Source organism: Argopecten irradians, unplaced genomic scaffold (assembly GCF_041381155.1).
Source record: "Argopecten irradians isolate NY unplaced genomic scaffold, Ai_NY scaffold_0026, whole genome shotgun sequence".
Lineage (NCBI taxonomy): Eukaryota > Metazoa > Mollusca > Bivalvia > Pectinida > Pectinidae > Argopecten > Argopecten irradians.
The window spans coordinates 68330-140418 of record NW_027187493.1 but is presented as its reverse complement, the minus strand read 5'-3'; the positions used below and the strand labels follow the sequence as shown (position 1 = coordinate 140418).

At 36.1% G+C, this 72089-nt stretch overlaps 2 protein-coding genes across 2 annotated transcripts; one reads left to right on the top strand and one right to left on the bottom strand.

Moving 5' to 3' along the window:
* Positions 1-22097: 22097 nt before the first annotated feature.
* LOC138311462 (uncharacterized) lies at positions 22098-23572 on the top strand. The gene is made up of 2 exons (XM_069252807.1): positions 22098-22650; positions 23123-23572. The coding sequence occupies exons 1-2, from the start codon at positions 22202-22204 to the stop codon at positions 23232-23234; spliced, it is 561 nt and encodes a 186-aa protein (XP_069108908.1). The 5' UTR covers positions 22098-22201; the 3' UTR covers positions 23235-23572.
* A 32649-nt stretch (positions 23573-56221) lies between these two features.
* LOC138311461 (uncharacterized) lies at positions 56222-58841 on the bottom strand. Its single transcript, XM_069252806.1, has 4 exons — positions 58564-58841; positions 57675-57752; positions 56824-56937; positions 56222-56438 (listed from the first exon to the last, which is right to left on the bottom strand). The coding sequence occupies exons 1-4, from the start codon at positions 58803-58805 to the stop codon at positions 56288-56290; spliced, it is 585 nt and encodes a 194-aa protein (XP_069108907.1). The 5' UTR covers positions 58806-58841; the 3' UTR covers positions 56222-56287.
* Between the last annotated feature and the right edge of the window lie 13248 nt (positions 58842-72089).

Genomic DNA, 72089 nt, shown 5'->3' with positions numbered 1-72089 from the left:
CAGAGCTCGTTTATTTTCCCAACCCTGATAGTCAATTACCTAAAGGGGCTTACATCATGCAAAATATGAAGCCTCTATAGTCCTAGTATAACTCTGACGAGAAGTTGTTTTTCGTAGATTGTTCACTGAAAACGGCAATTTTGCTCTATGAGTCAATGATCAAACCTGAAGGTTGACATTTAAAGAGGTTGAACTAGAGGCACAGAGTGCCCGTGTAACGCTCACCTGGATTGTAATGCCAAGTAAAAATCCTCGAATACAGGTTTCATGTTTCTTTTGCTGATAGGAATTATAATATTAATCCTTCTAAATCCCCTATTGGGCCCCCACGCCCTCCTGCCCCCCAGGGGTGACAGAGCCAAACTTTAACACAAGTTCTGGTTCCCCGTCCCCCAAAGGAATGTTATATGGCTAATTTTGGTCACAATCCAAGCAAAAACTTCTAGTGACGAGTAGCGATTTAAATGATTTACCTCTATTGTTCCCCTATTGGGCCCCGCTTCCTTCCTGGCCCCCGAGGGACCAGAGCCAAAATTTATACAAGTTCTGTTCCCCTTCCCCCAAAGGATGTTTGTGGCCAAATTTGGTTACATTCCATTCAGAACTCTATGACTAGTAGCGATTTAAAGGATTTACCTCTATTTCCCCTATTGGGCCCCGCCCCTCCTGCCCCCGGGGGGGGGGGACAGAGCCAAAATTTATAAACAAGTTCTGTTCCCCCATCCCCCAAGGATGTTTGTGGCCAATTTGGTTACAATCCATGCAGAACTCTATGGACTTAGTAGCGATTTATACGAAGGAAATGTTGACGGACGGACGGACGGACGCGAACGCCGCGCCATGACATAAGCTCACCGGCTCTGGCCCTTGTCGGGCCAGGTGAGCTAAAAATAAATACGATTATGTCTCACGTCATTGACCAAAGTATACATGTCGGAGACATCGTAGTACTTATCTCGTATGAGCTTAAAATCAATACAGTTGCTACTAAAATATGCTCCACTGTGAGAGGAAGAATCATATGCATTGCATGTGGGAGGATCCTCCCCCCTCTCAATAGATAGGAATGTGAAAGATATGTGTGTCCAGTTCGGAGCCGAGAGAGAACAACTTCCTCTCTGCGGTCTCTCCGACTGGACAGTTTAGGATTAAGTGTAGGTTGAATTTTAAACAGTGTATTGTTTGTTTCGGTAGACCACCTTTGTTGCCAATGGTGTTTGATGGCTGACTGAATTGAAGGTTTTTGATGTCGGTGTATGGTAGTTTCAAATCTGTTTGTGCTAGGCGAAGAGCAGTCTTAGATGCTTTATAAGCCTGTTCATTCCCCTTTATACCCACATGACTGGGAATCCAGAGATAAGTAATTTGAGTTTTAGAAGATAATCGAAATGTTCGGATTAAAATATTTTGGATTAATGTGTTTCTAGCGTTTCTTGATTTCAAAGCCTGAAGAACCGAAAGAGAGTCGGAACAGATTAATTGCCTTTTTCAATGCGATGTTCTTCGAAATGGTCAAGCGCCAAGACCGATAGCACATGCTTCCGCAGAGAAAAGGAGGCAACATCCGGGAGTCGGATAGAGGAGCAGTGATTAGATGTTACAGCTTGCTGCCGCAACATTATCACCATCTTTTGATCCGTCAGTGTAGATCTGAACATGGTCAGGGCAAATGCCCTAATGCACTCCCGAAATTTTTTGTGTTCTTCGGGTAATGCACCTGGATTTTGCCCTCTCGTGTAGAGATAAATTGATATCAGGTGTTTGAATGAGCCATGGTGGTACATCCGATACGGTGTTACTCGTCAATGGTGTCGAAATTTTCATATTTAGTTCCAGCAAAAAATTTTGAAATTCTGATGCCAAATGTTGGTATGAGCTTTTGATTTTGTGTAAATATTTCTTGATGTTGTAGATTGAATACATAGGTTAAATGCGGGATTTTTGGGTTTGATTTCAGTTGGGCAGCATACTGTAAGGATAATTTTTTTTTCGTCGATCGTCTAGAGATGGCTCATTAGCTTCCACATGGAGACTCTTCACAGGTGTTGTTCGAAAAGCTCCAAGTGCGAGACGCAAGTCCCTGATTCTGTATAGGGTCAAGCATCTGTAGATAGGAGCTGCGAGCAATCTACAGTCGATTAAATTCTTCTATGATATGTGCATAGATCCTTATTTCACCACTTCGAATGGGAAAGATAAATGTAGAGACCTTCAATATTTACGAATTGGAACCATTTTTTCGAATCAATAGTCCATAAAATTGTTGATCTAGGATTTTTGAATTCAATTGCTACTTGCCAGGGATCATTGTGACCAGTGAAATTCTGGGCTAGAAGTAGTTCGAAAAAGCTGTCAGCCCAACTTTTTAATTTGCCTAAACATTTGTTTTCGTTCTTAACATTCTTTGTTTGGTCTCGCCAAATTCCACAAACAAAGAAATTTAAAGTATATTTCCTGGGACGGAAGATACCTCGTTTTTTTCTTGAATTGACAATCTCCTGTGTCTAGAAGTTCCGAATCTTATCGATTGCCTGTCAGAAAGCAAATTTTATAAAGGTTCTGGCACGTTTAGCACTATACGATATCATGTCAGATCTTTATTCCAACTTGGTTAAAAGGTGGTCAGTTTTTTAATCAGATTGAATACTGGAATCCCGGGACAAAATGCCAATATTTATAAATTGTTTCTAGTCTAACTAAGTGCCCGATTCCGTAGAAGCATTTCATCTAATCAATCAGAATGGAAAGAACTCGATAGAAATTGTTGCGCCTTCCAGAGCCACTTAAATCTTCTTCACGATGTTTGATATGTGATGAAAAACATTTCGAATCAAATATTAGTCCAATAGAAAAATTGACTATTTTCCTGTTCCCCAACCTGACAAAGGACATTTGTGGGCCTAAATTCCATGGTTACGATTCTGTTGAGCCGTCCAGGTATCATTGTATGGTTTTTGTTTTTCCCCTATTTTGACAGAAGTGCATTACAAATGACAGTTTTTTGTTCCCCTATCTTGAAAATCCTAAGAGGCCATTTTTTACGTCAGGCCCAATTTTTGTAATTTGCATAAACATTGTTGTAGTTGTCGTTTACCGCTATTTTTCAGTGTGCAATGTTTTCACAATGGCCGTCCTTTTGGGATCTGTAACAGATCAAGAAATCATCCAAACTTGCTATGTCAATCCTGGACAGAGACCCTTGACAAGACATTTAGTTATGCTGTTAATTTTTAATCCAAATCCAAGTGGACGCCAGGACGTCTTGAACAAGTTTCGATTTAACTTCTTCACCGGTGCAACGTATTAAAATGACCCGATCTCCTGTGTTTTTCGTTTCTGAATAAGTTGAACCCGTTCGAACTTTGAAATGCCTGTTAGTGATATAAAATTTTGAAATAAACTTTTGGCAAATTACCACATATACCGATTTCATGGAGATCGTTCATGATTCCATATTGGGCCTAGTGTGTCGTATGCCTTTTCAAGGTCAAAGAATACGGCCACAAGATGTTCTTTCTTGGCAAATGCTTCTCGTCATAATGTTTCTGGAGTCTGAACTAAATTGGTCTGTCCGTTCCCCTGCGGTTTCTAAAGCCGCTTTGCAAAACCATTATTGCTTGAAAATCCAGAAAAACACACATAAAGTTCTACAATAGGGTATTAAAAGTCCAAATCTATTTGAATATCCTACTTGGTCCGTGAACAATCTTCATGAAAAAACATCACCAAATAAAATCCAGAAACACAACTTTTTTTCACAAACGAACAATTTTTGAAATCATTTGTGAAATTCTCCCGGTAGTGGTTTATTAAAATGATTTCAGTCCCTGACAAAGTGTTCGTTTTTAGGGTTTACCATTGGTCAAATATTTATCACCGCCATCTTGAAAACCATTTTGAACTTCTGACATGCAAGTTAGTAACCACATTTGGGAAACTTGCATGAAATGATTTTGGTCTCGATCCCAAGAGGGAACGTATTACAATTGTTTTTGACCCTGGCTCAAAATACTTACTTGTAAATTAATACCCTTAGGCCTCTTGTAAACTAGTTTGTTCTGCATGTTAAAAGTTTCTTAAATCTATTTGTTGGATGTATGGCATGTTTCAGCATTTTATATGTCCTGCACCTTTTACAAATGCCTTTGGCCCCCAATAAATGAGGAATAGTGATAATATTTTAAAGCTTTCAATGCTAATTTTGGTATAAAAATAATTATACGACCATTCAACAGCCCGCATGATACTTGAACCCATTTTTTCGCCATTTCTCTGAACCCCACAGGGCAGGGAGTTATTTTTGTCTAGTCATATTCATTTTGCTGACTTGAGGTAATTGGTTAGTGCATGCTTGTAACTATGTTAATGCATGAAAATATATTGTCCGGGGAAGTAATTCTCTTTTATCGCCGAAAATACATGAAGTCCTTGTGGAAAACCCGTTGATTCAAACATCGGTACAATTCGACCCGTTTCCATATCTGTCAGTTCTGGGTAGGAAATATTATACGTACCGTGTCACTTTGCTTTTCTTTGTTGGATCTATTTTCTTTCTTTTTAATCATCCAGTTGCCAGTGAAATATCAATTCCTTAATTCAGAGAAATGGAAATGACATTGATATGGCCACATATTTCAAATTCTCTTGTAATGTCCTCCCTCATGATTACTCATCATTATTAATAAATAGTGTTTAAAAACAACTGAAGCATACCTGCCAATTGTATCTCCTGTAGAGTCTTGTTTCGGAATCTTCCGATCATGTCGCAATCTTGCAAAAGCAAGATTTTGACAATTTGGGTCTTTTCCAGTGCATCACTTGTACATCTAAAGTGAGAATAAAGGGTATTTGGTAATAAAGACTATTTTATCTTGGTCCTTTGGATTGTCTTTATAGACAGGTCTGATATAAGTCATATTGGTTCTTGTAAATCTGTTAAGTTAGTTTGTTGGAGGTATTCCAGCTGATGCCCGAACGTCTGCGTTTGTCAGATACCTTAAACCTGGAGAACAATCTTCTGGGATCAGAATGGGTACCCCTTTCCCAGTCTGCAATTCAGAACATTTTCTGGCATTGTGATTGAAACAATTTTCAGTAGTGTTGATATTTGTAATATCTCACATGTTTTTTTAATATCTATTTCTGCACATATAGTTATAATTATTTTCAATATGTCCTCTACAAAAAGTGGACAAGTACAGTTTAAAAGTTAGTCTGCATAATCAAGATAATTTAGTAGGAACTTTCAAACATTTTTTTCTGAAATTTGCCATTTTCAACAAAATTTTGCACTAAACACAAAAATATCAATCTACCTTTCCTCTCACTGTCATAAGCTCTTGTGTAGAGAACAGTTTTTTTTCAAATTCTGTGATATCTCCAAGTAGTTTATCTGTTTTGGTCTATTAATCAGTTTTTCCGTCCAGCTATAATCTTCCAAACTGAAACAAGAAAAGTTAGCAATGTATTAAGACTTTAACACTCTACATAGGACAAATCAATATAACTGACACAAATTTTCAACGCCAACAATTTTCACAAACCTGGTATTATTTTCACTTGTCAATGTTACTAATTTGAGTTATTGTAATCATTACATGGTAACTGTATTAACAGAGTCTTTCGTTTGGGGACGAGAACATAAACCCTAATAAAAATCGGTCACCCAACAACTTTCATTGATCGCTATTAATAATATTGCACATGCCCTTGAAAAGTATAGCGACTTCGACGATTTCTATGACTACTTTTCTGTTCTCATCTCTCACAAAAAAGTCTGTGCCTAATTTTCAGTAATATGTCTCAGGCAACTGTCTTCCTTTCATACGGACATAGCCCATATGGCCTGCTACTCTCCTGTTTCTCCAGCATATTTTAGGTCAGAAGTCTTGCTTGATTGAAAAATGTTCGGCAACATTTTGCGAATGTTGCAGCATCTGTTTCCGGCCAGTTCAAGATCCTTGATGGAAGTTTTTAGGGATTTCAGTAAGCATTTTATGTTGTCTTCCGGAAGAGTTAACTCTTGTCTAGTGTTAACGATTCTTCCTCTCTCTTTTATTGGAACCCGTGCTAGTTTTGTCACTTTAGTTCCCCAAAAAATATTGACATGGTTTTCAAACAACTTTTTCTGCCTCTTCTCGCTTACGTGTCTTCTTTTTTTATGATTGAATAGACCTACTTTTTAATGTTGATGTTACGCTTTATATATCGTAACCGTGTTTGATTTGCATTACTTGGTTTTATGGAGGTCTTCCGCAGCTTTTGAAGTCTTTGGTGAAGCGCTTGAGAAGAGATACTGTGCATGCTATAGTGTCACAGTTTTTCTCAGAGGTTTTTAATTTATCTCCCACATGTCCGCATTACTTATGTCGTTGGGAGGTTACCATAGTTCTTAGATTTATCAGCTAATCTCCCAAACAAGGTCTCATAATGTCAGATTTGTTAGCTCCAAGTTTTAACTTGGCTTAGTCCCACGTTTTTTCTTCGCGCATCTACAATATACATTTCCCGATTAGATTGATCTAAGGGTCACTTTCTGATGGACTGTTTCAAACCTCATCCTTCTTTCAAAACCGTATACTCCTCTTTTCACAGACTTTGCTCTGCATCACTACGATTATTCTTTTGTGTAATTACATTCTGATTGTGTTAGTAATTGCCTGAAGAAGTTTCTGCAGTGGTGGTCTGTTCCCCTGTCTTCTTAGCTTACAGTACACCGCTTTTGATGTTTTAACATTAAATCTTTTTGTATCAAATAGATAAACATTTTGGACATGGCCCATATGCATTAACATCAAAAGATTTTGGTTGGTCTTCTTTCTAGCAGAATCTGCTCCTCATTACCTCTCTTTGATATTGTGTCCATTGTTGAATTTGTGATTAAAATTTGCCTCTTAAAAGAGTTCGTAGGAAAATCTTCCTCTTTGGATCAGCTTCATTGCAAATTTCCTTTACTTCTTCTGGAAGATCGGTATGCTTTACTTTGTTTCTCTCCAAGTGTTGCGGAAAAGTTTGACCACTTTCTCACTGACAAATTTCACAATATTGGTTAACTGTTGTAGACCCGATCTTGTTTTTTTTTTAATTTTGTTCTGTTTTTTTGTTGTTTTAGATTTTGAAATCTGTTGATTTATCTTCAAATCACTGACCAGCTCTTACCTTGAATAAGTTGTCTTGACTTCATGACTTGTCTGTTCCCTTCATCTACACTGATATTCATACCTACTATCTCATAAATGGTGGTCAACAATTCCTTGACTTTGGATGTGTCTTCTGTTACCTTGTCTATTTAACATTACATAAGTGGGTACTGGTCATAACATTGAAAATGGTGTCAATATATATCTTCACCTTCTGATTCAATATTACTTCCACTCAAGAGTAAACTGGTTGCTTCTTCAAAGTCTCATTCAGGTTCGTGAGTGATCTTGTTCATCTACAGTGGTGTTCGGCTGTTTCACACCAGATCCACTTGGGAGAATCTGACCGCGAGGTCAAATATTGCTAGAGGAATTTCAGCGTACTGCATCTTTTATATCAATTGTTTATAAAGTCACAAGCACCAATATCACTAAGGTTGTTCCTCCTGTTCCTCAATTTAACACTATTACTTTTATTAGTGGCTCTATAGGATGACTTTCGTTGGGATTTATCTTTGGTGTACTGTGTATTCAAAACTTTAGTTGTGATGACCGAAGGTAACACCATAGGTGTAAATATGGGTCAATCTACCATGGTACTGTAGGAAAGATGAAAATGATTTCCCCAGCTTATAGGGTGTTCATCTGAAGGTGACTGCAGATTGGATGGATGGGGCATCCCATATCTGTAATTTGGATTCTCTGCTCACGGTTGTTTAGGGAATGGATGATAGACTCCAGATATGTAAGATTGGGATGTTGTGGACTCCATATTGATAGGTAGACCCCTCGTTACCTCGAGTTGTTGTAAGTGTGATCTTCTACCCAGGATTGTGTAGGGTTCATTCTCTGCCTCGAATATTTGTAAGATTGACCCCCTACCCATAGTTAGTGTTACTTGACCCTCTAACCAATTGTTGTGTAGGTTGATTCTTACATCGAGCTGGTGGTAGCTTAACCCGCTCCCCAGGGGTGGTTGTACGTTGATTCTCTACACAGAATTGCGTAGGGTTGATTCTTTTCATAAAGTTGGTGTAGGTTTGACCCTCTACCTAGGGTTGTGTATGTTGATTTCCGTCATCGAGTTGTGTAGGTTGACCTTCTACCAAGGATTGTGTAGGTTGATTCCCTTCACCAGTTGTGTTGTTGACCCTTAACTCTGGATTGTGGAGGTTGACTTCCTCTAACCAGGGGTTGTCTAGGTTGATTAATTTCATCCAGAGGTTGTAGGTGGATACTCTACCAACGATTGTGTTTAGGTTGATTCCTTTGAGTTTGGGTAGGTTGACCTTCTACCAAGGGTTGTTGTGTATTGATTGATCCCGTCATGCGAGTTGTGTAGGGTTGACCCGTAACTCTGGGTTGTGGTATAGGATGAATATTCTTAAACTAAGTTTGTGGTGGGTTGATTTGCCTTCATCAAGTTGTGTAGGTTGAAGCACCAAACTCATGGTTGTGTTGGTTGACCCCTCTGTCCATGTTTGTGTTGTAAGTTGACTGGCCTTCAAACAAGTTGTGTAGGTTTGAGACCGTTAACTCCTGGGTTGTGTAGGTTGACCCGCTGTCCATGTTTTGTGTTAGTAGAACCTGGGTTGTATAGGTTGAATATTTCATCCAGATGTGTAGGTTGATTACTCTACAACGATTGTGTAGGTTGATTCCCTCTGGAGTTTTGTAAGTTGACCTTCTACCAAGGGTAGTGGTAAAAATGATATCCCTGTCATCGAGTTGTGTATGGTTGACGCCTTAACTCTGGGATGTGAAGGGTTGACTCTCTAACCCCATGTTTGTTGTGGGTTGATTGCCTCATCAAGTTGTGTAGGATGAAGCCCTAACTCTTGGAGTTGTGTAGGTAGACCCTCCCTGTTCCCATGTTTTGGGTAGACGTTGATTGCCTACAACAAGTTTGTAGGTTGAGCCTAACTCTGGGTTGTGTAGGTATTGACCCTCTTACCAATGTTAGATGTAAGTTGGATACCTTCTAATCGATTAGAGCTAAGGTTTGACTCTTAACACGCTGGATTGTGAAGGTATTACCATTTATCCATTGGTTGTTGTCAAGCGTTGATTTCAATTTCATCCATATGTGTAGGTTGATCCTATTACCAACGATTGTGTGTAGGTTTGATTTCCCACTCGAATGTGCAGGTAGAACCTTCTACCCAAAGGGTTTGTGAAATGTTGATTCCCTTTCATCGAGTTGTGTAGGTTGACCCTTAACTCTGGATTGTGTTAGGTTGATCATCAACCCATGTTTGTGGTGGTTGATTTCCTTCATCATGTTGTGTAGGTTGATCCTCTACCAAGGGGTTGTGTAAGTTGATTTCCCTTCACAAGTTGTGTAGGTTGACCCTCTAAGCCAGAGGGTTGTGTAGTTTGATCTCTTCCCGCATCCAGTTGAGTTGGTTGACCTTAACTCTTTGTTGTGTAGGTTTACCCTCTACCCCTTTGTTTTGTAGGTTGATTCCCTCATCAAGTGGTTGTAGGTAGACCTTTTAGTTGTGTTGGGATGTGTATATTGATTCCCCCCGTCCATGCGAGTTGGTATTAGATTGACCCTTAACTCTGGGTTGTGTAGTTTAACCCGCTACCCCATGTTTTGTGTGGGTTGAATTAGCCTTCCTTCACGTGTTGTAGTTTGACCCGCTACCCGGGTTAGGTGTGGTTGGATTTCCGTCATCAATGTGTAGTTAGACCTTTTACGCAAGGGTTTGTGTAATATTGATTCCCTCCCGTCATCGAGTTGGTATTTGTTGACCCTTAACTCAGGGTTGTTGTAGGTTGACTCTCTAACCATGGATGGCAGTAATGTTGATTGACATTCATCCTGAAGGAGTTTATAGGTCATATTAATATTGCCTTTATGTTTGGTTAACAAGTCAACAAATTGTGTACATGTTGATTGACAATCATTTTGTAGGTTGACTGCCTACAGGGTTAGATTGACATTGAGTTGTGTAGGTTAAGACCCTATAACAATCTGCGGTTGTGTATTAACTCTCTGCCATGTTTGTGTGGGTTGATTGCATAGGTCAATCAAGTTGTGTAGGTTGACCCTTCTATTCTGGCAGTGGGTTATACTACCCAAATGTTTGTGTGGGTTGATCACATTGACCATTGAGTGGTGTAGGTAGACATTCTAACAAGGGTTGTGTATATTGATTCATCAAAATCATCAAGTTGTGAATGAAATTGGTTGAGAATACTATCCTAAAATAAAGTCTAGTTTCATTCCGAAGGTTGTGGATTTGAACACTCTAAATTTTGTGTAGGTTGATTCTGTAACACAACGTGTTACACTGCATGAAAATACCCCAAACCTAAACCATTATTTCTATATAGTGCGTGTAAAAGTATTAAATTTCTGTGTTGTACCTTCGAGCACTTTTAGATCTTCCTGGGTTGAAAGTAAAATGTGTTGAAAGTCATAATCTGTGTTTTTTCTTTTTCAAAGTCTCTGTTAAATATGAAATCATATTCATAGTGTGTCTTTTCTGATTTGAGGTTGACCCTTAAGTTGAATAGGTTGGATTTTCAAAAATTGAGCTAGGTTGAACACTGCCATTGAAATTTTGTAGGTTGAAAGAACACTGGTTTGTAGGTTTTTCTCTAAAGTTAAAAGGGCTTGTGTATTTGATTCCTTCAATCAAATAACAGATATCAGCAAACTCGGTTTGCCTTTAGGAAACGTTGATAATTGCTCACCAAGTTTGTGTGGGTTGATTGTTCAACATTGTGTATTGGTTGACATAAACTGGGTTGTGTAAGTTAGTCACACAAAAAAGATTCCCTTCATCGATTGTGTAAAAGGTTGACCATTATCAAGGTTTTCTGTTTCTTTAAAACCATAGTTTCATTACAACTACCATTTTAATCTGTTTCTTTCAAATTATAGTTTCAAGACCATGGCATTTTTGAAAATCCATTTATAAGTTGTATGTGCCATTGTTTTTCATACTCATAAATCAAGAAGAGCTCTTAATCTGTGTTATTCACCCTTAAAATTTACCAACATTTTGGTGATAATTGCAATCTTTAAAATTGCATAGGTTTAAATTTTACGGAGTCAAATAGCATAATATTTACATTAACAGTGCAGTGAAATGATACATCCAGTCGGATCAATGAGGTAAGTTGTCTTCTACAAAGGGTTGTTTTGACGCAATTTCACAGTGTTATAAGTAGGTTGATAAAGTGACTTTTTCGGGATAAGTTTCCATTAAACATAAAACCAAGAACATTTCAGTGTATAATTTGCGTTGTAACTAATGTTTATAAGGCATGTTACATGTTTGTCTGTGCCTTTGAATGATTTTAACAACTTAATACATCAAAACTGATGGTTTTATTGATTACTGAAAAAAATAAAAATATCAAAATTTGCTCAGTTACGGCACATATAACTTTAAGGTTATACTAAACAGTAGAATCCACTTTCATAATCAGTTGTCATGTAATTACTCCCAAAGTGTGCTTAACCAATCCTTGTGGTCATTTTATCAAATTCTTCTTGATAGAATTTCCAATAAATATTCCTTAAAAGTGATCAATTTGGTATTGAGTTGAAAATAATATACTGACGGACTTTAAAAATGCATACTTTCGTGAAAAAATGAAGATATAAAAACACCAGTATACATATGAACTGTCCCACAGGAACTATTTAATAATTCCCTTCACATCATTGTAAATTTACACTATCTGTTGATAAGGTCAACCATATTGATCAATTTTCCGTTCATTGTGTAAACGAGTTGGACACAGTTTGTTAAGTTGATTTTCAGTCATTATCTGGGATGACCCCCACTTGCTAACATGCATGCTTAAAGTCGAGACTTGCATAGAGGTACACAGATGTCGAATAAACCTCAACGGGAGTTGTGTATCCATTCCTCTTGCAAAGATGTTGTGAAAATTTCCCTGAAGACAAGTTTAACCAGTCTCTACTTTGACTCAGCTTTCATCACAGATTTCACAAGTTAAATTCAACGTTGATGGCCATATTGTATTTCTGATTTAGGCTAAAAATCCTTTAAAAGTATATTTAGTCCTACGGGGTTGTCCTCATAGATTGTTATGGAACACATGCTTGCAAAGTTTGATAACAAGTCCCCATGGGCCTTAACAATTCACCATTGAGTTAAATATATAATGAAACAAAAGGTTAATTTTCAAATTAATTTTTCGACATTGACAAAAAACTTATATAACTGGGACTTGAAGTTGGTCAGAGATTAATAAATTTGACTTGTTAGACATTGAAGAACGTATTTGCACTTCCATCAAGCAGTGAATTAAATTGTGGAGAAATTTTTTCAAAAAATAATTATTTTGACCCTGTTTGCTAAATTTCAACTCTCTGGCGATCCTTTATGTGAAGGAGTTTTTATTGAGGACGGATATGGAATTAAAAAATGTCATAACCATCCTTAGGCTAATAATTCTAATCAAATTTAGACTATCAATTTTCCTACGAAAAAAGATTTCTATTGCAATGAACCCAATAAGGTGTTCACAAATATTTGTTAAATGTGTTTTGGCAATATAAACTATAGTAAACTGTTGAAATAATTCCCCAGGGGGGTCTACTTAGGCGCGAGACCCCAGGGTCATATAAAAGAAAGAATTATGAAATTTTTTGTAAAGGACCTTATAAACCTTTCTATTTATATGAAAAAATTTGATTCTTTTCCATTTCAAAGAATTTCAGAAAAAACATTTGTGAAAAAGTTTTAGCCTATTTGACCCTTTTTTTAAAGCCCCGCCCCTCTGCCCCCAGGGGGTCTCAACACCATGTGGATTTGAATCTTTAAAATGCTTCTTAGGCTTTGAACAATGAATTTTGGATTTTTCAATAACCAAGTTTTAATCGTTTCCAATGAAAATTATAGTTTCGAAACATGCCCATTTTTGTTTTCCCTTATAAACCTATAGTAAACTATATTAAACTCCCCAGGGGGTAAACGTGAGACCCCAGGGTCATATTTCAGTGAATTTTTGTAAAGGACCTTAAGAACAAAACATTCTATAAATGAAAAATCTTTTAAAATTTGAAATTTTACCATTTCATTCTTAAGAATTTCATTTTGATATTTGCAATCTTTAAATGCATAGTTTTGAAGGCATAAATACATTAACAGTTTTAGCCTATTGACCCTTGTCTTTTTTTTATGACCCAAAATTCACCCCCCTCTGCCCCCAAGTGGTTTCGGCCAGGACCAATTTCGGATAAGATTCCATTAAAATAAAATCCAAGAAATTTCAGTGTAAAAAACATTTGCGTTGTAACAATAATATTTATAAGAGCATATACATGCTTGAAATGTGCCTTTTCCCCTATTAAACAACTTTATTCAACAAAACTGATGGTTTTCAATTGATTAAACTGAAGAAGGGTCATTGAACATATCAAAATTTTTAAATTTCGCCTGCAGTTACGGCACATATAAACTTTAATTCTAAACCTATACTAAACAGTGGACTTTAAAAATGTAAGCACTTGTGTGCTTAACCAATCCTTGTGGTCAACTTTCGGAAAAATGAAGATATAAAAACACCAGTTATACATATTTGTCCACAGTAACTATTTAATAATTACTTCACATCATTTTACCAATTCATTACACTAAGAAAAGTTGGTGGTCAATTCAATATTGATCAATTAATCCGCGTTGAAAACGAGGTGGACACAGTTTTAAGCATTCCAGTCATTATCTGGGATGACCCCCACTTGCTAACATGCATGCTTAAAGTCGAGACTGCATAGAGGTACACAGACGTCGAATAAACCTCAACGGGAGATTGTTCCATTCCTCTTGCAAAGATGTGGCCAATTTCTGAACGACAAGTTGTCTCTACTTAACTCAGCTTTCACAGATTTCACAAGTTAAATTCAAGATGGCCATATTGTATTTCTGATCAGGCTAAAAATCCATAAACGTACATTTAGATCCTACGGGGCACATAGATCCTATGGAACACATGCTTGCCAAGTTTGATAAAAATCCATTCAGAACTTTTCAAGAAAAAGCGGTAACACAGTTCACAAAATAATTTCAAGATGGCCATCTGTTGGCCTTGTGGATTTCAGATCAGACTAAAAATCCATACAGCACAATCAGGACCCAGAGGGGACCAGCATGTGAAGTTACAAGAAAATCTGTCTAGTACTTTCTGAGAAATAGCTGTAACAAGAATTGTTAACGGACGACGACCGATAACAAATGGACAACTGACAATGGACGAAAAAATATTTGAAAAGACCACTATTTGCTGGTGGGCTAAATATCAAAGTTCAGTATGGCAATAGAAAAAGAAAAGACTTTTTTATTGAAGTGATGCATTAAAATTATTACAACACTCTCAACAACAATTTCAGCGAACACAAAAAAAATTGAAACTCTTTAAACATGCTAAAACTTTATATACAATTGTAACTGTCATGCAATACTTAATGGGACATGAACCCAAAATAAGGTGTTTTGTATATTTAGATATGACTTTCAGATGTGTTTTGGTGTTATCATTGCAATAATTAGTTATCTAAAACGCTGGGAAAGTGTGGGGAATACTAACGCAAAACTAGTCTAAAAATAGACCGCCATTATCAATTTTTGGAACACAAAACAAAAGCTGATCAAAAACAAGGCTTAAAACAAATACAGATGTCAAACACAAGTGACACAGCAGATTTTCAAGTTTATGGTCGTTAACAGAAGCTTATTAGTCATATTTTCCTAATCTGGCGCAAAGCTGACTCTTGTCATATTCATTTTTCTGATGTTTCCTAGCAGAATCAGTTTGTTTTTTCTTGCGCCCACATTTTCCACTCGCCATTTTTATTTACATTAACTATTTTGCGCAGTGCATTGTGGGAGGTCACGGCAGTTCAATGATACTATTTCAATAACACGGAGCATATTATTTACCACTAGACCGGTCCAAAATATAGAAATATGGAATTCCCTTCACAAATATTTTATTTGACAAATTTTAACAATAATTGAAATATAAAATGTAGTAAGGTATCTGGCACATCATAAATATGTATTTCATTCAAACTTACTCAATTTTAACGGGCTTATAGGTTCATGTCTCTTTAAGTTATCTTGTTTGGTCAGCATCCCTATGATAGTCTTATCCAGTAAGCAATATTGAACTATCTCATAATTGCTGTATAGATGTATGCTTTTTTTAGTTTTGTTCATATTAGACTTCTAAAAAAGCAGACATTAAGTCTCAACAAAACTGATAATTAATTCTTCTATCTCAGTGTATTTTATATGTGACCTTAATCTTTATCGATCAGTATTGTAAAATAAAATACTATCTGTACCACATAATGTTATTCTGAGAGGGGGCAACAAACATACATACAAACACATTGAGAGAAGGTAACGGTTATGGTCGAGAAGGTAACGGTTATGGTCATGGCAAAGAAAACATCAACTTATTGCCCCCTATATGAATACCAAATCCCAACAGTTTTGGACATATTTCTGCTAGTTCTTTGAACTTTGAAACAGATACTTTATTTGTTTGATTGTCTGTAACCTGGAAATTTCTCATATAAAAGAAACAAAACACAAAAACGAAAACCCAACAAAACATTTAAGATTTAACTTAATTACCAAGAGAATTCTTAACAATATTTTGCTTGAACTCTGATATACCATTGTGAGGTACTATGAACCTGTAAATGAATCATACTATTCAATATACTGAATTTGACTGCATATAATCCCCCTCCTGCAAATTAGTCCCCTATTTTCTTGGTGGCTAGTGCAACATTCTTATGACATGAAAATAACACAAACAAGAGTCCCAAGGGCCTTAACGATCATCTGACAACCTTGGCAACAGTCATTTATAAAATTCATTAAAATAGATATGGCGTCATGGTAGCCATCTTGGATTTCCGATTGACCCAAAAAATAACAACACTTGGTCGGGACCATGTAAGGATCAGGCAAGTTTCAGCTTAATCGCACAGCTAGAACTTGAAAAGAAGTTCAAAATGTGTTTTAAAGATGGCGACTCTGGCGGTCATCTTGGATTTCAGATCGATCCGAAAAATAACAACACTTGGTCAGGACCATCTGAGGATCATTTCAGGCAAGTTTTAGCCCACTCCCACTAGTGGAACTTGAGAAGAAGTTCAAAATGTGAAAAGTTTACAGACGGCACACAGCGGACGGCTGACGGCAGACGACGACGGAACGAAATGTATGGCCTATAATAGACCAAATAAGCAAACACAAAAAAGGAATTGTGACAACAAGCTGTGTGACATGGTGTCTGTCTAAGCTGTCTTTAAACAAGCTGTGTGACATGGTGTCTTCAGTCTTTAATTATTTTCATTCATCTAATGAACAATAGCCAATAATCTCACTATCTTTTGATAATAACTAAGACAAGGCTTATTGATCAGGTGCCGACTCAGCAAAAACTCTAGCTTACAAAAGGGTTAAATATCCCTGGTCTCCCCATAATTCACCATTCACTACTATTTGATGTTATAATAACAACAAATGTCAGGTGAGAATAATGAAAATACAGAAGTCTGAAGGATCTTACATCAGCACTGCAGTTTGAGTATGATTGGCAAGAGATCTGAAGTTATCGAACAAAACAGATTTCTATTTACAAAAATGTAAACTTGACCTTCGACAGTTTTGCAATGGAAACAACTACAGGATCTTGTGCAGATAAACACTGTTTGGAAACTTATTTTGATGAGCAAGATATTGTGCTCTATCACCAATGCACAATATATATGGTAGGGGCAAAAAAGAAGCAGGTTTTGATACTGGTCTGTCATTTATAAACATTTTGACATATATTTATATACTTACTCAGAATTATCTGATGGAATGAAGACTGTATAGGTATCTGATCTATAGTTTTCCAAAGTCACCCGTCCTGGCCACCAAACTGGCCAACCCTTCATTTTAACCAGCACAATCTCTCCCTAAAAAGAAATAAGAACATTCAATATGATAATGCATCACTTTCTTCCAAGTCCAGTTGAAAGTTATATTAATCATGTTTCAACATAGAAGAATGATTGGAGGGGTCATTTACACTGTGCGAATGTGGATTTTATATGGGTATAAAAGTCTAAACTATTTGATCCTGTGATTAGATTGTAGGGTAAATTTCCACTATAGAGCCATAAGCTTTGGATAAATCTGCCATTAAAATTGCAACAAGAGTACCAAGAGGGATTTTGGCATCCACTATTAAAGATAGTCTGATCTTTGATAGATGGATCCTGTGCTTTTTTTCCTGCTTAACTAAGCTTTTACAGATTTTTAAAATCAAATTCAAGATGGCCCCCTGTTGGCCATTTGGATAAATAGAGCCTGATGAGGAGAAGCTTATCATTGACAATGAGGTGACTGCCATGCTTAGTAAAGGTGCTATTGAGCTTTGTGAACATGGGGCGAGTTCATTTCAAATATTTTCATTGTGCAAAAGAAAAACGGTAAATATCGCCCCGTCATTTTAACTTGCGTTATCTCAATGAGTCAGTCCTTTATTCAACACTTTAAACAGGAAACACTGGAGACTATTTTAGAAGCTATCCAGCAGGGCGACTTTTTTACCTCAGTTGATCTAAAAGATGCTTTATTTCAGTCTTGCTATTTCTCCTGGAGATAGAAAATTTTTGAAAATTTCTTTAAGGAGGGTGCCCCAATCCCCCAACAAACCCCCCAACAGCGATACCCCCCCCCCCCCAACCCCCCCCCCCAACCTTTATCGTTTTGGGATTCCCTGCCATTTGGACTCGCCAGTGCCCCTCGAGTGTTCACAAAGGTTTCTGAAGCCTGTATACAGCTCTTTGCGAAGCAGGGGCAGTTAACACCTTTTATTATATAGATGACTCTCTTACTAGAGGCACAAAGAAAAAGAAAAGTGCTCTCGTGATACTCTAAGCTTAACATCTACGTTAGAGTCTGTAGGTTTTCAGGTGAATACTGAAAAAAATCTGTTACTGAATCCAGTCCAGGTGATCTGTCATTTGGGCTATTATTTTAGACTCTGTAAAACTTTAAGGTCTTTCTGCCTGAAGATAAGGTGGTGAAAATTTTGAATAAATGCCAAATATTGTATCTGCGGATAGCCCACTGGTTAGGCAATTGGCTTCACTTATTGGCAGTCTGACTTCAGCATTCAGAGCAGTTTTATTGGGCCCATTTTACTACAGACTCTCTTGAATCTGATAAGGTTTCAGCCCTCAAATGATTCGGGGTGATGATTATGATTCTCCCGTCACACTCTCAGAGGGAGAGTATTTTAGTGGTTAGGTGGTGGGCAGGAGAATTTGAAACTATGAATGGTAAGCCCCATACGCCCAGTGTAAGCCTTGCCTGTGTTCTTGACTACGGATGCATCTCTTGATGGTTGGGGTGCGGTTTGTGAATGTACCAATCAGCATGGTACGAAAACGATTTCAGGTGGCTTGGAAGGCTGCTGAGGCCCGTTAGACATTAATTTTTTGGAGCTTAAGGCCATTCAATTAGCTCTTCAAACCTTCTGTCGAGATTTAAGGGACAGGTACATGTCGCTATTAAGAGTGACAAACCATCTGCTATATCCTACATTTCAGCACTCCCCTCTTGGGGGGCAGACCAGAGTGCATTGTTTTACCTTTCTCGAGAGATCTGGTTGTGGTGCTGGAACAGAGGACATTTATTTATCTGCAGCACATATCCCTGGGGTGGCTAACGTTCAGGCTGATTACTTATCTCGAGACTCTCCAAGCCAAACAGAATGGAGTCTGAGTTCGGCCATTTTTGGTAGGGTCTGTCAAACAATATTTTGTACCTGGCATTGATCTTTTTGCATCACGGGTCCAATTGTAAGCTTGGTCGTTATGTATCCTGGACTGTTGACCCAGGGTCAGAATATGTTAGATGCCTTTTTTCAATATCATGGACTTTCATTTAGGCCCCTATATTTTCCCTCCATTCTGTTTGATTGGGGAGATTCTCCATTCTGTTTAGAATTCTTCAGAAATTATGGTCCGACAGGGTTGAACAGGCTTAATTATTTGTCCCCACATTGGACTGCTCAAACATGGTTCCCTAATCTGCTGATATGTTAATTAGGTCGCCGGTCCGGCTACCAGTGCAGTCTGAGGTGGTTACATGTCCTCATGATGGTCGTCCTCAATCCACTTTACAGAAAGCTTCATCTGACCCGCCTGTCTCGTATCAGCCAATCCCTTCAAGCATAAAGGCCTATCAAGGGCAGCTCAGGGACCTGGTCGCAGGGTCGTGGAGGTCAGGAACTAACAAGGCTTACAGCTTGGCGTGGAGGAAGTGGACACTTTGGTGTAATCGACAACAAGATTAATTGTGAGCTGCCGAGCTGAGAAGGACATAGCTGATTATCTCATCAGCTTACACACAGAAGGGAAGTCTTATAGTGTTTTGAACACACATCGTTCAATGCTGTTTCAGACATTACAATTGATTTCTGGACGTGTTTTTGATAGTATTATTATTACCTAGGATTATGGAAGGGCTTTATATAACCGTCAATCCTCGAAGCCTAAATATCGGGTTACCTGGGATGTAAGTGTTGTTTGTAGCATATATTAGAACTCTCTTTACCCTTTAGAAGCAATTTCTCTGAAGGACTTAACCATTTCGGTTGGTTATGCTTCTGGCACTTACTACAGCCCAACGTGCTCAGACCTTGGTTTTCATTAAGTCTGGATCATATGCAGGGACATTACGGATGGTTGTATTTTTTCATATTGTGACTCTGTTTTAAAAAAACATCGGGTCAGGAAGGACTCAGCCCAGTGTTTGTGTTATAGAAATTTGTTTGACGCAGAACCTTTGTGTGTAACCGTACGTTGGTGCATTATAATAAAAACTGTTACTAGTGGTCTCAGGAGAAGACGCGACAACTTTTGATGTCATATGTTACCTCTTTAGGGCGGTTAGATACCGCTACTTCTAGCGCGGTGGATTCGTTTACAGTGTTATACTGTGCACGGTGTTCCGCTCCGCTTTCCGCAGCTCACTCCACTAGGATGTGCATCTACTTCGGCCGCTTTCCATGTGTGGCGTGCCACTTCATGACCATTTTTCAGGCAGCTAATTTGGACAAATTCATGTACTTTTCGCCACCTTCTATCGAAGGGAGCGGTGGGTGGTTGCCGACGAGTCAGTTTGCGGACGCAGTTGCTCTCGCGCGGACAGGTTATTGAGGAGGTCTTGGACTTGGATGGTCATAATGTTGACCTAGTTTATTGACCATATCATCGGAAGTTTTCCCATTACCATTGTTTGTTGGAAATAACACATTATTATGGTTTGGACAGTATGGTGTTTGGTTTTTCTTTTAGACATATTCACACTCTTTCAACTTTGCTATCTCAACCCCCGAAAGCCGGGAGGCTATCCGGAATAAGAATCTCCCCCCCCTCATCCTAGCTTTAGTGACGGATATGAGGAGGATTCTTTGAGATCAAGCCGGAGGCTGAGGGGGTTGAGTTTGGTCCCTCCCTGTTACCCCACCCAGTAGCTTTCAAGTAAATGGGGTGTTTTCAGGAGATCCGCATGCAGGTAGGACTGGCTCATTTACATATAAATAGTTTTCTCTTTAAAACGAGGCAAGGTTAGTGCGCAGGAGCGGAAATGCTATCTCAACCCCCTCAGCCTCCGGCTGATCTCAAAAGAATCCTCCTCATCCGTCACTAAAGCTAGGATGAGGGGGGATTTTCCCCGAAGATAATTAAACAAAACGTACTACATGTATTTGTAGTAGTAGGCGTTTATAACTGGTCATGGTCCCGTCAATAATGTCGTTACTCGCCCGCCTGGATGAAGACAACCTTGGTCCATACGACAAGAGGCCCAAGAGGCCTTGACGGTTCACCTGAATGCTGAGTACAGACAGAAAGAGCTTTGCAAAGTTTGTTCAGATCTGTAAAAAAATTTACCGAATTAGAATCAAACTTAATAGTTGAATTATCGTATAAGAATTTTTATATATTTCTTTTTTTTAATTTGATAGTTATTGTATTTTTGTTACCGAACCTTATGCTTAAAATTCCAATTTGCTTTAACAACATTAAAACAAAACTAGAAGTCAGTCCAGTGTCAAATCCCGGTATAGCACTTCACTTGATAATATGGTTTCCTCTTTCGCATAACGAATGTGATGTCTGTGATCAGCGGGTGCAGATTTGTTAAAACACTTGAAGACAGAACCTCTTGCTCCTGCTGGTCAGGTTGTCGGATGTTTGGGCTTGTACTGTCCAGCATGCAAGAAATGCATATTCTCAAGTTTCCTTGGAACTGGTCTACTTCGGAGGCTCCAGAAATCCCGATACTCTCTAATATTGACAGCAACCACTCTGCATATGTGCGAATAAAGAAAAGTGAAATTTATTATAGATGATAACAAGTAAATGTGTGGATTAAGGAATTGATTAAGAGCGCGTCATTTAAAATATATGTATAAAATGCAGTTTACACATCAGTAAACAACAAACAATAACTAATTCATTTCTTATATTTGCATTTCGGACCGACCAATTCATTAAAATTAGTGTTCAAACTATAAAAAAACTCTTTGGTTTTTTATGTTTTACGATTGTTTGGAACAGCTGCGTCAATTGATGGAATCTAACAGCTGGCTTCAATTTGGCGGGGAATGACATTAATTTATATCTTTTTTTAATCCCATTTATTACATTTTTTTATTAAAATATTTGTATTTGCTGGATATAAAATTAAAGAATTACATTACATCATACATGCCTAAATGTTCAAGTAAGTAATCCGGTGAGTGTCATCTTTGTGCGGCAACAATGAGTTTACAAGTCGATTTCGCAGTTTATAAGGTTTATAAAGCAAAGATGAAAACAGAAATGTCTTGTTAAACTTGTGAAACAGTGGGGCCCCTTATGGGCTTGGTCGTGTTTCCCATTTGAATCCTTCAACGGAGAAATTAAACAGTCAGTACATGGCACAGGAAACGTATGTAAACAGATCTTTTGGTCCCTTCAGGCGCAAAAGCGTGTTGAATCAAAGTCATCTATGGTTAGCTCATTGAAAGTTCAGGAGTTCTTGAAGTCCCTTCTTGATCCAAGATCAGAGACATTTACAAATGATTGTGAAGCCTTTCAGTGTGCAGTGGTAAAAAACTCATCACCAACCGTAAAATTACCTGATGAGGTCAAGGAATATCTAAAAGAGAGGGTTGGAACAGATGTGGAGGCCGACTACATTAACATTTCAAAAATTGCCAGGAATGGGTTTCAGATGTACAGTAAGTCATGCCTAAGAGTGAAGAAACAGAACTCTTACACCATCAAACTTGAGAGGCCAGTTCAAATGAAAGACAAAACGTGCCAATTAGTTGAAGTTCAGAGCTATGTGATGGTTAAGTCTTCAAGAAAGGTGTTTGCAATTGGAAGAGTCATGGAATTTTCAGGCTCCATTATCCCTCGACGAATGCCGCAAATGCAGAAAATTGAGTCTGTAGGGTAAGTGTATTTGAAAAGAATATACATGTACAGTGAAAAGTTATATAAGTGTTCATAGAAAATTTGTTTATTGTATTGAAGCTGAATATTTCAAACCTAATTATAAGTCTTCTGAATCAGGAATTCAAGGTATATTATACAACGTCTGGGAGTAGTTGATAACAAATTTTCTGTTGATTTTAAGATAATGACAGCGCCTCAGGTTGTTGGGCTCTAGTCAATTTCCAATGACAGCTGTGAGCATGCAGTTGTATTTAACAGTATTTTATTCTGTATTATTTATATAAAAGCATCATATATATTGTGGCCAAATACTTGTTATCTAAGGAATGGCTGAAATGCTATAGGTCTTCGTATAATTGTTAAATGCATAAAAAAAGCATACAGTTATAAAATAAATATAAAATTACTGCTACATACAGAAATGCTGAAGTTCTGCTTTTAAAGGTTGATATTTTTTTCTCTTTCTTAGGGACAGATTGTATGCCATACCAGCAGAAAACCTTCTAGAGACAATGATGGTGGTGAAGAATAGGTCATCAGTTTATGCAGCATTGTTGCCTAACAACAATGAAAGGGATTAATAGAGCACTACAGGTCTACAACAGTTGTTGTGTATAAATGGATTTTATGGGAACACAGGAAAAACAAGAAAAAGACTTCTGGATTGTCATAATTTGCATGTTTATTTCACAATGTAACAACATATTTACTTGAAGTTGAATATCTTGGATGGAAACATGTGCATGCTTTCAAACCACAACAATAATGTAAAAGTTGACAATAATCAATTTTCACTTTAAAAAAATGAAAATTGTATATTAATATTCAGTATAGATTACTGATAATTTTGATATGTCATTTAATATATTTTCTTGCAAAAACGCAGAATTGCTGATTTTTTTTTTAAATTTCATGTCCATTAGGCAAAGTTTGGACTTAGTCATTTTATCATACATCATACAATTTTCTGAGTCCACAGCTACAGAAATGTGAAGAAATTACTCTAAGTCCAAACTTTCCATGGAATTTGTCCATTTGGTTTTGAGTTTCTGCAGTTACGTGGACATCTGTGGAAAAAATCCACAACTGTGGCTTTAATTTCTGAAAGTGTGGAAAAGATCCGTGGAAAAAATCCACATCTATGGAACATTTTTCCGAAGGTGTGGATTAATTTTATGGAAAAAGTGTGGAAATAAAGATTTGTGGAAAAGTTCCGCAGACGTTTGTGGAATTCCATGGATTCCGTAAGAATTTCCACAAAAATGTGTGGAATTCCATGGAATTCTGTGGAAAATTAACAAGCAAATCAATTTTTTGTGGAAAATCTACAGCCGGGGGGTTCTGTCCCCTGGCCGAGACGCACCAAAGTCTATGAAAGTGGTAGTTTCTGCTCCTGCGTAGCGCTCGACAAACAGGGAGTGGGACGACTGGTTCGCCCGTTGTCAGTATAATGTGACTGGGTGGGTGTGTTGCTTGGTGTCTTCGGCGGCATGCTTCAGTGATATAGCACTATAAAAAGGGCAACAGTTCCACTATACAAGAAGACAACATGAATTTACCGCAGTCTCCCAAAACATGCACCTCGCACAACATACACGCAACACACCGCATACATAGGAGGCCGTCCATACATGATCATAGCTGTTAATAGGACGTTAATTAATCAAACAAATAGACATATATATACACGATCAAACACCAATTATTGTTCAACTGAGGAATATCATTTATGCTTTGTTGGCGGTGGAGCATCTTTAACATCCTATACAAAGAAAGAAACCATCTTTTGTCTGCCTCTAAGAAGTAATGATGAAAGACGCCATCAATCTCAGATAATTTACATTATAACTTATTATCAAAACTATTTACGAAGACACAACACGTACATACCACAGTCTCAAAACACGCACCTTGTAATTCACACACGCTACACACTGGATACATGGACGCCGACCTTACATGACCCTGGCTGTTAATAGGACGTTTATCGGCTTATGGAACGAACATGTCCATTTCTATTTGGTTTTTGTGATAGATTTTACAGAGGGCAGGAGAAGAAGTGTTGGGCAACATCTTCATCTGTATGTAAATACTTTTCGAAACTCTGTCAGCATGTTAATGAACTATGTCAGCTTCACTGTTCTTACCATCTGATTTAGCTTGCATGTAAATGATGATGTTAGTTAGTTTACTGGAAAGCTAACATCATGCGACAAGATTTGCAGTCTGTGAAGACTTTTCCAATAACACTTTTCTGAATTAATGCTCTACAATTGAAGCCTTTTGCAGTCTTGGTTATTGACACCTGCGAAATTAGAGTGCCTTTGATTTGGTTTGTGCACTTTCAATGTCTGTGATTGATGATATGTCCGTTTGAGGAGTTGTTGTTAAATATATGTCGTCATACATTCGAGTAGAGCATCCCGAAGTTTTGTACGGGTTGTTGATACAAAGAGGGTCAACATGGTCACACAATGCATTGAGTTTCATTGTTCCGCTACTGTCTGCTACAAGAAAGGTTTGCTTTACGACAGTTTTTTGCCTTCGGCGGCATGCTTCAGTGATATAGCACTATAAAAAGGGCAACAGTTCCACTATACAAGAAGACACAACATGAATATACCGCAGTCTCTCAAAACACGCACCTCGCACAACAAACACGCAAGACACAGCATACCAGGGAGGCCGTCCTTACATGATCATAGCTGTTAATAGGACGTTAATTAATCAAACAAACAAACAAACAAACAAAATTAGAAGAGTACATCAGGGCTACGTCCTTGAAGTACATTTACTTTTCTGAAACATACATAGAATAACATTAAATAATCGTATGTATATTATATCGGCCGAATTACCATGCATTACCACGTGGTATAAATCAACGATTAACGCAATACTGGCTAACGATTAACGCAAAACGATCGGCAAGCTTAGACCGGAAATACCATTGTTATAATCACGGAAATGGCTTGACGGTAAATAAATTACGGATCTTGACGTTCTGAAATACAAACGAAAGTATAAGAAAAACGAGAGTATGTTAAGGATTAAAAATTCTGTATACCATATAAACATTTGCCTATGAAAATTATATGGACATACGTACACGATGAGTTCAAAGACGACACTACTCAATACGAAGTTTCCACTTTACAGGTACAAAATGTACGTTTACAAAATGAATTACATGTGCAACTCTATGTATTAAGAAAGAATGGTATTATTCTTAAGTGTCTCATTCACCCGATATTTTAAGAATAACAAATTATTACAACATCTCTTTACTGATAATAACACAATGAAGTAAAAAACGACTGTACCCGATACGAAGTTTCCACTTTACACGTACGTTTACAAATTACGTGTACAACCATATGTATTAAGAGAGAATTGCATTATTGTAAGAGTCATATTTACCCGATATTTTAAGAAATAACAAACAAATTGTTACAACAACACTTTATCTATAATATTACCGTCACAATGTCATAATTTTAGTGAAACGATCAGACCTACTTTTAATAGTATCATGGTATTGAAATGACGAATAAAAGATTTTCACTGATTTTTCATAACGGATTATATTACTAGGGTGTGCATTCATGATCATAGATATACAGTATATGTGTACATAAAGTTCATTGACTAGGCATCGATTTTAGGGTCGCACATGTACATTTACAAATGTACGTACTACATACATATACTATGTACGCCACAGCTACTGTAATAAAGATTAAACATTTGAATTAGTGTTTCGTCATTTGCGGTTCTCTCATTATATAGTTCATGCATATAATAAAGATATAAATAATGAAAATATTTCCCTTCCAGTTATCTATATTCAAATTAAGTCAATTATGTATAATCATTGATGACAACAATGATGAATATATTGATGCACATGCATACATGTGTATACTGAAGATTACTGTAAAATTTTATTGCGACAATTTGTAACCGGTGTAAGAAAGTTATTTGATCAAATTTCACATCAAGCAACTCTGCAATTTACAGTTACAAACAAATAATTATTCACACAATGTATATTCATTTCGACATATCATCGTATCATCTCAACATTTCATCGTTGCATCAACTTTGTGCATGAGTTTTTTCATGTGTTTTAGCCAAAACTATTTTATCCCATGCAAACCTTTTTTTTTATCAAATAAACGTTTACAATCTGTGTTTTAGTCCTTACCTGTCTTTTCTTACCCTGATCTTTTATCCTGATAATAATGCATGACTTTAGTTTGGCCCTAAATGACCCTAGTTGTCGATGGGCCATAAAACTCAAACAAATAAACAAACAATGGGTATAGAGTTAATCTCCCTCCCAAGAAGGTAACAAAGTAACACCTGTTGTGACCTATATACCTGTACAGGTAAAATACCCGTGCGCGTCACGCTGGGAATTGAAGTGATTCCAGGTACAAATAACAACGAACACGTGTGAGAAGTCGATTGTCCAGTTTTTATTGATATGAGCAGAAATGTATATCCTTGTCTGATTTGACACGCGTACAGTACGTGTGAAGGCTTGCAATGTAACGTACCTGCTCAGTTCGAATTCTATACACGTGTTCTACATGTAGGTATGCTCGTACATTACGGACATTCTTGTATGTGAAGAAATGCAAGCGTTTACATCTTTTTATTCCCTTTTTCCATTTTCATATAGATACAAGTACTTATTAATTGCGTTTAAAAAATATTTACATGTAGATGGCAAATCCCACCTCTTCCCGTGTTCAAACTCGTCATGTTAATGATGTTTAAACTTCACAAATTTATTTACAAATCTCCCGAGTTGCGTTCTTCGTACATTGATAATATCTAACATAACAATATTATCCAGCTTGTCTGTTATATCGTTTTTACATTTTTATTATCTGTTTTAGCTATTTTCGTGTGTAATCTTTCAATTGTCGTGGATTTTTTTCTGAAATAATGCTTTTGACATTAATGTTCTGTAAGACAGTTTCATTGATATTTGAATTGCTTTCGCAGAAATAATAATAACAGAAACATATATACATATATAATATATGCTTCTGTTAATAATGAAAAAGTGAAAATCACATTAAGTTTTGTAGTTTTGATAATTAATACATTTATTATTTATGTAAATTGACTGAATGAAATGTCATTTAAATACGAAGTATTTCAGAACGTTTTCACGGATCGGAGCGTCATGTATGCGATCTTGTTACTGTACATATTTTTATTTCAACCACATCTAACAAATATATATACAACCAAAAGATATATAAAATGCAATACAATACACTTTATTCATTTTTATTATTTCAGAAATGTTATAATGATCGCTTCTACACGAAGCGTTAAACGTAATATCTTAGGAGAAAAGTAATGAACAGTAAATCCGATCGTCTAAGCGTCTCACCGGCATTTGGTTCTATTTTTAGTGGTTAACGTTAGCGGAAGTGGATCCTGCTAACGATTAACGCAAACAATTTCTAACGCAAACGATTATAAACGCAACTAACGATTAACGATTGCTAACGTAAACGATTAACGATAAATGATTGCTTACGCTAACGGAAATAACGCAAACGAAACGCAAATTTGGGAACGTTAAACGGTTCAGGTACTGTAAGGGTACAGAGGATATAAAGCATTTTACCTTCCTAATTTCCATGTGTTTGCAATCCTTTCCAAATTCTGTGAAACGTTGTTTTTGTTCTATGTCCTGACATTTCCTCAGTCATTTCATCCCTATACCTGGTGATACAAATAACATATTATAAACCAAATTCGACATTGGCAAATTATTGTAAAAGAATAAAAATCAAGAAGTTACACTTTTATAGTCTAAAAAAGTGCAAATCACATTTTTAGCTCACCTGGTCCGAAGGACCGAGGTGAGCTTATGGGATACCGCAGCGTCGGCGTCCGTCAACAATCGACTTCTTCTCCATAACCACTGGTCGGATTTCAACAAAATTTGACTGGTAGCATCCTTATGGGCTACTAACTGAAAATTGTACAAATGATGGAGCTGATCCCCGGGGGCCCGAGGGGCGGGGCAAAAAGGGGTCAATTTGGCTATTTCCATATGAACGACTTCTTCTCTGAAACCAAGCATGGGATAGCACCCATAATGCAATCGTAGCATCCTTATAGGGTGGGGATTCAAAATTGTACAAATGATGGGGCTGACCCCCGGGGGGCCTGAGGGGCGGGGTCAAAAGGGGTCAATTTGGCTATTTCCATATAAACGACTTCTTCTCTGAAACCAAGCATGGGATAGCACCCATAATGCAATGGTAGCATCCTTATAGTGTGGGGATTCAAAATTGTACAAATGAGGGGCGGGGTCAAAAGGGGCCATTTTGGCTATTTCCATATAAACGACTTCTTCTCTGAAACTAAGCATGGTATAGCACCCATAATTCAATGGTAGCATCGTTATAGGGTGGGGATTCAAAATTGTGCAAATGATAGGGCTGACCCTCGGGGGCTGAGGGGCGGGGTCAAAAGTGGTCAATTTCCATATAAATGACTGCAACTTAACATGGGATTACGCTCATAATGCAATGGTTACATCCTTGTATCAACTCAACATTTCATCGTTTCATCAACATTGTGCATGAGTTTTCCTCCATGTGTTTTAGCCAAATTTATTTTATCCCATGCAAACCTCCTTTTTATTTTATCAAATTAACGTTTACAATCTGTGTTTTAGTCCTTACTTGCTTTTTCTTACCCTGAACTTTTATCCTGATATTAATGCATGACTTGTAGTTTGGCCCTAAATGACCTTAGTTGTCGATGGGGCCGTAAAACTCAAACAAACAAACAAACAAACAAACATCCTTATATGGTTTTGATTCAAAATTTTGCAAATGATAGGGCTGACCCCCCGGGGGCCTGAAGGGTGGGGTCAAAAGGGGTTAATTTAGCTATTTCCATATAAACGACTTCTTCTCTGCAACTAAGAATGGAAGAGCACTTATTCTCTGCAACTAAGAATGGAAGAGCACTTATAATGCAATGGTAGCATCCTTGTAGGGTTGGGATTTGAAATTGTACAAATGATAGGGCTGACCCCCGGGGCCTTGGACGGCAATAGATGCGAGGTCAAAAAGGTCAATTAGGCTACTACTTTCATATAAATTACTTTGTCTCTGAACCTATGTATTGGATAGCATATTTGTATGGTATCAATAGCATCATTGTATGGTTGTGATTCAAAATTAAACTTTGGGGGTCAATTTTGCTTATTTTTCCAATTGTCAGAGACTCAGAGTCTTGTGATAATTACTAACAAAAAACCAGGTGAGCGATACAGGCCCTCTGGGCCTCTTGTTGACATACGTTGTGATGTCAGCCAGTTCATTGTTTTGCTCAAAAGTACGTCTAACATATTAATTATGACAAAAATAAATGTAAAGGAGAGAACAGGAACTAATCGTATTAATATTACAAAGATTCACATTTATACTGTAGAGTGGCTCCATGTCAATGCCTACCTCTCAAATAGCAAGTTCTGTTTAGTTGCATAAGGAAGTTCAATAATTATCTTATCTGGCATTTTTTTACCACTGTAGTTTGCATAGTCCTGAGGAACCAAACATAAAAAATAAGTAGCACATTAGCTATTAAAAGATTAGGTACTCAAGTTTTTATCTGCACGGGATAAATGAAACATATAGATAATTTGTTGTATTAAATTATCAGTTCAATCACGTCCAGTCTTTTCAAAATATCTCGCCTTCAGCTATGCCTGGCTTCCATTCGCAGAAGTGGATTTCTTCGTTCTTGCTGGTACTAACACATAACTGGCATTCGAACGCTTTTTGCATCTGTAGTACATACTTTTGCTAAGCCCATAAATTATAAAGCAATCAAAACATGTTCTATAAAAGCGAGAACCAAACATTGCTACAAGATAGGATTTACCTGAAATATGTTTTGAATCGTGAATTTTGTCGGATCCATTCTTACCTTTCTTTGCAAGTCTTGCTCGATAATTTTGAGCGTGATGTTTTTATGTCGATCAAGGCAGTACCAACAAGGCATTTCTCCACACATTCATAAGCATGTTTGCTGCATAATTTTGAACGTGATGATTTTATGTCGGTCAAGGCAGTACCAACAAGGCATTTCTCCACACATTCATAAGCATGTTTGCTGCATAATTTTGAGCGTGATGATTTTATGTCGGTCAAGGCAGTACCAACAAGGCATTTCTCCACACATTCATAAGCATGTTTGAGTACACTTGATGCCTGTCGAATTTTCTTCCTCCGTAAAATTTCTAAAACGATAATAATATTTAAAATTATTTAAATATATCAATAATTTGCTATCGCAAAATTGGTCGTACACATTTTTATTTGTTTCCCTTAATCAAAGACCTTTTATGTGATGAGAGATAAAAACGAGTTTGAAACAATGAGTGAACACGTTTCCGTGTATGTAATACACTGCTACATTTACAATATCAACATTGATGTGTAATGTTTTCAAGAAAATATCAATAACGTTATTCTACAACGTAACTTCTAAAATACATGGACGTGGATAGGTCTCCATGAAAGCTGGGTCCACGTCCCGAGACTGGGTGCACTGGTCTCTTGCGGATGCACACCACTTTTGGGGGTGTGATGTGCGTCCGGGTAATATCGGTGTAGCTGAAGGCTTTCACTGTAGCTCCAATTTGAGCTAACCTGTTTGCCGTGGGTTGCATCTCGTATCCGGGGGAAGAAGGTCCTGGTGGTTGAATAGTTTTTGCTCTTTTTTCTTCCTCTTTTTACTGCTACATTCTACTTTTTCAGACTCCGGTTAGACGAGAGTTAATATGGGCCCTGTATTATCAATCGGCTGGTCATGTCGAGCCCTTGGTGCGTAGATTTCCAAGAAGGCGGTGGCTTAGGGTCAATCGTGAGTTTAATTTGGATTGTTTTGTTTCTGATCGATCTTGCGGGTGCACTTACACCGGACTAATATTTATTATTAATCTCGTGAGCGTGCTGTCGCAAGCTTGATTGAGTATACTACCTGTGTATCCCTGACACTTTGACATTGGATATCCATGTCATCATGAGTGTCCCCCTGTTGGGCTCCGAGGTGGGTGGGGGCACAGCTAGCGAATAGTAATAACTCTGAAAGATCGCTTCCAAATACAAATCAAAAATGAACTACAACCAAAATCCCCCCCCCCCCCCAAAAAAAAAAAAAAAAAAACAAAAAAAAAAACGGTACATCAAACACATTCCCCCAGTTTCTGTTGTGTTCACTACACAGAGTGTCAAGACCACTGCAGGTTTATCGCCTCTTTTATTACGAAAGGGCATAAAAGGCATCGCTGGCGATGTTAAATCGGTCAAGCCTTTGGGATTGGAGGTTTTCTGCAAGCAATAAGCGGAGAACCTCCTTGGAACCAACAGTTTTGCCGGCCTCAGTGTGTGTGTACTCGTCATTGAATTGTAGCAAGGGGGTAATAAGGTTACCGGTCTTACGTGATGGCAATGAGGCCTGAAATGTAGAAGTTCTGTACGTTTTGTTGTATGTTCTGTTGTTCAGAGATGAAAATATAACACATGTTTCTCCTGGCATTACACTGCATCAGGTATTTCCAAATCCGTTGAGTCTGTAAGTGATGAATGTTGATGTGTTGACGTGGTGTGTTGATGTTCATGTCTTCGAGTACAGAGATATATAATATAAAATGTGCGTGAAATAACACGTCACAATCTCTGTACTCTGACATAGCCTGGCATAGTCCTAATTACGATAAAAACCTGGTGAGGAATCACTTCAGGGGGGACTATCCAGAAGATGTAAAACACGTTTGAAGTGTTGGTATTGATGTAGAAAAAGGTTTCTTCCATGAATATGTGTAATCAATGTTGAAAATTTAGTAAAATGTTGAAAAAGTTTCTTCGATGAAGATGTAGAAGTAAAGTTGAAACTTGTGGTATAACACGTTCAACAAAAGTTTCTTCAATGAAGATATATATAAATAGGGAACTCGATGATATTACATGAAGACGGCATGCATAAACAAGTCGATAAACAATGTAGACATAAGTCATTGTCATAAGCAATAACTGCTCCACTTCTATTACTGGAGGTGGCATTAAAGGTGACAGGCGTGGATATAATGTTGAATTGAGGTTCTGGTATTTGTAGCGGGGTGGTATGAGGACTTCCGTTGTGTTGGATGAAAATGGTATTTTGATCGGACTGTTGCTTCCTTGCTTACATACACCGTATTTACATTTTTAGCAGATTTAACATTCTTTTTGGCGAGGATCACCTCGCCATTGTGATCGTGGTTGCAAAATTCTCTTTCAGTCAATTTCCTCAATATGATTGGCTTAGAACTTGCTCGCAGATACTAGCGCTCCTAACGGCAGTGTATTCAACAACTTTGATTTTACCGGGAATTTTAAATAGCAAATTTTGAATATGAAAGTTACTGAAATAAGCGTATCTGTAATGTTGAAATAGGAGAAGTAGATAACTGCTTTCATATCCTTACCATATACACTATCCAAATGATCTTAGGTTGGAAAATTTTCACTTGAATTGTTTACAATGTATCTAGACTTTTCGTCCCGAAAATGCTTCGCTTCGCCCCACGCGTTTTGTCCCTACTAGTGACAATTATCTCGCAACGGAAAAAATGAAATCAATGTTTCACCTCAAACATCAAAATTTTTACAATAATTATTTTTTGTAATTTGAATCATATTAGTTCGGGAGCAAATAAATCTCAGGACGAAATGGAGATTTGTTTATCACGGCTGCGTTATGCCACATGTACGTGTAAATCCACAATGGAAGAAAGACAACTCTCAGAAAATTTAGGATAAACTTTGTAAACTGATCAAATAGCGCGTGAGAGACGATGAACATTTTCTAAATGTCCAAGCTGGCGTAATCTTCCAACTTACGGCAGTTAATAAGGTATGAATATTTACCACATCCATAATTATCGATAATTTTATAAGCACATGTATACATTATCAGATTATATATATAATTAAAGCACGTATAGAGGTTGTCACTAAAAACATTTTAGCCACTGTCATCACATGTAGGCCTACAGGAGCTTGACGTTCTGATAATATATATAACGTATTCAGTAAACTACGTAATTAACGAAGTATTTTTGGTCCGAATGACAAAAATCATACATAAAATGTTCGTATAACTCGAAGTGAGATTTTTTTGGACTACTTCATTTGTAGATCGATGAAAATGCCGATTTCTTTTTCATAATTCTTCCGTAGAACGGCACTTAAAAAGCTGTTTCAATCTACAACAAACGTGGAGAAAACGGTTAAATGTTTAGCAATTATCCTGAGTTATATTTTATCAACAATCATCAGAGATTAGTAATTAAAACTTACATAAACATACTCCCGAATTCTCACTTGCATTGTGTGATCACTCGAGCGGAACTAATCTCTACCACCTGGCACAGTCTTACAAAGGGGTGTTCTCTTAACGCCAACATATTTATCAACAACAGGTAGGTGTTGTTTTAGGAAACAATAGGAAGGCAATTATATACTGTTTCATATAAGCTGTCTTTATTTTCACCTGTAAAGTCACTTGAGATTTACCTGTATTTCAATCAGTATCATAGGTAACATTGGTGGGTTTTGGATAAAAATTCCTTCAATATATTCCGTATTATATACAACGTAAATTATTAATCAAAGATAATCAGTGCTTTAATATGCTAAGAATTAATATGGAGCTACATGTGGATTATTAAGAACGATGCATTTTGAGTTCCAGGTGAAATATTTTTTTACAAATCATATCTCAATTTTATCAGAAAAACAGGTTTCTTGATCAGTGTATATTCTAATGTAACAGTATTCTGTTTTGACATAGGAGTTCCAGTAGGGCTACATTCTTAGCCAACTTTCATTTCTTGTGACCGTGCATAGTTGCGCATGATTTCTCTTATCGCATAGACGTACACCGTGAAGTATTTGGTTAGAAAATGAGTGGAGAAAAACAATATCACAAAAGTTTAAATTAATATTGTCGGAAATTTTGACCTGTTGATTATAGTTTAAGTTGGTAATCTATTGAAGCCGACACAAACACACATTATGATGTTTTATAAACATTGGTAATGATATATCATTGGGGTTTAATGCTCTATATGTAATTTTGATACAAAATATTTTTAGAAGTCACTTAATAATGTAAAAATACTAAATGAAATGAGATTGAAGACTGTTACTTAGGGTCTTAACCATGTTCATTTTAATACACATTATAGATGTTAATGTTGCAATACTGGCAAAATTATTTCAAGTCCATATGTTGAAGGTCTTGTAATTCTCAAAATGTTGCAAACTTTTAGTGCTCAGAATACCGAATTAACAGTTTTCTAATTTTATCTGTTTAAAGATTATAGTACATATACCAATTTGTATCTAGTAACAATGTTTGACCGAAATTCAACCATAGGAAAGAAATTTATATGTTATTTCTAACATGCACAAAAATATATAATTTTACTGCGCTGTTAACGGACAACAGTTTAATTATTGGGTGTTCTTTTGCTATAATGATATACAAATGTATATGTACATTTACATTATAATGTAACATCACGCTGGTCTAGAAATACCATCTTAGGATAAGAAAGCAGGAAAATTATATAATTATGATAAATGATGCATCCTAATGCAACTTTCAAAATATATTGTATGTGCTGTTAACTTAAAAAGGTCAGTCAAGTACAAGTAAAATTTGGAAATCATATTTGACATAAATTCACTTACTCTTTGGTAGGTTATTAACGCAGATGGTACATGTACTATATATGTATATAAGGTCACTTAACAGACATATATGGAAGACCTTGTGGAAATATATCACTTTTCAACAGGCAAAAGGCTTATATTATTTCAAACTTTTAATCAAATTAGTGTTACACTAAGTTAAAACTGGATAATTCCTTTTTGGATTTTTTCTTTGATATTACTGAATGGTAAAGTTACTTCCATGTGAAATAAGTTTCAAAGAATTTTGCTTGATTTTAGTATCAATCTATTGAAAATCTAATGAGATTTATACCAGAGATTTTAGATATATCAAGGAAATCTTTAAAATTCTTGAAATAAAATCATTGTGAATTTAATTTAATTTCATTCATAGATTCTATTGTTATATTTTCATAGATATTAACAGAAACATATATTATGTATATATGTATCTGATATTAAATATGAACACTTATTGAAATGAAAATTAATCAATATACACTTAGATAAGTATCAACACAGGTAACTTGTACAGGTAAATTTACCTGTGGCATTGGGTCTGCCTTTAGGAAAAAGACTATAACCACTGTCACAACAAACTACCCTACAGCTAAATCCAAAATGTTGGCGTTCAGAGATACACCCCTTACAAATGCAATCACACAAAAGCCTACACGATCACTGTTTTTAGTGCGATTACATCTTTGAGTATGAACAATACTAGTTCTTTGAACTTTTTACTCGGCAAAATAAACTTATCACCGTGCCCATGCACACATGCATATGCATATACTTATACTTCTGTGTGCACATTATCAGATACATTATATGACAACTGCTGTATTACAATCAATTTATGAGGGACAAAACTCCAAAGAACAGGAGGACTAAAGAACAACAGAAAATAAATTTCAATAATATTTACTCTAAACTGGTATTGTGATTTATAAAAAAAAAAAATTAATTATATGATATTAGCCTTTTCGGTAATTACTCTGTTAATACATTTATTGTTTTCTTATGTTTTACAGAATGTCTACATGCAAATATCATTTCAATTGGAACCAGTCCAGGAGAAAAAATGTGTGAACAAAATGAAAGAAATCATTTTCAACTGTGGTAGCTTAATACTGTAATAGTTTTTGATATGAAAATAATTACTATCATCATATTCAAATTCCATATATATAATACATTTAATGTTGTAAACATTTTTGATCCAAATAATTACCATCATCATCTTCATTCCATATATACAATACACATTAGTGTTGTGATTTGTGAATTTTACTTTAATATGCATATACTTGGTATTTGTTTATTTTCTATGACATCTACATGCTTGAAATAAAAAGAATAAATAAAACATTAAATTTATAACACAATATGACATTAGTTGTTAATATTTTTAGAAAACATATTAAGATTATTGTTAATAATACACTAATCATCATCTTCGGCATACTTTATTCAAAATAAATTAGATATTAATTTGAATAACACAGGTTGTCTTATGTTTTCCCTCCTTGACTATCAATCTTCTCTGATCACTCAGAAAATGGTGATTTTACCTTTTTCGGTCGCCACATGAACTGCCTTAAATCAATTATATCCAATGCAATGAGACAACTGCATTTATTATAACGCTGTAAGGCAATTCTGCAAGATCAGCTTACATTGTTAATTTACATTGAACATATACATGCACAGTATGGTACCTTATTTATATCTCCTTTCCTATTTTCAATATACCTTGATGACTTGGAATCTTATCTGGCGGAAAAAGAATGTTAATTGTCTGACAACTATTGACAAATTATTTACAGATAATATTGAAATGTATCCCAAACTTTTATCATTTTTTTATGCCGATGACACTGTTCTACAACAAATGTTAAACGGATTTGAATAATATTGCATTACATTATTGCATTACATGGAAATTATAATCTAATATATCAGAAAGATAAAAGTTGTAATATTCTCAAAACGTAAATTGGCCCAACAACACCAGTTTACGTTATGGGATATAGAATTATTTTGATAAGTTTGTTTGTTTGTTTGATTTATTAACGTCCTATTAACAGCTAAGGTCATGTAAGGACGGCCTCCCATGTATGCGGTGTGTTGCGTGTATGTTGTGCGGGGTGAGTGTACTGGGAGACTGCGGTATGTTCGTGTTGTGTCTTCTTGTAATTTTGATAAGAAGGGTATACATATCTATGTATATTTTTTAACATTAATGGTAGCGTTTTTAAAGAAAAGGAAAAAACTGCTGAACAAACAATTAAATCAGTGTCTACTATTTTTAAGAAACAAAGGAATGTATCCCTTCCTGTTGATTTTAAACTGAAAATATTTTAGTCACTTGTAATGCCAGTTTTATTATACTCATCAGAAGTATGGGGATTTGAAAATATAAATATTGTAGAAAAAATCATTTGTAATTTCCTCAAGTTAAAAAAGTGTATAAAACAATTCATGGTTTATGGCGAGCTAACAAGATACCCAATTGATATTGGAATAAAATGTAGAATGATTACTTTTTGGCATAATGTATACTTAACATGAAAATAGACCAGACGTTTTTAGCTCGCCTATTCGAAGAATAGGGGGAGCTAATGTTGTCACCCCGGCGTCGGCGTCAGCGTCAGCGTTGGCGTCCCATTTCACGTTAAAGTTTTTGAGCAAGCTTCTGTTTCGTCAATTGTTTAAGCTTAAGTCATCATAAATGTTTATGATTTTATTTTCCTAATGTGTATGGATGCTGAACGTGATAATACAACCAATTTGGGGCCCTTTAGGGGTTTTTTTAGTCTGTTAATTTGTCATATTTCCATGTTTAAATAGTAAATACTTGAACAACAACTTCTTCTGAATAGGCGAGCTTTGCTGTTCTCCGACAGCTCTTGTTTAAATGGCTGTAAGATGTTTAAGATATTTTATCAGAGCTAGTTTAAATCATGTTTGGATATATCAATCAACTTGCTGTTTTACAAAAGACTAATTACAAAAACTTGTTAAAAGTAGACCAATTGACCAGTTTATTCAGAAATGGTATGACTATATTGATAAGTCTTCTTGAGGACTGACATATTCTATATTTAAGACATTTTGGCATTTAAAAAAAAACCCTCTTGTCTGTCTCTGCTGCAAAACAATACTTGTTAACTGATACTTTGGTCCCAGGAACTTAATGAGAATAGCAATTCAGAATGGATATTTTAATTGACATCAAATTAACAAGGAAAAGGTTAAAGATGCTATAAAGTCATTTGGCATATAACACCATAGGAAATATTAGAATGGGCTCCTAAGAGTTTAGTATATGTTTCTTATTTAACACCTTGGTGTCCAAGGAATCCTCAAAAGTCCAAACTGGAAGAAACACTAGCAAACTTTATTTCTTATTGTCCAAAAAAATGTTGACTTTAGAAATATATCCTCCAATCATTGAGACCGAGCCATTTAGTACTTTCAGTACTTTGATTCTCGAATTGCTCGTCCTTTGACAGAGATTATGCCTGTTCCAGAAACCTGGTAAATGAGAAGGTTTATTTATTATTTAATATGTTATTAATTTATTATATTAATTGGTAAGCAGGTAAGCCGTATATTTATATAATGTGTCTGTAAACCAACGTCGATTTGGTGAATCATGCTAGTAACCTACTGATCGTGAGGATAACATTTTGAACAGTTCAAGCCATGTCATGTTTTCAAATTCACTGTTCACGATTCATATGATTTTCCATATTTATCTAACAGTTAACGGGTCTAAATATTACTTTAATATTATCGTACCTAGCCTAGTGCATAACGTGACGTCAGATTCATAAGTACAGCTGTATATTGTGCAAGATCAGTGACATAGATAATTTAGTGTTTATTTATCTGTCTCTGATGCTACTGTCTTCTTTTATTCTGTACACGTGATAATTGTAATTTTAATTGATGCTTATGTGTATGATGATTAATGCACTGTGACATAGTGTGTTTTGTTTTTATTTCACACTATAGTACTGTTTATATTAGTGTTTAACAGAAGTGAGTGTAGCCTAGTATTTTTCAAGAAATATCTGGATACTTATGGTGATTTTTTATCTGTAGGTGAATCTCATTCAGACCCTAGGCAGGGGATTTTTGACCCCAGGTGTTTTCATACAAAGATACAGACCTACAGAAATTGAAAGTTGATTTGGACCGCTACACAAGATCAACAAAGCGAACTAAGGAGAAAGTTGAAAAAGTAATACGGGATGATGCTGTAGCTGGGCTGTTAGATCTAAGCACATCAACACAGCCTGATCATACTGATGTATAATCCCTTCAACAGGATCTGCCCTCATGATGAACTTGCAAAGAAAGCAGAGTGTCTCTCGGCAGAAAATCTGAATCTTATTAAAGAGCTTTCTGAAGCACGAGTACAGAATCAGCAAGTATCAGATGAACTTAATGCTGTTAAGAAAGATTTAGAAAATGTAAATGCTTAGTACAGTTCGGAGACATTCGGCGAGTATATGATTAGAGGAAATGTCACAAAAAACTACCTTTTATACCGGACTCCACTGTTTTATTTTGTTTGAGTACTTTGATTACATTTGTGTGAACATTTGCAATACAAAAATAACGAAACTATACATAAACAAATGATAACTATTACTGAAACAATTGGAATAATGTATTGCTGTATACACGAAAAATTACTATCAACAGGTTCTATAGATGAGAGTTCGGAAATAAATGATGTCATTGATAGTTTGTCCATATGTTTTTAGGTGATTAGTAATGGTTATAGTTGAATAATTTGGAAATTTCTGATGAAAAGGTGTCCATAAAGAACTCATAGAAATATTAAGGTGTCTGTGTGTAGGAAAAGTAATATGCAGTGCATGAGTTGTAGAAGATTTTTGAAAAGAGGCTGCCAAAATTATATGATCGCTGGATGCGGAGCATGAATGAGGCAATGGAAAATGTCATTTCCATGTTAGTTGTAATGGCCCAAGAACCATTTTGGATATGAAAACCTAAGGGAGGTTGTGAGTCTGGTACAACAATTGTAATACAATATTTGTTTATATTTCTTTTACTGTTTGTAAACAGGGCAACTATACAATGGGTACTTAAATTAATTGAATATACAGGGGAAGAAAGCTGACATTGCTTATAAAAAGGATGAGAACAAATTTGGGTATTATGGCCTTCTAAAAACATATATTTAGAAACTTCAGGGTTCACAGCTATATAAGACGTTTCTAATTGGTATTTTACAACTAATTTACAAGCTCCACACTCTTGTTGATTTGAAGATTTAGTATTGGAAGGTAGAGGCATTGCTACTGGAATATTAAAAACTTGATATACACGAAATTTATTCACTGCATCCATTAATGGTATAGGTATAACAATTACAATTTGTTCAGAGTCTATTAATGTAGAACAAGTTAAATATTACAATTTGTTCAGAGTCTATTAATGTAGAACAAGTTAAATATTGATAGTATTCCCAGATATTAGATTGTGGATTGGATGGGAGCTCTAATGTGCGTGGTAGTCTGTTTTGAATATCTTAAGATTGTTAGTTGTAGTTGAGATGGTGTGATAGTGCTTGGTAAAAGGTGATTTAATGAGAGCATGTTGAGTTGAAGTTTTAGGTTTTGAATGTGAATTATTGCATTTTCAAGAATAAGCCTAAAATGTGAAATAAAGGAAGATACATGAGCAAAGGTCATGGTGATATAATAATTATTTAATACGGCTCTGTGTAAGAAATTCGTACCGCTAAGAACAGTTTCTTTAAATTTGTGAAAAGAATCTTCAAGTGAATTTATTTTCTGGCGATTAGTCTCAACATCAAATCGCGTGGCGCTTAAAATAGACCAGTTTGCTTCCATAACATGTTTAATTTTTTGTTGATTTTTCGAAATGGTATTGATATGTGTCCTAATAGATGAGAGATCACTTTCGGATGTGGTGCCAAAAAGAAAGCTAAGTGCACTACCTACAAAGGGAAGAATATATCGTTTTGTGATATGTAAAGATTTAAAATCAGCAAGAGTTGATAGCAAGTCGTCGTGTTCTGCGGTAAAGAGATCTAACTGTTTTTTGTAATTGTGAAAATATAATAGGTACTTCCGGTCGTGTGGTGTGATTTACAGAATTTTGTATTAAAGATGCTTCACCGCCGACAGAGCATAAATGATATTCATCAATTGAACATTAATTGGTGTTTAATCGTGTATATATTTGTCTAATTAACACAAAAAATAACAAAATAATTCATTATGCTTTTGGTGCATGCGCACTGAGTACTTCATTCCATATATGATAAAATGCCACGGAATTTTTAGCCCACCATCATCAGATGGTGGGCTATTCAAATCGCTTTTTGTCCGTGGTCCGTCGTCCGTCCGTCCGTCCGTCCGTCCTTCCGTCCGTTAACAATTCTTGTTACCGCTATTTCTCAGAAAGTACTTAAGGGATCTTTCTCAAATTTCATATGTAGGTTCCCCTAGGGCCCTAGTTGTGCATATTGTATTTTGGGACCAATCAGTCAACAAAATGGCCGCCAGGCGGCCATCTTGGATTTTGATAGTTAAAGTTTGTTACCGCTATTTCTCAGAAAGTACTGAAGGGATCTCTCTCAAATTTCACATGTAGGTTCCCCTAGGGGTGTAGTTGTGCATATTGCATTTTGGGACCAATCGGTCAACAAGATGGCCGACAGGCGGCCATCTTGGATTTTGATAGTTAAAGTTTGTTACCGCTATTTCGCAGAAAGTACTGAAGGTATCTCTCTCAAATTTCACATGTAGGTTCCCCTAGGGGTGTAGTTGTGCATATTGCATTTTGGGACCAATCGGTCAACAAGATGGCCGACAGGCCGCCATCTTGGATTTTGATTGATAAAGTTTGTTACCGCTATTTCTCAGAAAGTACTGAAGGGATCTCTCTCAAATTTCACATGTAGGTTCCCCTAGGGGTGTAGTTGTGCATATTGCACTTTGGGACCAATCGGTCAACAAGATGGCCGACAGGCTGCCATCTTGGATTTTGATTGATAAAGTTTGTTACCGCTATTTCTCAGAAAGTATCGAAGGGATTGTTCTCAAATTTCACATGTAGGTTCCCCTAGGGCCCTAGTTGTGCACTATGCATTTTTAGACCGATCGATGAACAAGATGGCCGACAGGACGCCATCTTGGATTTTGACAATTGATGTTTATTACCGCTTTATCTCAGAAAGTAATAAAGGGATCTGTGTCAAAATGCATGTGCAGGTTCTCCTTGGGGTCTAGCTGTGCATATCACATTTTCGGACCGATTCTCAAATTTCATATGTAGTAATATGTAGTAAAAGTTTTAAAAGCAGAGAAAAGATCCCTCTTTCGTTTGTCAGACATAGATCATTCATTGGTGGGCGCCAAGATCCCTCTGGGATCTCTTGTTTCAGGATGCAATTATTTTTTTTTATATTTTTAACTTGAAGTAAAATTAGAAGCTCAAACTCTGCAATGGTGGTAATGGTGTAAAGTAAGTAACTTTAGTCACTGAAGAAAAACAAATCGCCAGCTCCTGTTTTTAGGTCACCTGAGACAAAGTCTCAAGTGATCTATTCTAATCGCCTTTTGTCCGTCGTCGTGCGCCGTATGTCCGTAAACAATTTACATTTTCGACTTCTTCTCCAAAACTGCTGAAGCAATTTCAATGAAATTTTGCACAAACTTTCTACGGCATAAGGCCAATCAAAATTGTGAATTATATGGTCCCCCAGGGGGCTGTGGGAGGGGCCAAATGGGCTAAAATTGGGTAAAATTTCAAAAATCTTCTTCTCTACTCACAGATGTGGTAGAATCAAATACTCATAGATAGAAAGGTCTTAAGGTGAATTGTGAATTATATGACCCTGGGGTCTCTAGTATAAGTTAACTATATTTTATATTGGGAAAACACATTTTTGCGCATTATTTGGTCATTCGTAATAGGAAATGAGACAAATGTTGTCAGAATTATCAGTATGAGATGGCCATTTTATCCTGTTAACAAACTTTCTATGACTGAAAATGGTAGAATCAGATACTTTTCATAAATAGAAAGGTCTTAAGGTCCTTTACAAAAATTGTGAATTATATGACCCTGGGGTCTCACGTTTCCCCTTGGGGAGGGGGTCAAGTTTACTATAGTTTATATAGGAAAAACATATTTGTGAACATTATTTGCCCAATTTTTGTAGGAAATGAGTCATACTTGATTAGAATTATTAGCCTGAGATATAGCATTTTAACATCCATATCCGTCCTCGATGACCCCCTGGGGGACCAGAGGGGCAGGACCAAACAGGGTCAAAATGATTAAAATTTCAAAAAATACCTCTAAATTCACAGGTTTGATGGAAGCAAATACTCTTCATAGTCAAAAAAGTCTAATTTTTAAATCACTGACCAACTTCAAGGCCCAGCATATAGTGTTTATATGTCTTTAATTTGTTTCATTATTTGTTTAATTATATATTCTAACTCAGGTGACCGTTTAGGCCCATGGGCCTCTTGTTAATGATAAATGTGGATGGAGATGTTTGTTCTATGATGCGATAGTGTGGTGTCCATTTTGGTTCAAGTTTGGCGTTGCGTTGGTGATTTCGCAAGTAGACTGCGTCATTTACCTTAAATGACGTTTCTTGTAAAGTGTTATTAGCTTGTTCTGTGCGTTTAGTTTTAGCTGCTTTGAGATTTTAACAACTCTTGTCATTGTGATGTGTTGATCTTGGATTACGTGCTTGTGAAAATCTTCACCTTGGTATTTCCTACGTGGTTTCAAAAGTGTGTCAAGAGGCAATACTGGGTCTCTGTGATATAACAGATAGAAATGACTGAATTTTGAAGTTTCATTAACATGAAATCTCATGCTAGCTAATGCATGGGGTATGTTTTCATCCCAGTCATTTGAAGTTTCAAGTAGAAGTTTTGATAAAATGCCATTCAGTGTTCTGTGGCTTCTTTCCACCTTGGAATTACCTGTTGGGTTGCAAAAACTAGTTGTGATGTGATTGATGTTTAGATAAGTCAAGACATCGTGTTCAATTTTGTTTACAAATTCCTTTCCATTGTAAGAGTCAAACAAACGAAATTGTCAGAGACAATATGCAGAGGGCAACCAAAACGTGGAAAAAATTCTGTCATAATAATGTGTGCAACATTGACAGCTTCCTTTGTAGGAAGAGGGAAAGCTTCTACCTATCCTGTGAGACAACAAACAAAGCTTAATATGTATCTATTGTTAATGTGAGTTGTATGATGTGGCCTCACTTTTTTCCTTGAGTTGAGCGTTAGCCCCTGTGAGGAAGGAAGGCTCTTGGTTCTCTCCCCTGGCCGAGACACATCAAAGTCTATCAAAGTGGTAGTTTCTTCTCCTGCTTAGCGCTCAGCATACAGGGATCGGGACGACTAATTCGCCCGTTGTCAGTATAATGTGACCGGGTGGGGCGTGTTGCATGGTGTCTTCGGCGGCATGCTCTAGTGATATAGCACTATAAAAATGGCAACAGTCCCACTATACAAGAAGACACAACATGAATATACCGCAGTCTCCAAAAACACGCACCTCGCACAGCATACACGCAACACACCGCATACCATAGCTTTATCTTCACCGTCTATTGACGTTAAAAAGCTCCCTGATAATGCCAAGCGACCAGCAAATACACCACCGCAGGAGTAACGGCAGACCAAAACCAAAAGGTAAATCTAGTCAGGCTCCCGGCAATAAACAACAAACCCAGTAAGGGATTAGATGACTCTCTCCTTGGTCGGAACATCTATGATATTCTTTCGGACGACAGCGAGTTTGGTGACAGCACATTTATCGCCACCAAACAACCTACTTCAAGTAGTCCTTTCAGTCCGACAAACTATCCTCAGGGAGCAACATAGGGACCAACACTATCATACAATGGAACATACGCGGATTTAAAGCGAACATAGAAGAACATAAACATCTTATTTAAACAAAGAACCCATCCATTATCTGCCTCCAGGAAATAAAGCTGAAGGCAATAAATCTCAGACAATTTATACTATACACAAAAACTCTAACAGGTGGCCGGGCATCAGGTGGTGTGGCGGTGACAGTACATAAAAACGTCTCTTTCAGACACATTCAGCTAAATATCACCTTACAAGCTGTTGCTATAAGCACAACTTTTTACCGAAAAATAAGTCTGTTCTATATATGTACCTCCAAATACTCCATTTAGTTTTGATGTTCTGAGTAACATGGTATCACTAACAGTGCCATATATTATCATGGGTGACTTTAACAGCCATAATAGGGGCTCCCCAGGCACTGACGATAGAGGTAGACGTATCGAAGAGTTCATTAATAAAACAGTTTGTCTTTATAACACCAATGCCACAACATATTTACACCCTGCCTCTGGCTCGCTTACCCACATTGACCTAAAATTGTGGCATCCATCAATTCTTCTGGATTATGATTGGAGGGTCAACGATGATCTTTGTGGGAGCGATCACTTTCCAATTATACTATAAAACATAGGGGCAACAAACCTTGAGCAGCCTATTCCTCGTTGGAATCTACAGTACCTGAACCGTTTAACGTTCCCAAATTTGCGTTTCGTTTGCGTTTGCGTTATTTCCGTTAGCAATCGTTAGCGTTAGCAATCGTTTATCGTTAATCGTTATCGTTTGCGTTAGCAATCGTTAATCGTTAGTTGCGTTTATAATCGTTTGCGTTAGAAATCGTTTGCGTTAATCGTTAGCAGGATCCACTTCCGCTAACGTTAACCACTAAAAATAGAACCAAATGCCGGTGAGACGCTTTGACGATCCGGATTTAATGTTCATTACTTTTCTCCTAAGATATTACGTTTACCGCTTCGTGTAGAAGCGATCATCGTAACATCTATGAAATAAAAAAAATGAATAAAGTGTATTGTATTGCATTTTATATATCTTTTGGATGTATATATGTTTGTTAGATGTGGTTGAAATAATAATATGTACAGTAACAAGATCGCATACATGACGCTCCGATCCGTGAAAACGTCCTGAAATACTTCGTATTTAAATAACATTTCATTCAGTCAATTTACAGAAATAATAAAAGTATTAATTATCAAAACTACAAAATTTAATGTGATTTTCACTTTTTTTTTATTATTATCAGAAACTATATATATATATTTCTAGCTGTTATTATTATTTCTGCGAAAGTAATTCAAATATTAACGAAACTGTCTTACAGAACATTAATGTCAAAAGCATTATTTTAGAAAAAAATCCACGACAACTGAAAGATTACACAAGAAAATAGCTAAAACAGATAATAAAAAATATAAAAACGATATTACAGACACGCTGCATAATATTGTTCTTGTTATGTTAAATATTATCAATGTACGAAGAACGCAACTCGGGAGATTTGTAAATAAATTCTTAAAGTTTAAAAATCATTAACATGACGAGTTTGAACACGGGAAGAGGTGAGATTTGGCATCTACATGTACATATTTTTTAAACGCAATAAATAAGTACTTGTATTTATATGAAAATGGAAAAGGGAATCAAAAGATGTAAACGTGTACAGAATTCTAACTGTGCAGGTACGTTACATTGTAAGCCTTCACACGTACTGTACGCGTGTCAAATCAGACAGCGTGATATACGTTTCTGCTCATTATCAATAAAAACTGGACAATTACCTTCTCACACGTGTTCGTTGTTATTTGTACCTGGAATCTCTTCAATTCCCAGCGTGACGCGCACGGGTATTTTACCTGTACAGGTATATAGGTCACGACAGGTGTTACTTTGTGTCGACCCCCTGTCGCTTGCCACGGGCGGAGTTCTGAACTTCACCTGTAATTAACACCTTCTTGGGAGTGAGATTCACTCTATACCCAACTTACCTGTGCCCCGTCCAATGTGACAGTACATTTCACGTTCTGTCGTATTTCAAAGTTTTGATGTTTACAATATGCTTTCTTATAGATTACGTTGGAATGAATTAGCAATGCAATTTTACAGTATTCTTCAGTGTACATGTATATACATGTATCCATCTGCATCACTATCTTCATCGTTGTTGTCATCATTGATTATGCATAATTGACTTAATTTGAATATAGATAACTGGAAAGGAAATATTTTCATTCTTTATATCTTTGTTATGCATAAAAGAACTGCAAATGACGAAACACGAATTCAAATGTTCAATCTTTATTACAGTAGTTGTGGCGTATGTAGTACGTACATTTGTAAATGTACATGTGCGACCCTAAAATCGATGCCTAGTCATGAACTTTTATGTACACATATAATGTATACATATGATCATGAATGGACACCCTAGTAGTATAATCGGTTATGAAAAAATATTCCGAGAATACGTTTTTCACGGTAAGCGGAAGAGCCTTTCGACAATCTGAAAAATAAAACAAACTTAAACTTGTGATTGATGCGGGAAACACTATACAATGTTACTTATTACAATTGTTGAGTTATGAAATATCGATAATAGAAATCAAGCATATAGATGGAAATTTGATGAAATGCATTTTAAATGTGTTTGTGTGAAAGTCTTTTATTCGTCATTTCAATACCATGATACTATTTAAAGTATTGGTATACGCCTGCTCGCTTCACTAAAATTATAACATTGTGACGGTAATATTATTAATAAAGTGTTGGTGTAACAATTTGTTTGTTATTTCTTAAAATATCGGATAAATATGACACTTACAATAATACAATGCTCTCTTAATACATACATATGTACGGTTGTACACGTAATTTGTAAACGTACGTGTAAAGTGGAAACTTCGTATCGAGTGCAGTCGTGCTTGACTTCATTATGTTATTATCAGTAAAGAGATGTTGTAATAATTTGTAATTTCTTAAAATATCGGGTAAATGAGACACTTTAGAATAACACCATTCTTTCTTAATACATACAGTATGTTGTACTTTTGTACCTGTAAAGTGGAAACTTCGTATATTGAGTACTGTCGTCTTTGACCTCATCGTGTCCATATATTTTTCATAGGCAAATGTTTATATGGTATAACATACTCCCGTTTTTCTTACACTTTCGTTTGTATTTCAGAACGTCAAGATCCGTAATTTATTTACCGTCGATCCATTTCCGTGATTATAACAATGGCATTTCCGGTTTATGCTTGCCGATCGTTTTGCGTTTTGCGTTAATCGTTAATCGTTAGCCGGTATTGCGTTAATCGTTGATCGTTAATCGTTAATCGTTAGCGTTAGCAATCGTTAGCGTTAGCTAACGGACGGATTTTTTGCGTTGCGTTTGCGTTAGGCTGGGAACGTTAAACGGTTCAGGTACTGTACATAAAGCGGACTGGGTTCAATTTAAAAACCTGTGCGCAGAGAGCTCATCGAGGATAAATTTTTGAACCTTGATGACCCCATTAAAATTTTCACAAAAGCGTTCACTTCTATCGCTACAGCATAACTAAATGTCTTGGCCCTTCTAAGGTTTGTGAATGATTTCTTGATCTGTTACAGATAAAAAAAAACATGCACACTATAGAACGACAACTACAACAATGTTTAGGCAAATTACTGAAGGATAAGTGCTCGAAGGCGCTGAACATTATACGAGTTCTTTCCCCATTGTGATTGGGGTGCAGACCGTGAAATGCTTCTACGTATATATCGGGCACTTATTAGATCAAAACTTATCTACGGCTCTATTGTCTATGGATCGGCTCGCAGCTCCTATCTACAGATGCTTGACCCTATACAGAATCAGGGACTGCGTCTCGCACTTGGAGCTTTTCGAACAACACCTGTGAAGAGTCTCCATGTGGAAGCTAATAAGCCATCTCTAGACGATCGACGAAAGAAATTGTTCTTACAGTATGTTGCTCAACTGAAATCCAACACCAAACATCCCGCATTTAGCCTTGAATTCAATCCACAACATCAAGAAATATTTACACAAAATCAAAAGCTCATACCAACATTTGGCATCAGAATTTCAAAATTTTTGCTGGAACGAATATAAATTTCGACACCTTTGACGAGTACACGGTATCGTATGTACCACCATGGCTCATTCAAACACCTGGTATCGATTTATCTCTACATGAGAGGGCAAAATCCAGTTCATTGGTTACAAAGGGGAATGAAAGGCCGATAAAGCAGCTAAGACTGTTCTTCGCCTATCACAAACACATTTGAAACTACCATTGGCAAAAAAAGATGGTCTACCCGAAACAAACAATAAAATACAACCTACACTTAATCCTAATATGTCCAGTCGGAGAGACCGCATAGAGGAAGTTGTTCTCTCTCGGCTCCGAATTGGACACACATATTTAACACATTCCTATTTATTGAGAGAGGAGGATCTCCTACACTAGTGGTGACGTCATCAAGTTCAATAAACGGAACAGCATAAGCTTTTGAATATAGTTCAACACAAAACGGTTTGAAACAAACGAACAAATGAAAAATACGCGATGCTGTTTTCAATACATGTTATTTTTTTCAACTCGATAATACTATTGAATTTCACAGACCGCGCAACTTAAAACCACTTTTTGAATAATTTGACCGTTATGTATAGGCGTAAATATACATTGTAAACATTGTCAGTTACGCGGTGGAAACGTTAAATATTCATACACTTGACCAGATTCGAGTATGATATAGATCAAACGGGAAACTGAAAGTAGAATGAAAATAAAGGACTTATGAACAACGGTTTTGATGTTTTCTGCCTGATGACGCACATGCCTGAATAATGAGGACTAACTTTACATAATAGAATAGGACTTTGTTAATTTGTTAAAAGGTACAAGAAATATGTTTTTCTGATATACATCATTGAAGCTTCATACATTTTTGTAACCTGCTGACCCTATTGCATGATCGTAAAAGGCGACTAAATTTAGGATCTTATCTTTTCTTTTCTTCCTCACTGACTTTATCTTTCCTAATGCCTTCCTTGGCACCGCCTCACTTTTGGCCTTGCGCTGAGTGTTCGCCCCTGTGAGGAAGGCTCTGGGTTCTGTCCCCTGTTGATGTCTTCGGCGGCATGCTTCAGTGATGTAGCACTATGAAAAGGGCAACAGTTCCACTAAATAAGAAGACACTACATGAATATACCACAGTCTCCTAAAACACGCACCTCGCACAACATACACGCAACACACTGCGTACATGGGAGGCCGTCCTTACATGACCATAGCTGTTAATAGGACGTTAATTAATCAAACAAACAAACTGTAAGCATGAGCAATTAAATTACAATTTTTCAAAAACACTTACGATTGTATCAACTCTCGGAACCTTGCTCTTGATGGCCATATACACTCTAGGAATTTTAACCTTAGTCCGTTCATTGTATCAACTCTCGGAACCTTGCTCTTGATGGCCATATACACTCTAGGAATTTTAACCTTAGTCCGTTCATATAGCTCTGCAACTGTGCAATCATTATTGAATTGCTTATGTGTTAGGAATCGAGCATTGCAAGTAGGGCGTTAGAATTGTACCTGCTGCCCCTATTGCATGATCGTAAAAGGCGACTAAATTTAGGACCTTATCTTTAATCTTCTTCCTAACTGACTTTATCTTTCCTAATGCCTCCCTTGGCACTGCCTCACTTTTGGCCTTGAGTTGAGCGTTCGCCCCTGTGAGGAAGGCTCTGGGTTCTGTCCCCTGGCCGAGACACACCAAAGTCTATAAAAGTGGTAGTTTCTGCTCCTGCTTAGCGTTCAGCATACAGGGAGTGGGACGACTGGTTCGCCCGTTGTCGGTATAATGTGACCGGGTGGGGTGTGTTGCTTGGTGTCTTCGGCGGCATGCTTCAGTGATATAGCACTATAAAAAGGACAATAGTTCCACTATACAAGAAGACACAACACTAAACATACCGCAGTCTCCCAAAACACGCACCTCGCACAACATACACGCAACACACCGCATACATGGGAGGCCGTCCTTACATGACCATAGCTGTTAATAGGACGTTAATCAATCAAACAAACAAATTTCAAATGTAAACGAATTCAGATTCCCTTGCACTGATGTTCCGGTTTTATCGAAAAAAACATTCCTCACAGCCTGTAAAACAGAGGACATCTTCATCTTTGTGTAATTGTCAAATGTATAAAGCAGTGGCGTATGAAGATGAAACGTAATGGGGGCAAAGGCCCTCAATATTTCGTATCACCCCCCCCTTTACACAGACGACATCTTTGTGTTATTGTCAAATGTCTAATGCTTTGACCTGCTTAAATTGCTTGGTGTTTGTGTCATAGTTAATCCAACCCAATTCGACTCGTGCCTTTTTTTAGCGTGCTGATTCCCTTGCTGTATTAATCATTTTGTTTCGTGTTCACTCCTGTGACTCGACTTCTTTCAATTTAAATAAATTTATTCCATCAACAATGCTATCTGCCAGATTTCTTTTTCTATTTGTGTCTAAAATGTTTGGCGTTGCCAGTGACCTTCAAAAGGGCAAACAATGTAATTCGGTTTCCGTATTTTGGTACATATTTGCTTAACTCGTTGTCGGTAATTAGTAAGAATAACTTCTGCGTCAATCTGTTATAAAAACCAAAATTGAACATATTATGAGCTTGATAATGGTGTCATAATGTTTATTTTTATATTTCCAAGTACATGTTACTTAAGCATTTGTTGTAAAATTTTTAACATGCATTGGTGTGAAACATACACTGGGTGTTTAAGCATATCCATTGGTGCACGTTAGCGCACCATGATAGATATGGTAGAACACCAAATGTATGATACACACCAATGAATGTAAAAAATATGACGACCAATGCTTATATTTACATTAAACTTGTCATTCCGTTTTAAAGAGAAAATATGTTAAAAGCATAAAGCTCGGAAGTCTGCATATAGAAATGCATATTTTGGTGGAACAGTCTATGATTTGGCGGTAAATAGTTGGATTCTGGTGTGTTACCATGGGCAATAGTCCTATCGATATACAAAGATAAATACAATACTTCAACCATCTAAAATATTTTAATTAAAATATATTTTCACATTGATTTAAACTTGTTTTCTTTCTGCAAATTTCAGAGAAAAGTTTTCACTCCGAAGGATGTTTTCACCTCCCTTCACCTGATGATAGTTATCCACAGGAGGGAACCGGATTAGGGTTACTGAAGTTACCCATATCAAACATAGCGAGGGTACAAAAATATGAATAAAACGTTTCTATCTATTCACAGAATGGACGGTTATTTTTCTTGCATAACCACCGTAGACTGTGTCTTCTAACACTGTTAGCAAAATTGGAAGTGTAAGTCGTATGCAAAGAAATCCACATACAGATCAGACCATTAAAAATCCTCAAATGTTGTGCTAACCTCGCGTCGGCTTATCTCACGAGGGGGACAATCGCGGTGACATATCACCATGAATTGCACTACGGTCAGTTATTGCTATTAAAATTTCATTAAAATGGCATTAAAACCCTATTACTTTCCATAAAACAATCAATTCCTACCATTAATTCATGTTTCCTTTTTTCTGAAGGAAATAATTAATGCACATTAATATATTTAATCAGCCATTATTTTTCAAAATATCCATTAATAAGAAGTTATTTTCATCAATGTTATGGGCATTATTTTTTAATGTGCATTATTTTTTGTTATAGCTGTTATTAATTCCCATTAAACAAAGAAAATAATGGCAATTATTTACGATTTCAAGTATTCATTGCCATTATTCTCATAAGTTCAGTTTTAATAGCCATTACTTATATCATTTTGTTATCAGAGGATCGTTAATGGCCATTAATTCCAAATGTTGACTTTTTGATTTGTGTTAATTTATTAATGGGCATTATATTGAGAGTAAATCCATCAGCTGAGTTACTTGATAAAGATTGATTGCCATTATTTATTAGTAATAACTTAATGACAAAGATCTTTATACAATGTAAATTTGAAATGTAAACACAGAATAAATCATATTTTTTTCAATCTCCATGTCTTTATCTTATTTGTTTCATATCTGTATACATGTATTATAAAACTTAATTGCAGTTCTAAGGTAGCTGGTACATAGATATATGTTTGTACACTTACAGTGCATAGGAATGGGATTTATTATTAACTTAATTTGTTCATAATTACATGGAATTGAACCTGATGTGATAATTATAATCCTACTACATCCAGCTTCTTATATAAAACATGCAGCTACAATTCATTCTATCGAATACATGTACCAATACAAAAACAAAAACAAAAAAAACATGCAATCATTTGTTTGAGAGCATTTAGCCTCAAAATCACTTTAAACATGTTAAATGTCCATCAAATTATAATTAATTGACTTTGCATAAATGTTCATATGAATGGTTTCTTGTTAGAATTCAAAAACCACAGTGCTCCATTTTCCTCTGCAGTAACCAGTGGGAGTGACAAATCCTTGAGATCAAAGATGACCTTTTTATCTTTATTACCAACTGTATTACAGAACCACAATCCACTTTCCATGTCATATTCTGGTGTGTAATTCTGAATAACTGCAAAGACAATCTCCTTTCTTGTTGACAGATTTTCTTTGTGTGAAATAAAGTACAAAATTTTACCAAAACACAGAAACTTTCCAGACTCTATCTTCTGTTCTCTCTTTCCTCTCTCAACTTCAAAACAGATATAAGCAGAATTTGTCTTTGCTCCAGTACGCTGATTTGTTGTGCTAGTATACGTAACTTTACGTCCAGTAGGGATGTGAGTGACAGTCATTTGACCTTTTTTCCTAATGTCACAGTTTTTCTCATTGTTTGAACACTTGTCACAAACTCTGCTGATAACCTTTAATTCCTTCTTATTGGGTCGATATCCATTAAGAGTGGAAGAATCATTCTCATTCACACAAATATCTTCTTCTTCATTGTCATAGTACATGTATGTCATATCACGAACTATGTTTTCAGAAAATCCTTCCGGCATTTTCCCCGAGCTGATCATAAACTGACACCAGTCGAAAATAATATAAGTTTCAACTGCTGTCGATTCAGGGTGACGCATATTTAGAGTTTCTTTTGCAGAGCCACGAGTTAAATCTTTCGTAACAAAACATCCATGTGCTGTACACTGGACCAAACTTCCTGATACTTTGAACAACATGATGTAATATGTGTGTTGTTATGTTTTGAATAGAAAGGGGGAAGTCTCTCTCCAATAATGCAAGAGCGTGGTTCACTTTTTCCTCCAATGAAGACAAATGATCAATACACTGATGCTCCATGCACAACAACAATGATATGACATCAAGCAAGTAAAAAAGTGACTGACGACAATCAGCTGACAAAAATCCACGTAGGCAAAACTTCAATATGCCCTGGCAAGCTAACTGCTTCCAATCGTGTGACTTTAAAGAGTTATTCTTGGTAATAAATGGAGAAGGTTTTACTCCAAATCCTAATGGAGTTCTTATGCTACAAGCCCTTGCATCAGCCTCTTTCATTTCTGTTTCTGTAAGTACACATTTGAAGACCTTTTGCACATGTTTACTTTTTCCCTTTACATCGTTAAGTCTCTTTGTGGGCTGCTGATCCACTATTGTCCTTCCAGCACTAACTTCTGCCTTTTCAATCTTCTCAATATCTAATCCTTTATTTGTTAATAATTTAACAATGTTCTGAATAATATCCTTCACTGTGTGGCAAGCATCTGGTTGTGTTTCTTCAATTCGATTATGACCGGGAAGTCTTGCCAGAGCGTATTGTTGTTTACATCCAGTAGCGCAAGCAATAAATGTTTTGTTCACTTTACTCTTGCTGTTTTCGTATGCAGTTCGTGACGATTCTTCCAAAATAACATCTTTATCTACTGGTTTGCTTCTCTTTATTTTGATATCCATAATTATCATCATCTGTCTTGATCAAAGGATCGTCTGATGAAAGGTAGAGAAAATTAGATGGATAAATTGTTTTGTTCAAATTGCCATTGTACTCACCACGAACATGGCACCAGTGACATGCAGATAACCCACCACTTCCTTGTAAGTTAAACACTTTGGATAGCCCAGGGTAGTCCATAACATAGAATAGCAGTTTAATCTTAATCTGTACAGGTGCATCTAAATATGAGTCGACCAAAGTACACTCTGTGAGTCCAAGCATTTCATCAACCATGATATTTATGTAAGGATCCAGCTTTCCTGCCTCACTGCGCCCACTGCCTGGTATGATCCCTACCAGCATTATATTTTCAAAAGAATTTCGAATTTCCTCTCGGTAGGTTGAGCAGTGTTAACATCATTGGCGTCATGGAATATTGAACACCAACATTGTGAAAAGGGTTGACGCCATCTACTTCGAAGGCAAGTGATATGCCATTCATGGAGCCATTGAAATACCCATCAGCTGAATAATGTTGTTTCCATGAAGGAGAATCATGAAGATCCCACATATCTGACTCTATACTTTCTTGTCTTCTAGAGTGGTCATGAAGCAACTTTGCCAAGTTTCTTTCTCCAAAATACCTTGCAAGACGTGGACCAATAGGTAGATAAATGAATCTCTTCTTTTCTCGAGAACCACAAAATTGACACTGATCACTTTTGTTCTCATTTTTGAAAATCTTGCAATCATTGACACAAGAAAAATACACCTGCTTTTGGAGTACATAGGGCTGAATCATTTTCCTTGCTTCCTTGTATGTTGTAGGAATAGGATGAAGTTGCCTTTGATTCAATTGTGAATTTAGAAAACAATTTAATTTTAAATTATTTGTAAACATCTCTTTGCTCATCGATGGATGTGAAGAAAACAGGTGAAATTGCATTGCCAACCATTGTAGAACAGTAATAGAACTAAAGTCTCCATACATTTTTTTCAACTGCAATTCCATTTGAATATAGCTCTTTGTTGTACAGCCTTGCTTGACACTGTGCATTTAATTCTTCATCTGAGGAATCTTGGCCTTCAATATCAGACGATTCTTCTTCTGACTCTATTTGCAAGCTAGAAATAAATAAATAAATAAAATATTGATGACATTTCTAAAATACTTGTTTCTCAAACACCTGTTTAATCTTTAATATTTTGTTTGTCCTGACTAATCTTTCTCAACTTTATATTCAAGTAATTCCTATAGCTCAAAGCATTATACCAAGGTTCAATTAAGTTCCTTATGTTAAATCTCTCATATTTCTATGTAGGAATGAATTCACAGGTTTAGAAGTTGTCAGGACAAGTTTCGAGGCACAAAAATGCACAGATTCCTGTAAACCTCTTACCGTATCCCATCTTATTCAGTTGTGAATCTGGCTACAATATCAATGACAGTAAATCTTCATACTAGGATAAGATATAACATAATACTGTACAATACTTAAAACTCTTTTACCTTTCATCATCTTGAACATGTACAGTACTTGTTGACTCAAAATCCACACATTCATCATGATCATTGTCTCCACTTTCATGGACAGGCAACTCCAGATTTGGCCTGGCATGCATACTGAAAAAAAAGTTTATGAATACAAAATTGTTACAATTTGATTTTGATCATGTCTTGCTAAAATTATCAATGAATTTTAAGTCTTTGCAATAGCAGGGCTCTCTCATACTTTTGTGTGAATAGGGCCCGGGCCTTCTGAATTGTGGAAATTAGCACAGTATCCACCAAATTTATGAAAAAACTACCAAAACACTTTCTTTCTGTGCCAAATAATTTATATTTGTTTTGTAAACATTGTTTTTTTTTTTAATTTCTCATGACATAGTTCAGTTTTTTATGTCTTGTTTTTGCCAATTGTGATGCATTTATTTTGATTTTTTCCACACCAGGGAATTGTGAAAATCAGCTCGAGTGATTGTGAAAAAACACACTATTTTTCATTGTGAATGGCCCCAAATACAGCCCAGCGAGAGCCCTGAATAGTGATGTAACAGCATTACTAGGTTGTCTACTTTGATAGAAAACAAAACCAGTCTGAAGTATTCCAATACATTCATCTAAAAGATGATAATCTTATGATTATGAATACATATCGCTTGTGTGAGCAATATGAATCATATCACAGGTTTGTTGACAATACACAATTCAAGTCTACTTCAAAATATTTATTATGCATTGCAGCATTGGCCATGCATTATATATCGTTAAAGTGATGAATCTATCTCAAAGCATGTAAAGATGCAGCATCAAGATTAAATCAGAAACTTATATTTTTACAAATTCTTCCTCAATTATACCTCTGTACATGTATGCTTTCTTCCACTCTCTGCTGTTCCTGAGGTATACGTGTCAAGTCTGAATCTTTTTCCATAAGACTGAAAATTGATAAATAATCATTTGGTTATTAATATTGTATTAATTGATCTTATATTAAGTATGCCTATTTTTTACCTGAATAAATATTATTATTATTATTAATTTGATCGTTTCAAATTTAATAGTAAACATTCTTGAACTTTGTTATTCCTCGAATCATTTTAGTCTTGATTTGAATTGCTGAGTGTTAATCAATACTTTAATGTATTTTACCCTACATATACACTACCCGAAGTGAAATATAATATATATATATGACACCTTTTTTGTATGTCATAGATAGAAAACAATTATTCTAAAGTAGAAATTATGATTGTTTCTATAAATAAATAAATATAAACATTCAATCTGATTTCAAGCTATTATTTAATCATTGCACAGGGGTTTGTATTGAATAACAAATGAAGATAACAATCGAATCGAGACATATATCAAAATATAAACTATTTTACTATTAGTGTTATCTTCATTTGTTATTCAATACGAACTCCTCTTCTTCTTCTTCTTCCCAGTACAAGGATCAAGACTCAAAGGTTTGAGCGCATATAATCCTGTACGTCATTGCCTATAATCTCCTTCTAATATACCGTAATATACTACTGACACGATGAAGTTGAAATGCAGTCAAAACTATTTTTGAACTTTAGCTCCGATACGACACCAAGCAAGTCGAACACAACAAAAATCGCATTATACAGAGACCTTAGGCTAGCTAGCTGAAGTATCTGGAATCCATGCATAAAATTATGCTATTTTTTAATGACGTATATTTTACCATTTAAGATCAATCTAAAATTCTTTAAATCTTACGTTTTTTTACGCTTCCTACTCTCGAGCTCATGAGAAGATTCGCGTATAGCACTGTGTTTTGTAATTCCTTCTCTACCAGTGTCAGCGGCCATAGACCTATCCACGTGCGCATAACTTTCTTCTCCATGTCTTCTGTCGTAACGTCCATACTTTTGGACATGTCCTCTTAATTTACGATTATCAGATACGATAACGTTATACTTGCAGATGTTACACGGACACAGGAGGTTTTTACGGGGCATGCTTGTTGTATTTTCTGATCTCCCAGCACAGCCAACCCTCATGCATGGCGGTCGCCATTTTTGTTTACTATACTTACGCCGCTTGGTGGCGCATTACGATTTCCGGGTTTTCAATAAAAAGCGCGGGGAATCTCGTGAGCGTTTCGTCTGAGAAAAGAAGTGGAAAGTTTGAAATACAACGAATATTCGAATCTAGACATACCTGTACTCCAACAGGCATACCTGGTGAACAGAATAATGGAATTGTCAACTGAAGGGACGCAGGCCATGAAAGGTTCGTGTAAATTTGACATGATGTGATTTTACTTTCATTATTTTAGCCTAGAAATCAAAATAAGACCAGCTTGTTATACGACGTTATTATAATTTGGTAGGCCAATTTGTTTGAAAAGTAATTTGGGTAAAACTTGTCGCAATTTCAGCGAGTTTTTGTGATAGATATATGTTTTTGAGTCTAAGCATTTGTACTATGATTGATAACTGCACAAATGTACCTAATCTAATATCTATTAATTTTACTAAGACAATTACGTAGCACTTTTTAATTGTAGTGTGACCTCTGCCTATGACATTTTCTCTAGAAAAGTCAAATGGTAATACACATACATATATGTATAAAGAATAAATTATTATGCTGTGATTTCTTTACAATAAAGAACATAATTCTATATCATAATTAAAATCGGGAAAAAGGTCGGTTGTTGAGGGATAATATCATATTGGTTACAAATTGGGGAATTTGGAAGTAGAAATGGTTAATTTGTGATTGGGAATGGGGTAGATAGTCGACCCCAGTTATACATAGGCAGGAAAAAAAACTGGCGTAGGCCTACTTAAATTATTAATAAGTGGTTTCGTTAATGATTTTATTCAGGGATATTGAAATGAAGAAAAGCACTAAATTCAGGTTTCTGTTCATTTATATATTATATTGTAGAGCTGAGTTAACTGTCATTGTCTGGTTGACTTATAGCACAAATCCTTTTGACCTTGAATGTATCCAGTAGTTTCTCCAAGATCAACATTAAGATTCCGGATTTCCCATTAGGAATTCATGACCAGCCAATTGCGAATTTTATCCCAATTTTTTGAGGGGAATGGGGCCGAATATCGGCCCCAAATTGTACTGAAAGAAAATCCCTGTTATTAGTATAATTAATACACTATAATTTTGTTTTAAACTGATCAGTCTACAGATCTAGATTCGACACAACTGAAATTGCTTCTTTTATTCTCGATTGATCAAGTATTGTAAGATTCAGTAGGCATAATTTATTACACTATATATGAAACTCGCTGTCCAGACACTGGCTGCAATTGGAAGGCAAATGGACAATATTTTAAGAGAAAATTGTAGTTCCTGTCATCCCGTTACGTGCACGTGTTTTCTAGACCTAATTTACTTAAATTCCAGTCTCTATTATATCATATGTCCTTGATATCGCTATGTACACTCGTTTTATTTTGTTAGTAAAATAAAAAACAAACAGTATATCTGTCACTGGTAAAATTTGCTTGTTTTTATCCAACAGAACATGGCATCAAAACAGAGGACCTTAAAACGTTTACAGAGGAGGACATCATGGATATCTTTAAGAATTTTAATGATCGTCGTTATGCAAGAGCATTGAAGCAATCGCAACAACCATCAAAATCTACTGATTGCACCTCATTAAGCAGTAATAATAGTACTGCTAGTTCTGATCATCTGGAGTCAGAGGACTCGATTAACGACACCTCAAGACCGACAAGTGACCATGGCAGTACAAATTTTAAATTAGAGGATATGCTTGAAAAGAAAGAATTGAGAGGAAAGTCTACGCATGCTCAACGGTATTTCAATGGATTAGTAAAGGATGCTGCAAATGCAGCTAAATTGTGGAAGTTTCCCCCGGCCAGTATGTCCGATATTCCAGAGAAAAAGAAGAGAAAATTTTTTGAGGTAATGGAAGAGTACATGGGCCATAAGCTAACATGTAATCTAAGAAAGAAACTATACAAACGTTTAGGGGAACATCTTATGAACAGGAGGAAGTATTTGAAGGATTTAAATCTGGGTAAAAGGACAAAAGTTCAGAAAAAACGTAAACATGACGAAGTTGATCATGGTGAGACAGCATTTGACGGTGAATTCGAAGCAGGAGAAGAAATTAATGTAATGTCTAAAAATGCTGCAAGTGGTCAAATTGTTGGTAAAGGAATCTATATATCAAAAAAGAACAACCTCTTCTCAAACGTAGTGTTAAAGAAAATAATGATCAACAATGCTGTAGATCTACAGCCTGCACTAGAGGATGTTGGAGTAAAACAAATGTTTACCATAAAAACATCTTACCTGAGATCAAAAGAGAAGGAAAAAAAATGTAAACAAAATAAACATGCAAAAGTTAAAGCCAAAGATGTATTATCCAGTGATAGTGATGATGATCTTGAGAGAAGTACTAGCGAAAGTAATACAGCAAATTTGGAGACAGATTCAGAACAAGCTAGTGATAATTTTGGAGATGATCAACATACTACTGATAGTACTACTAGTAATGGAGGTGGTTCAAAGAATTCGAAGTTGAAAAGGAGATCTAGGGTTCAGTCACATATTGGAGACTTTGATACCCATAACTACAGATCTTTGTGCCTGATCGAATGGGAGAACAAAAATGTATACTGGGGTGTTAAGTGCTCTTCTATCACGGATATTACAGTGCAAAGTTCTCAGAAGCCATGTGGTAGAGTTGGAGTTGATCATGATACATGTGCTGAACAAATAACGGAGAAACTAGCAACAAGTGAAATGAAATTAAATAAAAAAGATGTCGAGGTTAATCCTAACATGGGTTACTGTGTGTGGGAACTTGCCAAATCTAACAAGTACTTATATGTGTCAGTGGATGGAGTCATTAAGTTGAAAAGTGATTTCAAAAAGGAGTTTGTTGCTGCTTTGTCAAAAAATTAAAAGAATATGCAGATAAATGAATTAACTTTCCAGTAGCATACATTCCTCTGCTGATGTCATAATATAAATTAGGGATTTCTAAATTTAGATAAAAAATATAAAAAAAAAGAACAACTTTTTTTAATCTTTTGAAAATTTACAGACAGAGGTGAATTAGTTCCCCTCCATGCATTTGAACTTTATCAAAAGTCAGTAGCTCCTTTACATGGATTTTTTTTTTTTTTTCGTGATTATCTTTTTAAGAATAAAGCTTAGGTCAAAAGCTTGTTATCTATATATAGGTTATGTAGCTTAGTGTTGATGTTGTTTAATCTACCAGTAATTCAAAGTATAATCATAATCCTTTAATATTTTAATTATCAGGTCAATTTGACATGTGATGTGTTTATAATTATAATTAAGGAATAATTTCTAGCAGTGTTTAATTCCAAATCGTATATTATATTTAACGATTCAAAGAAAAACAACACTTTTTTTTTCAAAATGTTTTTTTAATTTCAATCAGTGATCCAATGAATAAAACATGCTTTTTGTTACATGTAACCTTGAATGAAAATTGTGTGTAAAAAACAATAAATTGCAACTGCAATGTACATTTAAATCTTTGAAACCTGTTATTTTTGGTGGTCTGTCCATGCATGTTTACATATTAGTACAAGTCAACTACACAATGTGTACAGTACTATACACACACATATGTGTATGTAAACCAAGGTCTGTCAACGATTACTGGCTGAAATGTTGATAGGGACATGTAATCATGACTAATAAATATGGCATAATAATGGCAATTAATTTCCACAATTATAATGGTAGTTAATTTCCATAACATAATAAGGTAATGGCCATTATTTTTCTAAATTAATGAGTAACTATTAATAGCCATTATTGTTGTATATGTTTAATGTCCATTAACAATTATTTTCATGTTGAAATAATGTTAATGGCCATTACAGTAATAGCCATTATTATTGTTGTTCATAAATAATGTTTTATTAATGGCTGTTAATATAATATGTCCGAATTTAATTGCCATTAAAGTTTTTTTTAATTGTCATTAAAATGCTATATTTAATGGCATATTTTATGGCTCTTATTTCTTTTTATAAAAATTAATGTATTTAAACCATTAATTTGAACCCATTAAACGTATACAATTTTAATGGTTAAAAAATTAATATCTTTATAATGGCTAGTTAATGGGTATTGTGACAGTAGTGTTGCCACCGAGAAACTTCAAAGCAGCGTCTCCACGACCCCTCGTGATCACGGTGATCCTCCATGTCACCATGATCCGTGGCGATAATTTCATCACGGATCTTCAAACCGGGCGGTCCTCCGCGGATCGCGGTAGTACAGTCCCCTAGTGTCACGGTATCACAGTATTACGCTGGCAAAGATAACCTGAGATATGTGTACCGTCGGCAAACGGTGAAAAGTTGAGTCATATCGAAAATATAGAAGAAAAGTCGGGAACCATTCATTATAGAATACAATATGAAATATAAAATAATTGATAATCTTTTTCATATTTAATGTGATCGTATTACATCAAATAATTAATAAGCATTGTAATGTGATCGTAAGGCATCCTTACGTCTAAATAAATATATACATATTTCAGAAATTTCCAATGTTTTTTAAAGCTTTAACATTCCCCTTTACGATGGCTTATAAAATTTAATAACCAATTTTTCCATTACGTTGAGAAAATTGACTAAGACCATCGTTTCCTCGGAGTGATAGTTAAAGACCACATTTCAAAATCAGCTACATTGTACAGCACTGTCTTCTGTCTCGGTCCCACGTGGTGGCTGACTAACAAGTAGATGTAACGCTAGACTGTCTCTGTGTCCATTAGTTTTCGTTTTGTTTTTCTCTTACACAAGTGACCGATAACTTGGACACGCTTGTTCATTGCGTGGGCAATTTTTATGAATATTAATCCAGCAAAAACTTGTAATATTTATTTAGCAGAACCTGTAACGGTAAATAATTTCTATCGCTAAAAAGATTCCCCGTCTTCTGGTGTTATGCATATTTTGTAACGCCATTGAGGATGAAACCAACTTCAATTTAAGTGTTCCGTAAACTTTACAGTGAGAAAGATTCTTTGAAAATTTGGAACGACTTTTGTCTTCTAATGATGTACAATTTTTACAGAATTTATGCCTCTTTATTAAAAAGTCTGAAGAAAGGCTTGTTAATTGTTTAAGTTGTTGCTATTCTAAATGTACTGTCATGTATATGTATTTGTTTTTCCTCCTGCCCCTTTCTGCTCCAATGACCTTGGTAACGTTTAAGGGTCTTTACCTTTAATCCTAAATAAAGTGTTGATTATTCGAAAATGACAACAAGAAGGCGGCCGCAATGTTAAAACATGATGGTCGGTACTCTATTCTTTTATTGATTTCTACTAATAATTAGGCTGGTGGTAAGAAGAATATGTTTCAGTCTTCCTAGTAAATGAGAACTTGCATGGTCCTGAATAAACATACTGATAGATCTTAAATAAATTTACAAAATTTGATAGGTCAAAGAATTTCATTTGTGTCTGATGCCTCCTCAGTGCAAAAATAAGTTTTGCCTGAAGATGTTTTTAAACTAGCCTTGGAGTCAAGAATGAATTACGCTCACATGTTTCCTGAAGAAAAGTTACACAAGGATTTTTATCTTGAAATACAACCGCTATAGGTCTAATAATGAAGATATTCAAGTTGGAAATAAATTATGTTTTTTTTTATCCAAATTGGTTTAAGGCAGCAATTTTTACAGTCAACGACCTTGTTAAAAACACTGATGATATGACTTTTTTTTCTTTTGATGAATTTTTTTAACATTTCAGGATTAATACAAATTTCCTTCAGTACCATGGTGTAGTTACTGCAGTGAAACGCTTTCTTCAAAAGTATAATTTTCAAATAAAAAGGCTAGCCCAACCTTTCTTGCCACATCTATTAGAAATATTTTTTATGAATAAAAAGGGGTCTAAAGATTTCCACAAATGCTTAATTTCACCACCTCCCACTCCAAATGATATCAAGAAATGGAATGAAATATTTTGATTTTGAATTTGATAATGTAAAATGGCAAAAAATACTTAAAATACCCATTTCTGTCACAAAAAGTTCCAAACTACAATGGTTTCAGGTTAGAATTATACACCATATTTTAGTAACGAATACTTTTCTTTACAAAACAAAGTTGTATCCTAGCCCATTATGTTCACTCTGTCATAAGGAAAGAGAAGCTATTATTCACTGTATATGAGAATGTTGTGAAGTACAAAAGCTATTACAGCAATTTGAAAATCTGTGTGACATTCTATTTATTCCTGTTGTTTTAAATAAAGAATCATTTCTTTTTGGAATATTGTCTCCTGTACCTAACATTGTTGATAACGAAATTATATTCTAATTAAACACTATATATTTAAAAGTAGATGTCTACATAAATTCTTAAGTCTTGATGCCCTCATCAATGCTATTAAAGATCATTTCAATACTGTGAAAATTTACCACATATTATAAAAATGAAAACATAAAAAGGAAATTTGACAATAATTGGAGAAAATGGAAACATTTTTATTGAAATGTAGCTATAAAAATTTAACATGCATGTGTGAAACTTTCTTCCCTCTTTTTCTCACCCCCTCTCCAAATTTAAGTGTTTGATGTATAGTTGAGAATAAAAATGATGATTTTCTTTCCTTTGTGTATTAGTTAAGAGTGTGTGAAGGTATACAAGGGTGTGTAAGTTTGTTTGTTTGTTTGTTTGATTAATTAACGTCCTATTAACAGCTATGGTCATGTAAGGACGGCCTCCCATGTATGCGGTGTGTGTTTCGTGTATGTTGTGCGAGGTGCATGATTTGGGAGACTGCGGTATATTCATGTTGTGTCTTCTTGTATAGTGGAACTATTGCCCTTTTTATAGTGCTATATCACTGAAGCATGCCGCCGAAGACACCAAGCAACAGACCCCACCCGGTCACATTATACTGACAACGGGCGAACCAGTCGTCCCACTCCCTGTATGCTGAGCGCTAAGCAGGAGCAGAAACTACCACTTTTATAGACTTTGGTGTGTCTCGACTAGGGGACAGAACCCAGAGCCTTCCTCACAGGGGCGAACGCTCAACTCAAGGCCAAAAGTGAGGCGGTGCCAAGGCAGGCAATTAGGAAAGATAAAGTCAGTTAGGAAGAAGAGAAAATATAAGATCCTAAATTTAGTCGCCTTTTTACGATCATGCAATAGGGGCAGCAGGTACAATTCTAACGCCCTACCTGCAGGGCAAGGGTGGGTGTGTAAGTGTGTGTTCATATGTATGTATGTCATATATGTATATACAAGAAGACACAACACGAATATACCGCAGTCTCCCGAAACACGCACCTCGCACAATATACACGCAACACTACGCATACATGGGAGGCCGTCCTTACATGACCATAGCTGTTAATAGGACGTTAATAAATCAAACAAACAAAAAAAAAATGTATATAACTTCAACACTATGTATGTACCTGTGCATGTATGCTTTGTAAGTAGTATGCTTTGTATATGTATCTATGTATGCATGTAAGTATGTATGTTTATAAGGAAATATGTAACTACTATACATATGATTTACAATATACGTGTGAATGTACAAATCTATGTAATGAATGTATGTACTTCAAATGATTGCAATTAATATACATGTATTATGTATATGATATGTCGGAGTGAATGTGTATATGCTTGTATTATGTTATGTACTATAAAATGTCTTGAAAAATAAAATAATTATAAAAAATAATCCTAACCCTAACCCTAGAAAATAATCAAGCTATTTTTTTGTCCCACACTGATCGGTGACACTCAATGGACTCAGTGGATTTTTTTTTATGATTGGCTGACCAAAGCAAATCCTCTGTCGATAGAAAAACGTTGCTGTAACCTGAATATATATATTAAAGCAAATCCTCTGCCGATAGAAAAAAGTTTATGTAACCTGAATATATATATATTTTTTTCAAATTCTATAAGCCATGAATATATTATTATTTTTACAAAACTCTAGAAGTTTATAGCCAAAACTATTAATTCTTCCTTTACACTGACTTGTTCGCTGTAACGAAATACCAGCATCACTTAGATTTTGTAGATTATAAAAGTATTTATAGAGTTCATCATTAGAATTGATATCTAAAACATCAATAAGAGTATCATCAGGCTGTATATAATCATTATTACATTGTGTTTTGGCATTAAAGTCACCAATAAAAGCAAATTTACAATTACCGTCAGCAATATCAATCATTTCGTTTTTAATTTCTTCAAAACAATCGGCTGATGAATATTTCGGGTTTTCAGGAGGAATGTAAACACAACCTAAAAGTATATAAAAATCCTTATTAGTTAATGTTTTAGACAGTCTCATCAACTGTATAAAATCAGATGGAGTTTGGTTGAATTGTAATTGAGTTTTCAACTCTTCTTTTTATATAATAAGAATGCCACCCGATTTTCTTTTTCACCTTTTTAGACCTGTTTTTACAGAAATATTCATATCCATGTGGTAAATCTAATGCATCAAATTCATCCATTTTACTTTCGGCAAAAATCAATATGTCGTACGATTGGTAACAAAGTAAATCAAATACTGGTGATCTCAGTTTTGATGAGACACCACATACATTAACAAATGTAACTTTGATTTATTCGGACAATGTCCCGGTGTTACATCGTCAGTCACTGTATAGAGGTTCACAACACTTGAGTTTTAGCCAAAGCCTACATACTTCTATTTTCTGTTTCGTTGCACACGAGTTCCACCCAAGATGAATACATGTATTATATCAAGGACTGATACTTCATTATGTTATCCAAGACCCGACCCGGGTAAGTCTGATGTCTCCTAGTTTAACTCACTTTATAATTTTTTTACGCTTTCGAGATATATGGCATGATTCTAAACCGAACGTTTTGTATATAAGTAATAATGTCTAACAATATATTTTGAGAGCAGATTTATATCATTTTCGTGAATTGGCGGCTTTAATTTTACATATAAAGTTTTGAGAACCGCCTTAACACAAATACATGTATGTATCATTTAGTGTAGTGATATATCGATCCATTTTTTCTGACAAAAAATATTCAGCTTTCATACTGTACATGACTTGTTCATATTTTGCTGAAATTCATTCATTAATTAGTTCTTTATTTATAAAACAGATCATGCACGGATGTGATGAAAAAAACTGAGACTAGAGATGTATATGTGTCATCGAAATCCTTCTTCTTAGCTGATGTCACGCTGTGTTGTAATCTCTAACTGTATACTTCGATGGTCAACATCGTCTCAATACGGTCTCATGAGAGGGGCCATATTATGTAAGAAAGTGAAACTATCCACGGGAGTGAGCAAATTGACCATCATGTAATTTTAATTTACACTGTACACAGGTTTTGGCCCAATTTGTGTATGTATTTTTCAATCAGATTGATGTATTTTTATACTAGAAACAGTACTATTATTGATAATGGCATAGGGAGTGCATCAGGACTTTCCCTGAACATGTTAAGATCTACACTGACGGCTCAAAAGATGGTGATAAAGTTGCGGCAGCATGCTGTACATCTAATCACTGTTCCTCTATCCGACTTCCAGATGTTGCCTCCATTTTCTCTGCGGAAGCTTGTGCTATCGGTCTGGCCCTTGACCACATCGACGAACACCGCATTGAAAAGGTAATCATCTATTCAGACTCTCTTTCGGTTCTTCATGCTTTGAAATCAAAAAGCCCTAGAAATACTCTAATCCAAAATCTTTTAATCCGAACATTTCGATTATCTTCTTACACTCAAATTACTTATCTCTGGATCCCAAGCCATGTGGGTATATAAAGGGAAATGAAAAGGCAATTAATTTTGACAATTAAATATTGTTACCGCTATATCTCCAAAAGTACAGAAGAGATCTGTGTCAAATTGCACGTGCAGGTTCCCCTATGGGTCTAGTTGTGCATATCGTATTTTCAGACCGATTGGTCTACAAGATGGCCGACAGGCCGCCATCTTGGATTTTAATAGTTTAAGATTGTTACCGCTATTTCTTAGAAAGTCTTGAAGGGATTCTTCTCAAATTTCACATGTAGGTTTCCCTAAGGCCCTAGTTGTGCATATTGCATTTTGGGACTGATTGTTCAACAATATGGCCGACAAGCCGCCATCTTGGATTTTGACAATTGAAGTTTGTTACCGCTATTTCTCAAAAAGTACTGAAGTGCTATGTCTCAAATTTTATGTGCAGGTTCCCCTAGGTCCCTGGTTATGCATATTGCATTTTGGTACCGATCGATGAACAAGATGGCCGACAGGCTGCCATCTTGAATTTAGATAGTAGAAGCTTGTTACCACTATTTCTCAGAAAGTACTGAAGTCATATGTCTGAAATTTTATATGTAAGTTCCACTAGGACCTTAGTTGTGCATATTGCATTTTCGGACGGATTGTCAAAAAGATGGCCGACAGGTAGCCATCATGGATTTTGATATTTGTAGTTTGTTACTGTTATGTATCTCAGAAAGTACTCAAAGGATCTTTCTCCATATGTAGTAATATGTAGTGAAAGTTTGAAAAGCAGAGAAAAGATCACTCTTTCGTTTGTCAGACATAGATCATTCTTTGGTGGGCGCCAAGATCCCTCTGGGATCTCTTGTTTATTTTACATAACATATCCAAAATTGAAAGAAATTGGCTTTGTGGTTAACGAGCTACAACCGTCTCGATGAGCTGAATGTTCATAGGATTATTTTCATAGCTCTACAATCGCACGCACTCTGTGACCTTGGATGCAGGTCAGGCTCGTTTATTTTTCCAAACCTGATAGTCAATTACCTAAACTTACTTCATGCAAAATATGAAGCCTCTATAGTAAGTAGAACTTGACGAGAAGTTGTTTTCGTGATTTTCACTGAAAACGGCAATTTTGCTCTATGAGTCAATGATCAACCTGAAGTTGACATTTAAGAGAACAAGAGGCCCAGAGGGCCGGTATCGCTCACCTGGTTTGTAATGCCAAGTAATATTCTGAATACAGGTTCATTGTTTCTTTTCTGAAGGAATTATAATATTAACCTCTAAATCCCCTATTGGGCCCCACCCCTCCTGCCCCCAGGGGGTCAGAGCCAAAATTTACACAAGTTCTGTTTCCCCTTCCCCCAAGGATGTTTATGGCTAAATTTGGTCACAATCCATGCAAAACTCTATGACGAGTAGCGATTTAAATGATTTACCTCTATTTCCCCTATTGGGCCCCGCTCCTCCTGCCCCCGAGGGACCAGAGCCAAAATTTATACAAGTTCTGTTTCCCTTCCCCCAAAGGATGTTTGTGGCCAAATTTGGTTACATTCCATGCAGAACTCTAGGACAAGTAGCGATTTAAAGGATTTACCTCTATTTCCCCTATTGGGCCCCGCCCCTCCTGCCCCGGGAGGGACAGAGCCAAAATTTATACAAGTTCTGTTCCCCCTCCCCCAAGGATGTTTGTGGCCAAATTTGGTTACAATCCATGCAGAACTCTATGACTAGTAGCGATTTAAAGGAAATGTTGACGGAACGGACGACGGACGCCGCGCCATGACATAAGCTCACCGACCCTTCGTGCCAGGTGAGCTAAAAATACGATTATGTCTCACGACATTCACCAAAGTGTACATGTCGGAGACATCGTAGTACTTATCTCGTATGAGCTTAAAATCAATACAGTGCACTAAAATATGCTCCACTGTGAGAGGAGAATCATATGCATTGTATGTGGGAGGATCCTCCCCTCTCAAAAGATAGGAATGTGTAAAATATGTGTGTCCAGTTCGGAGCCGAGAGAGAACAACTTCCTCTCTGCGGTCTCTCCGACTGGACAGTTTAGGATTAAGTGTAGGTTGAATTTTAAACAGTGTATTGTTTGTTTCGGTAGACCACCTTTGTTGCCAATGGTGTTTGATGGCTGATGGCTGATTGAAGAATTGAAGGTTTGATGTCGGTGTATGGTAGTTTCAAATCTGTTTGTGCTAGGCGAAGAGCAGTCTTAGCTGCTTTATAAGCCTGTTCATTCCCCTTTATACCCACATGACTGGGAATCCAGAGATAAGTAATTTGAGTTTTAGAAGATAATCGAAATGTTCGGATTAAAATATTTTGGATTAATGTGTTTCTAGCGTTTCTTGATTTCAAAGCCTGAAGAACCGAAAGAGAGTCGGAACAGATAATTGCCTTTTCAATGCGATGTTCTTCGAAATGGTCAAGCGCCAGACCGATAGCACATGCTTCCGCAGAGAAAATGGAGGCAACATCCGGGATTCGGATAGAGGAGCAGTGATTAGATGTACAGCTTGCTGCCGCAACATTATCACCATCTTTTGATCCGTCAGTGTAGATCTGAACATGGTTAGGGAAAGCCCTAATGCACTCCCGAAATTTTTGTGTTCTTCGGGTAATGCGCTGGATTTTGCCCTCTCGTATAGAGATAAATTGATATCAGGTGTTTGAAAGAGCCATGGTGGTACATCCGATACGGTGTACTCGTCAATGGTGGTGTCGAAATCTATATTTAGTTCCACCAAAAATTTTGAAATTCTGATGCCAAATGTTGGTATGAGCTTTTGATTTTGTGTAAATATTTCTTGATGTTATAGATAGAATACAAGGTTAAATGCGGGATTTTTGGGGTTTGATTTCAGTTGGGCAGCATACTGTAAGGATAATTTTTTTCGTCGATCGTCTAGAGATGGCTCATTAGCTTCCACATGGAGACTCTTCACAGGTGTTGTTCGAAAAGCTCCAAGTGCGAGACGCAGTCCCTGATTCTGTATAGGGTCAAGCATCTGTAGATAGGAGCTGCGAGCAATCTGATTAAAATACAGATCCTTATTACCACTTCGTTTTGATAAGAGGATCTGAGAAAATCCCATTAGGGGTCATGTCCAGATGACCTTTGGAAATAGCCAATCAAATTGCTACTTGCAAAAATTTGACAGTGAATTTCTGGGGACGAAATAGTTCGAAAAAGCTGTCAGACTTATTTTGGTTTACGTAAGCATCTCGCCCAAAGAACACAACAAAGCTAATTGTATATGTAAACTGGGACGAAATATCGTTTTCAATTGATGTGACAAGTGTAGAAAAATGTATCTTATATTAAGACCACGTGGTATAAAGGTCATCTGGACGTGACCCACTACGGGATATTGTCAGATCCTTTATTTAACGGAGTGGTTATAAGGATCTGTATTTTAATCAGATTGGAGCTGCGAGCCGATCCATAGACAATAGAGTCGTAGTCAAGT

What these genes read in the sequence shown, in the direction of transcription:
- LOC138311462 (XM_069252807.1), top strand. Translation starts at nt 22,202, where the DNA reads ATGGTTAGCTCATTGAAAGTTCAGGAGTTCTTGAAGTCCCTTCTTGAT. An exon ending in CAGAAAATTGAGTCTGTAGG is followed by an intron (nt 22,651 to 23,122) that starts GTAAGTGTATTT and finishes TCTCTTTCTTAG; the next exon opens with GGACAGATTGTATGCCATAC.
- LOC138311461 (XM_069252806.1), bottom strand. Translation starts at nt 58,805, where the DNA reads ATGCCCCGTAAAAACCTCCTGTGTCCGTGTAACATCTGCAAGTATAAC. An exon ending in AGTAGGAAGCGTAAAAAAAC is followed by an intron (nt 57,753 to 58,563) that starts GTAAGATTTAAA and finishes ATCAATTTTCAG; the next exon opens with TCTTATGGAAAAAGATTCAG. An exon ending in CATGTTCAAGATGATGAAAG is followed by an intron (nt 56,439 to 56,823) that starts GTAAAAGAGTTT and finishes ATTTATTTCTAG; the next exon opens with CTTGCAAATAGAGTCAGAAG.